This window comes from Cupressus sempervirens, chromosome 6 (assembly GCF_028749045.1).
Source record: "Cupressus sempervirens isolate cs-2001-9-10 chromosome 6, ASM2874904v1, whole genome shotgun sequence".
NCBI lineage: Eukaryota > Viridiplantae > Streptophyta > Pinopsida > Cupressales > Cupressaceae > Cupressus > Cupressus sempervirens.
In genome coordinates, this window is record NC_143123.1 from 385,462,989 (window position 1) to 385,535,077 (window position 72,089).

Here is a 72,089-nt window from a genome sequence, read left to right on the forward strand (position 1 = left end):
TTGGTGAAGTTCAAGATTTGGAGTTACCATGATGAAGTTCTTTGTGACATTATTCCAATGGATGTCTGCCATTTATTATTGGGAAGACTATGGCAATTTGATAGACATGTTGTACATGATGGTCATACAAATACATACTCTCTAACAAAGGATAGAGTTCGGCACAAACTGAAGCCCTTGGTAAAGGAAGGTGGTAAAGGAAGGTGAAAAGATATGCAGTAGTGCTAGGATACGTCTTGTTGATGGAAGAAATTTTTTGGATGGTATGAAACATCAACATATATGGTATGCTTTGATTCCTAGAAGAGATAAGGAAGGTAGTCGTGAAATTCCACTTGAAGTTTCAGGCCTATTAAGTGAGTATGGAGATGTCATCTCTGATAATGTTCTAGAAGGGTTGCCACCAGTAAGGTAGATCAATCATCAGATAGATCTAATCCTTGGAGCTGGTTTACCTAACAAGGCTACTCATAGGATGACTCCTACTGAAACTAAGGAGCTAAACAAACAAGTTATGGAGCTATTGAGGAAGGGTTTGATTCGAAAGAGTCTGAGTCCATGTGAAATACTTACAATACTGGCACCAAAGAAGGATGGAGAGTGGAGAATGTGCATAGACTCTTGAGCTATAAACAAAATAACCATCAAGTATCAGTTTCCTTTGCCAAGAATGGATGATATTATAGACTGTTTGAGTGGAGCTCAGTACTTCACAAAAATAGATCTCAAGAGTGGCTATCATCAGATATGGATAGAAGAGGGAGATGAGTGGAAGACTGCATTCAAGACCAAGGAGGGTCTATATGAGTGGTTAGTCATGCCCTTTGGACTGACCAACACGCCAAGCACCTTCATGCGGCTTATGAATGAGGTACTAAAGAAGTTCTTGTGAAAATTTGTTATTGTCTATTTGGATGATATTTTAATTTTTAGTAAGACTTTGGATGAACATTTATTGCACATTTGTAGTGTCCTTGAAAGGTTGAGGGAAGAGAAAATGTTGATTAATTTGAAGAAATGTAGCTTTAAAAAAAGAGTTAGTCTACTTGGGGTTTGTTGTATCATCTAAAGGTCTCAAAATGGATCCAAAGAAGATGAAGGCTATCTTAGAATGGCCTACTCCAAGGTCTACTACTGAGCTGAGATCATTTCATGGTTTGGTAAATTTCTACAGGAAGTTCATTAAGAATTTCAGTGGCATATGTGCACCCTTGACTGAAATAATAAGGGGGGATAGGAAAGAGTTCAAGTGGACTACAATAGCTAAAAGGAGTTTTTAACTATTGAAGAAGAAGGTGACAGAACAACCTATGTTGGCACTTCCAAATTTTAGTAAAGTGTTTTAAGTAAATTGTGATGCTAGTGGCAATGCTATTGGGGCTGTATTGAGCCAAGAAGCTAAGCCTATTGCATATTTTAGTGAAAAATTGAATGATGCAAAGAAGAAGTATTATGTTTATGATCAGGAGTTCTATGCAATCATTCATGCCTTAAAGAAATAGAGGCATTATTTATTGCCAAAAGAATTTGTCTTGTATACTGATCACCAGGCATTGTAGTACCTAAATAGCCAAGGTAAATTGAACCAAAGACATATGAAGTGGGTAGAGTTCATGCAGAGCTATACATTTTTGTTGAAACATAGAAGTGGAAGGTCTAATAGGATCGCAGATGCATTGAGTAGGAGACAGTTGTTGCTAGCAGTAATGCAAGTTGAAGTGGTTGTGTTTGATGAACTCAAGAATCTATACCTTGAGGATCCTGATTTTGCTGAAGTGTGGAAGGCTTGTAAAGAACCCGTTACTATAGACAGAACCAAGTGGCTAGATTATTTGATTCGAGATGGTATGTTGTTCAAGGGCAGTCAATTATGCATTCCAAGGAGTTCGATGAGGGAAAACTTGATCGAAGAGAAACACAGTGGGGAAATGGTAAGACACTTTGGTCGAGATAAGACCATTGCCATTCTTAGAGAACATTATTTTTGGCCTCAAATGTCACAAGATGTGAAGAAATTTGTGTAGAGTTGTCAAGTATGTCAAGCAGCCAAAGGATTTAGTCACAATACTGGACTTTATCAGCCATTGCCTATTCCATCAAAGCCTTGGGAGGACATAAGTATGGATTTTGTTCTTGGATTGCCTAGGACACAAAGGGGTAATGACTCAATATTTGTGGTGGTTGATACGTTCTCCAAGATGGCAAATTTCATCCCATGCCACAAGACTTGTGATGCTATACATATTGTAGATTTGTTTTTTAGAGAGGTGGTGAGACTCCCAAAAAGTATTGTTTCCAACATAGATACCAAATTTGTGGGGTATTTCTAGAGGAGCAAAATTTGCTTACAATAATTATGTAAATAGGAGTACTAGTAGATCACCATTCCAAATTGTGTATGGAAGTAGTCCAAGAACTGCACTAGAATTGAGGAAGATGGAGCAAGGGGAGAGGACAAGTGCCGAGGCAGAAGAATTTGCTAAACAAATCAAGAGCCTACATGAGGAGGTCCATGCACACATCACCAAGATGAATCAACAATATAAAGCTAGGGCAGATCAAAGGAAAAGACATAAGGAGTTCCAAGTAGGGGATATGGTTATGGTACACTTACGAAAGGAACAATTTCTAGTGGGTATGTACAACAAGCTGAAGATGAAGAAGTTTGGCCCATGCAAAATTTTGAAGAAACATGACTCAAGAAATACATATGAGGTGGAGTTGCCAGATGGGATTCACATTTCTCCTATCTTCAATATTGCAAAATTAACAAAATATCATGATGATGGTGCAGATGAGGGATTGACGTTGGAGCCATGTCCAATTCCTACTTCTAAGAAGGAGGAGATAGAAGAGATTCTGGATAGTCATGTAGGTAGGAGTACCAGAAATAGGTAGTATGAAGAGTACCTAGTGAAGTGGAAAAGATGACCAATAGAGGATTCAACTTGGATATCAATAGCAGAGGTTTCCCATTTGATTTTTCCTCTACCATAAAGTGACAGGGTCACTTTTCAATCCACCCTGGGTGTCTAATGCAAGAGCATCCAATGGTGTAAGGGCAATCTTATATCACCCAAAAAAAATATGCTTAGAGATAGTTTCTATTTAATGTGTTTTTATTTTTGAATACCTGTTTGGGTCAAATAAAGGTTCCAACTCTCACAACTCCACTATTAGTTTTTTGGGTTAGAGTTTTAAAGAACATTGGGATACATGTAAATGTAGAAAATGGGTTATTTTGTAATAGAGTCAAAATTATGATGAGTTAGAGGGTGTAATCTGCAGGGATGATTATAATTGTAATTTTAAGCACTCCAAAAAAAGAATCAGGTCAAAAGACTTTACGGTTAGAAATTTATTGAAGTTTTAAGTTTCCCGGAGACCTCCTAAGAGCGCTTCAAAGTCATATATGGGGCACTCAAAAGCCTCGTACAGGGCCAAAAAATGGGGGATGATAAAAGCTGGTCCATAGGGTTGTAGATCACTTTGAGAACTTTTCGAAAATGTAAACGGTTTGTCAATCGGAGTCTCGGTTCAAAAGTAATGCCGCCCAGAAGTTGGACTACCATTTCTAGATTCTTCTAATTTTTACACCGACTTCTAACATGACTTCTAGAACCTTTTGTTTTGGCAGTGGATGCCAACTAACATATTCTAGAATGTATTCCTAACCCTAAATGAATTGGGGTCTATTTAAGAACATCTCTGGCATTGTAAATGCAGTTCTTAGTGGAGTTAGAGAGAAGGAACTGTGTGGAGGATTTCATTCTCCAGAATCATACTATTATAAGCCCATAGGGCATTTTTCATTGATGATAATAATTTCCCTTTTCCTGTGTGTCCATTCTGGTCTTTGGTTGTGTCTCCATCAACTATTCAGTATTGTATGATAAGTGGAAGATTGTGTTGACATCTACGGGACAAGAATTTATTTTTGTGGTAATTGATTTACCCCTCCACTCTCAGTTACTCCTCTTACATTTCCAACACAATGGAACTAGTCAAGAACAAAATTAATGACCATACATGACCAATAAATGATTAAATGAATTTGAAAAAGTTAGAAACATAAATAATAGTGTCTTGTGGTGCTATGAAGTACACAAGATGTATTTCCATTCATTGCCAAGACAAAGTTTTCATAATAATGCTTTATATTCTTCATGACTACAAAAAAATGCAATCAACAAAGTTAAGAAATTAAGGCATGTCATAACTTGGAGCAACATTCATACTAATACTAATCACAGTGTATTCTTCCTTATGAAAGATTGGTTATATTAGTCAAAGAGATCATCAAAGCTAACTATCATATGGGAGAAATAATGTTGTCTTGGAACATAGTTGCATCCTCTTTAACTATAGAAAAAATGAAGAAAATAAGGCTCTATTCTATCACTGTATGCAAAAAAATAAAGATGATACTTCAATGTTAAAATACTAATATTTTATTCGAATGGGAGTGATATTACATTAAAGAGATTTAAAATCTTAAATAGTTTGAACATGAAAGAGGGGGACATAGTTAAAACAAATGGGGAGGGATATTTAGAACCCTTGGCTAGTTGAGGCAACTTCAAATGTCGTTTCTCTGACTCGTGTAAAAAACTGCATCTTAAACCTTGTTGTCCAGAGGAGAAGGGAGAAAAATAATGACCATGGTATTGTAAAGAGGTTGGGTGAGACAATGAGCATGTTGTTTGCAAAAGAGTGGTCTTCAATAGAATTGAAATTGCACCAACAAGGACAAAGCACCTCTCTTATATCATTGGTATCTACTAATCATTTCAATCTTATTATTGGAGTCTCATATTATTTGATTTTACCTGAAAATTAGAACATAAGATATTGTTTAAAGGATGTGCTGCTTGACCAAATAAAGTGATAATCACATTATTTTTGTTAGATCTAATCTATTTATTTATTTGTATTGAAGAGTTTAACTTGAAAAGAATAAATGAACCATATCAATAACTTTTGTTGAACATCAATGATACAAATATCAACGAGAAAGTACATATTACTAGCTAAAGATCACAATTACCTCAAGAATTATTGTTGCAATACAGATTGACGATAAAAATGGTTCAGTGACATGAAATTGTTTACTGATAGGCGACGTATACATTGTTTCTAAATCTTGGACAATTTTTTCAAAGATTCAGAAAAGCTACCAAGTTTTGACATATGTATCTACTCGCGGACGTTCTGTTGAAGTTTTTTACAAGCTAATAAATGGAAGGAAACATGCCATATACCAAAACAAAAAAAACCCTGTCACAGCGCCAAAGAAGAAACACGAATGCCAGACTTGAGCATTAAACATCAACACAAAATAACAGATTAAAAGGGAAGTAATCATACCAGATGAGCATTCTTTTTCACTTTGAATGAAAGATTTTACTTTTATAAATATAGTGATAAAAAACATTTACAAATATGACAGACAATGCAAGATGTTCATGAACAGACCAAAATCATTACTCTGTCACCATCAAAATGCTTAACACTAGAAATACGCACTAGTATTTGGTATACCGGAAAATTGAAAATCGGAGATGGACTTAATTTATCTGTGAAAAAAAAATGCATTTCCTGTCCTATCAGTAAAAGAATCTTTCACAACACTTACCTGTATCTAGAACATGGGCCAACTTCCACACCTATAATTAATTCTAGACTACAATGGATTTCATGATGCAGAACGTCTTTGAGATCAAACAATTGTGCATCACCCCAAAACAAATACTCGTTTCTTTGTGTTTTTATGTGTTTTGCAGTTTTCTGAAGTTGCTTTTTTCAATTCGATTGCGTGGTTCTAGAATTATTTGGAATAATGCCTGATTCCTACGCTACCATGAAACCTCTGTAGAACGCTTTGTATTACATAAATGAACATTCCATGGATCAAAATTTGATTATATGTGATAATGGCGATTGAATTGTCCACCTGAAGATTCTGCAACATCATAGTCAATCCGCGAGCTTAATCTCTATATCCTGGGATGGTTAGAGATTCCAAAAACTTGAAGTATTTGTTTTGGATCCTCCTCATCTGAATGACGGTCCAACCGAAAGCATCATCAAAGGCACTAAAATGCCAATACCTTTCAGGGACTAGCATCCAACCAAGAGATGACCTAACTAGCATTGGAATTGAGAAAGATACCTTTCAATTGTAAATTGTACACGCTTGTCATCCCTCTTGATAAGGAGTGTGTAATGGGGTTATCAAGTAAACATGTATAAATACCAGTGAACTGAGATCCCAAGAAAGTAGAAATCATTATAGATCTTTAGTTCAAGAAATGAGGAAGGATAAATTGGACCATAAAACTTAAGAAAACACAGGAAGGGCTTAGAAGGAAAATGACAGATATATCCAAAACTTATACTAAGTTAAAAGATGCAGTGAATATAAATCATTACAAGCTTATTTGAAAGCATTAAAATAGTGCTTATCCTTTTGGAAAAAAACGTAGTTCTACAGGGTTTCTTGATAGGAGAAATGGGGGCAGATTTTGGAGACAGGGGATGAAGGATCAAAATTCCAGAACAGCGAGGAGAATAGTGGGGGACAGCATTGATATAAACATTGTGGTAAATCGATATCTTTGAGATAATCTACAATATAAAATCTCTGTGAGTGTTCAATGAAAGGCAAACTAGTTTTCACAAAGTGAAAGACTGCAATCAGTATGTAATGCAATGTGCCATATAGTAAGTGACACAGCAATGTCCCCTAGAGTTTTTAGAAAGTACACATCCCCATGGAACAATCGAAAAACCATGGTTGATTATCGAAACTCTTTGACATATGAAGAACTTCCATTAGTTTGTTTAGGAATCAAGATTTAAGAATACAGACAATAGACATAGACTTCTGCCTGCAAGAATAGGTGATGCTATAAAAGATATTAAGAGGTCATAGTCTTTAAATTAATAAATTATCTTCCCAAAATGAACTCTAAATCACCTTTATTGACCAAACTGATTAGAATAAATGAAAAGACAGTCAAACATAACTTCTGGCATTGGGCTACCACCTTTCCAAGTAGCCTTCTGATTTTATGAAGAAGTGAAATTGCATCCAAGAAAACATATTTGTCATAGTTATTGCCTATTCAGAAACCCTGCCGGCTATTTAGAGGAAAATTTCAACAATCTTTTGATACATTTCACAAATCAATTCATAATAGCGAATTAACCCTTCTGATCAGGTTTTACTTTCCTCATAGCAAGTTAGTCCGTTTTGAAGCCTGCTCTATCAGATTGATCACAATTATTTGATGACCTTTAATAAACACACCAACATTCAAGGATACTTCCCTGTAAAACAAATTACAACGTCATATCAATCTCCAAGCTATTCTTATTTCAGAAGTACTGCAGGTTAATGTGCAGCAAACAGTTAGTTGATTTGAATTGTTGTCTATGGCAAATCCAAATTTGGGAATAACACTAATAGAGATAGGTTTCTTAAATGCAGAGTTAATTTCTTAAAATATGTATTTTCTTCTTTAAATTTAATCCTTCTTAAGGACAGTAAAATGATGACCTGCCTGGTAGGACTTTCTTACAAAAAAATTCAGAAAAGTAGGAGTTTATTGTGTTTGTTCAGAATATTTTGGAGAAGTTGGACTGTATGGTGTTGAGTATCCAGGTCTGCTAGGGCTATAGACTGGAGATGCACTATAGGCTGGAGATGATGGACTATAAGCCGGAGATGTTGGGGAATAGGGGCTTGTATATTTTGGAGATGAGAGATTGGTCCCAGGACTGGTGGGGCTGTACCCAGGACTTGTAGGGCTGTATGCAGGAGATGTAGGGCTATATGCAGGACTTGTGGGGTTATAAGAAGGTGATGTTGGGCTGTATACAGGGCTTGTGGGGCTATAAGAGGGAGATGTGGGGCTGTATGCAGGACTTGTGGGGCTATAAGATGGAGATGTTGGGCTGTACACAGGAGATGTGGGGCAGTACGAAGGGGATGTGGGGCTGTACGCAGGAGATGTGGGGCTATATGAAGGTGATAGGGGGCTGTATGATGGAGAACTAGGACTATAAGCTGGAGAAGTTGGACTATAGCCAGGAGAACTAGGACTGTAGCCAGGAGAACTAGGACTATAAGCTGGAGAAGTTGGACTATAGCCAGGTGAAGTAGGACTATAGCCAGGAGAACTAGGACTATAGCCAGGTGATGTGGGATCATAACTTGGTGAAAAAGGACTATGGCCAGGAGATCTAGATGGAGAGGTACCCATAAGCCCAATATAAGGAGAAAATTGTGACTCCATTGTAGGTGAATCCCAGGCCTTTGGTGACATGAGATCAACATAAGGAGAAGCGATTGGAGAGCCATAAATGCCAACATCAAAATCTTCTACTTCATTGAAGGTGGCCGGTGGAATCTCCATAGCCTGTTGCAGCATTTTTTTGTTTAATAACAGGGTAAAACTACCTGTACCAATAGGAGCCAACTGACCAAGCATGATATTCTCTGTGACTCCCCGGAGAGGATCATTTTGAGCATAGGCAGCAGCATCCAGAAGAATGTCTACTGTCTCTTCAAATGAACATCTCATCATTGGCCCTGTATCATTTCGATTAATACCATGGCGTGTAATTGCCATGAGATGGCCTCGATATGTCATCGTGTCACAAAGAATTGCTAAATGCCTGTAATTCACATATGACCCATCAAAAGATATCACATTACGGATTTCTTCCATGAGAGCTTTTCTCACAGCTTCAATTCCAAGAACCTCAAGAACTTCAACCATGTGATTGCTTGATGTCCTTGTATAGTCAACATCTTCATGAACCATGACAGCCAGTAGATTGACACCTTCCGTGTCTAAAGCCCATTCTTTCTCCTCCACAAATCCTTGAGCCCCATCAAACTTCATATTTTTACCTTCCCTTATGAAAACTTTACTGATGTCTGGAATTCCACGAAGGTGCAACTCATTAAGCAGATTAGTTTCAACCTTCCTCAGGAAGGTGTCGTCTTCAGAGGTTTGATTTTTTGATTGAATTTTACTCTCTTCATTTACAACCCGCAAGTGGAGAACCATTTTTGGTGCATTGGTATCAGTTGGGAAGCATTTTAAGTCATCACCAAAGTCTGCATTGATCTTCTGTTCAATGTCTTCCATACATAAATTTTTGTCCACCATCATTTCCTGGCTGAATTCTAGCCGCAGAACCCATTGAGATAATTCTCCAGATACAATATCTTTGTCATCTTTATCAACCAGGAGATATCCATCGTCCTCTTCTATAATAGTGTTCATTGGATCTGGATCATACCAAATTTCAGCTGCCTCAGTCACACTTTGCAATGTTGTGTACTCTAAAGCACATTGAACATTCTTTGCCTTATCCTTATCCTTCCTGATCGCAGAATTCAGGTACACGGAGAGAGATGGTGTTTTTATATTCTTTGCTACATTTATAAGCTCCTTTAGCCTGGGAACACCGAGGGTAACATTCTTGGCACTCACACCAGCATAATGGAAAGTATTCAATGTCATCTGAGTGGCTGGTTCACCAATGGATTGTGCTGCAACGCAGCCAATCATCTCGCCTGGAGCTACTACGGACTGAAGGAAACGGCATTCAATCTCTCCTATTACCCACTCAAATGCTTCCCTTGTAAGATGGTACTCCTTAAGAACACGCTTACTAGCTAATGTACTCCGCAATAGGATATTGAAAAAAAGAGTGGCATTTTTCTGGGCTTCAATGCTCAATGGGTCATTGCCAGGAACAATTATTAGCTTTTCCTGAAGCTTTTCCAGTGCTTCTACAATCTCAACTGGATGCATATCCGATGTTCTCCTTGGATCAACTTTGAACAACTTCTGGGCGTTCCAGATGAGCCTTTTTAGATTAACAGGCAAATGCCACGAGCTATCACCATTAGTCGCAATCTCTGTGGCTAGTTGCTCTCTATCTGAAATAAGTTTCTCCAGCTCTGCATTAAATACACTGCCAAACTCCCTAATTGTTTTCAATTCTTCTACATGCTCCGGTAAAATGTAACTAGGGTTCCAGTTTTCTTGATCAATATCATATTTATACATACTTTCAAATTCCCTCTTTTTCATCTTTAGAGAGTCAAGCTTCTGGTGTTCAATCCAAACAGCATCTAGACCATCTTCACCATAAAGGAATTGAATAACATCACCAAGAGAATTGCGGACGGTTCCATCATACTTAACCATGATGTCCTCCATAGCCTTGACAAGACGCCTCTGTATGTACCCCGTTTCTGCAGTTTTCACAGCAGTATCAATCAAACCTTCTCGTCCTCCCATCGCGTGAAAGAAGAACTCTTGTGGAGTTAAACCACGCAAATAAGAATTCTCCACAAAACCACGACTTTGGGGACCACTATCATCCTTTGTGAAATGTGGTAGAGTCCGACCATCGAATCCAAATGGAATACGCTTTCCTTCTACATTTTGCTGCCCCACACAAGCAGCCATCTGTGATATGTTAATAAAACTTCCTTTCGACCCAGCTGTAACCATTGCTTTCAAGTTATTCCTCTCATCTAAGCTTTTCTGAGCAAAAGTTCCTGCATCATCACGAGCCTTGTTCAATACCTGCTCAAAACAGAGCAAGATGAACTGTGAGAATGAGAAAGGAAGCAGAATAATATATGCAAATCAGGAAGGCACTGTTATTTAGAATTCAGTCTACCTGATTCACTTTGTTTTCGAATGACTCCATCATTGTACGTCCAGGTTCAGCTTCCAATGTTTTGGCCCGAGTCTTTTCAATAAGCATTTGGACGTCATGCTTCGCTTTTGATATTGTTTCCGAAATAGTTTGTACAGTTTTGGCATCTGCAATAGTGTCTCCTATACCCATAGTAAAACCATGCTGTAAAAGCCAATAATTAACGAGCCATTGGGCTTGACCTAAGAACTTACGAGCAGCATCAGGACCAACCTCTTCCCTTAAAATTGGAAAGAATAATTTTGTTAGTTCATTGCAAATATAGTGTCTGGATAAAAAGACTCAAAACGTTTCAATTTTCGATACCGTCAAAGCTTCCAATGCCAATTCCCAAAAACTTTTCTGCAACATATTATCGAAAAGCCACTACATTTTTTAATAAATCACAATTTTTGGGTTGCACGCATACAAAATGTTGGTTTTTGACTAGCCAAATTTTCTATTTAAAGCAACACAAAACTAGATGATAGGCTGCACTTAAAAGGAGACCATGAAATGATACCAGATCACATGAATAAGACTTCCAGAAGATGCTCCCAGGGTTTTCTTGCAGAGAGTTCCTGAAAGAACTTCTCCTTCCTCAATGCGTACACAAGTATCCCCTGGAGTAATGAATCCGGATTCAGACTCTGAATGCCACGAAGAGTATCTTATAAGATTAATCTGCTTGGGGATGATCAGATTGAATACTTGCTTGCCAGTCCAAAGAGGCTTTGGCTTAAGAATTACTGGAGAAGGTACTTTTCCATCAAAATCCTCCCACCACAATAAGATATTCATAAAAACATCCTGTGAAAAGCATTGCTTTAAAATATACCTGATTTTTTCAAAAATTTCTTCCAAGGAAATACCATATCTCAGCAGAGAGACAAAACTCTTTTGCTACTCACCTTCTCTATAAATGTATCTCTTTGAGTTATCTTTCGGCAACCCAAAAGTGAGTCTTGGACAATTCCCATAACTGGCTTGTTGGCCTGAGGAGAAACAACGCACTTTGGTACCAACATTAGTTCTATTACTTCCGCTCTTGTTTCATAAGACTGTGGTACATGCATGTTCATCTCATCTCCATCAAAATCAGCATTGTAAGGTGATGTAACGGAAAGGTTCAATCGAAATGTTGAATATGGCATAACTTTTATTCTATGTCCCATTATAGACATCTTATGAAGACTAGGTTGCCGATTGAAAAGAACATAATCACCATCCATCAAGTTCCTTTCCACCTGTGACAAACTTGTTTCAATGATCATAAAGTTTTGCTGCATGAAATGGAAATTAGAAGATGCTGAAATTACAACTACCTTGTAACCATATTCTAGATGATGATCAAGACTTTTTCTCATATAACGAAGTTCAGTTCTTTTCCCATCATCTCTGATAATAGATTTGGCCCCTGGTTTTCCAGCAGGAGGGTAAGACCCATATTCCACAAGCTCTTTTAATCTGCTTGAATGAACGAAGGAATTTTAATGCCATGCACAAGATGACCATAAGACACCAAATTATTCCATTTTCAAATTATTTTCCAAACAAATAGAATTAGCAAGAAAATGCTAGTGCATTAACACAATTACCTATCTATATTATATGGAGTCACAATTTCTGGAAATGTCATGTTTAATGCAATACTCCAAGGCACTCCTAGTTCATCAATGTTGAGATTTGGATCAGCAGTAATCACTGTACGTGCAGAGAAGTCCACACGTTTACCCATTAAATTCCCCCTGATGCGACCCTCTTTGGCTTTCAGTCTATTAGAAATGGACTTCATTGGCCGGCCAGATTTTTGAGTGGCCTGATCATAATGAACATAACACACCAGTTCAGTTCATGTAACACACCCACCATAGAGACCAAATTTGAGGTGCTACTAGCTCTTACCTTTGGCTGACCAGGCAAATCATTATCAATATAAGTAGCGACATGGAATTGCAGTAATTGTGTGAACTCTGTGATGAGATGAGGTGCAACACCAGCCTTTTCCTTGCTCCTCAAATTATCATTGCATCGAATAATTGAAGCAAGCATAAATGTGAGATCGTCCTGTAAAGTATGTGCAAAAGAAGCTTTAGAATTATGGTAAATTTGTATAAGACATATACAATGGAATAACTAATTACTAAAGAACAAGTATTTCAAATCTCATATCATCCTTGGTTAGTGGGTACTAACCTGGTGGTTCATACATTGGAAAATAAATTATTATAGTAGCAAAGCAATGGAATATTACCTCACTCCTCGATGTAGGATCTGGCTTTATAGAAGGTCTGACTGGAGGAGGGGGAACTGGTAAAACTTCCAAAATCATCCAATCTGGACGAGCGTACTTGGTGTTGAAACCCAACATTTCACACTGCTGATCAGTTATTCCCTTCAAAATGGTCAAAATCTGCACAGATTTGAAATGAACTGATTTGGAGGTGACATTTTGAAGCCTCTCACAATAAATGTTTACATTTATTAGAATACCACAAATTTTTTAAAAAATTATGAAAGCCTTCACGTACTTAACACAAATAAATGAAATTCCTACATTTTCAGGGCCGAGACATTTCCAGGATGTGCGAACTTGGGGGAAACGTCCCTTTGCTTTACTGTCATCACCATCAAGACACATCAAGACACTGGGGACGGCGAGACATCTTGAGGACTCCTAGCTGTCCCCTCACTGTCCCAAGGATGCCTAGAAGTCCGTTGTGGCTTGATCCTGCTAGGAGCTCTACCCTCAAACCCCTCTGCAAGGATGCTACCCCTTCTCTTCATTGGGGCTCTACCTCAAATCCAGTCAAGAGGCACCACCTCTTGGACCAAAATCTCCACCCACTACCATAATTGCACCATTTTTTTCTCTGTTTATTAGTTTAAACTTCACTTGGGATGCTAAAGTTTTATGTGCGATTCTTATATTTATCCTTTATTTGCTCCAAGAGTTCCAAAACTCTGCCCACATTGTTGATAAGAACAGTATTGATGCAATCATTGTCATGTTATTAAGGTTTGTTAGTTTAAACTTTCATTTGCAAATGTCATAGTATGCCAAAGTTTCATTTACAATTCTTATAGTATGCTAAAGTTTCATTTGCAATCATTGTTCTCACACCTTTTTGTAACTAGTTTTTCAAGTATTGCACATATCTGCACTGCCCCTTACTGCCACTCCCGCCATCCCCAAACTTAGATCCTTAGTCTTTCCATCTCTAAAACCTGTCTCCCCATCCCCCATCAGGAAACTACATGGAACTATGCATTAAACTAACATTAGTAGGCCTTGTAGGATGGGGATGACTTACAAAGCACTTCGTATTCTTTGCCACTCGAGAGAGAAGTTAAAGGCCCAAAGCATTAAATGTTTTTTTAATCAATCTCCCTCCCTATCAAAAGAATGCTTTAAGTGCTTATGTGATTAGTCAGATCCCCTTTAGTTATTGACAACAATATAATTATAAAGTTAAAAAACATGCACAGGTCAAACCTCGCAAAAACTGAAACATTTAAATGAATAAAAATATCACCGTACTGCTATTTTTGTTGGAGTATATTGAATACCTTATCTGCAGTCAACTCTTGTTTTTTCTCAGAGTATTTTGCCCAAACTTCTTCATCTGCTTTCTTGGGAAGCTTATACTGAATCATTACTTTTAAGCCTTCACTAAAGACTCTTGGTACACATGCCCCACAACCTTCATGATCTTCCTTCCTCTCATCTTGCTCTTCATTATCCATTTCAATCATTTCTCCACCCTCACATAATTTTTTTTTCTGACATATCTCCACTATCCTTTTGAACCTGCCTTTAGAATTCTTGATTTTTAAAGCCTGTGCGTATTGAGGGTTTCTCTGTAATAGAAGAAGATTTGGCATACAAATAATTGAAATTAGATAAGGCCAGAAAACAATTTAGCATGAACTAGGTAAAAAGAGAATTTAATTTATTAAGCCTGTGTCCACCAGCATCGAAGTTGGTATGCCAAAATAACAATTCTTTCTTGCATTAAAATTCATAAATTCCTCCTTACAAAGTATAACCAGGGCAGACATAAAACATGTATTATGTTTAACAGCACGTGAAAATAAAAATATTAGCATATACCTGATCCTTAAAGAGTAAAAGGACTAGGTATTGTGACCCACAGATTAAACAGTTCACTGTTGCAAAATCAAATGTCCTTATTTAAATCAGCAGTGAGTAACCAATGACACAACTTGAGGTCATTAGCTTTAATATGGTCGGTGATATTCACCTACAAAGTGTCCTTTTAGGAAAAGTGTCTTCTTATTTGATTGCACTGATTTGCAAATGTTGCAGTACAACAGGCATGGTGATTTCACCATGATAAAAGGATGTAGCAAGTTGTGTGGTGCATCATATATATTGTGTTCACATGTGTTGGTACTGTGACAGACACTACAAAACTTTTGAAGAACTCACAACACCACATGCAATTACTGTTTTCTGAAGCATGAAAGTGATGTAGCAACACAATCTCAGGGCACTAGGTACTGCAAGTAGTTGGGAGTAATGTTATGTTGGTGTGAGCTAATACAAGCAAGAGGTTGGTAGTAGCGATCGTATCAATAAAATTCATGGATATTGGGATTAAGGTGTCTCAACCTTAGTTATAATGGATATGGGATTAAGGTGTCTCAACCTTAGTTCTAATATGTCAAATTATTTAATTAACTGTTATGTATAAATCCTATGTTTTAAACTTTCCAGTATCATGTCATCTTTGTGTGACCTCTAGACATCCTACATGGAGGGTGAGTGTATGCCATAGCTCCTATTTTGAACAAGAATTGCTTTAGGCAAGATCACCGTTTTGCATGAGATAGGTCTTTTGTGTTAGTGCTGTGGAAGTTGCTATGTGCAATGCGTTGTGGGAATGGTGAGAAGTTGTTTTTGACACTACTTACCTCCTAGGCTTAGAAGATGGTTTTAAAAACAATTGGTACCTACCTCATCATCTTGATCTTTATAAATATGTTGTGCCTTGATTGATTTTATGAGACAAGTTGATTAATTTTTGAGACACTGTTATGCTGCCCAAATCGCTCTACAATCATCTGCTGTTGTAGCTACTCCTGTAGAGCATTATCTCTGTACTTTGCATTCTTTGTTATCTTTGTTAGGTAGAAGCTTTTTTGTGTGTTGATCTTGTTTCATTGAAAAAAAATTGTGACCTTGCAGATGTGAAATGGCAAGAAGATCCAACAAGATAGAGATGGAAAAGTGTAATGGTGGCAATCTTGAGTTGTGGAAACCCAAAATGGAGGATATTCTTGTGGATAGAGATCTGTGGACTGGTTTCTTCAAACAAACCTCAAGCTACACAGCATGTTGATTTGATAACAATGGCTCTTTGTTTGGGTGATTCAATGCTCTTGAATGTCCATGAAGAGAAGATTGTAGATGAAACTTGGAAGAAGTGTGGAGATATTTATCAAAGGAAATATGTGGTAAATAAGTTGTTCCTACGCAAGAAGTTGTATTCTCTAAAGATGAAGTTCTATCCATTGCAAATCATTGTAATGTGTTCAATATGATTGTTCCCAAGTAGGTTCTATTCATCTGAATATTGATGAACAAGATAAGTGGATACTTCTATTATATTTTTCAGACTCGTTGGAATGCTTAACTATGGCCATTGCAAGTACAACCACTTTCAAGATAGAGGATGTGGTTGCTTCTTTGTTGTCTAAAGAAATACAGAAAAAAGTATTTTGTGTTGGCTAAGGGGGCTCTAGTTACCCATGGTAGATCAAAGGAGAAAGCAAATAAGGACAAGAAATCTAAGTCTAATTCTAATTCTAACTTTCTAGGGATGTAATGTCCCCATTTTTGCTAGTTGGTCTTCATTTGGCTCAGATTGGACTTCGTTTGGGCTTAGTTTTAGGTACTAACTATTTGTGGTAAGTTGGGTGTTGATTGAGATGGACCCTTTCTACTTTTGGAAATTGCATTTGGACACATGGTGAAATAATAGGTATAACTCATATTTCAAACACCATGTTTTTAAATGATGACTATTTTGGGAGTTATTATATTTTTAGTAGCCAAATTATTATTAATTTATCAAATGGCTTATTATAAAATTATAATTTAAGTTTATAATTTCACTTAAGTTGAGAGTTGAGTTATCATTGGAAAGAGTCATTTATTAATTAGTTCAACCAAGTCAAGTGAAAGAATTTAATGAAAGCTTTGTGGTGAAGCTTCTTGAGTGAAGTTACATTTTGGCAACAAAAAGAGCATTTGGAGGTTATAAATGTAAGCCCATTTGTTGAGAAAAGTATGCTTGAATATTTATTTATTTTTGTTGCCTTTGTGGTTTTTTCGGAGTTCCAATTTTTGTACCCTTGCTGAAGTATAAGGGTCTGAATTCTGAGTTGTTCCATTGGATCTACAATTGAATTATTGTAGATTCAAATCTAAGAATTTGTTCTAAGTTGGCATTGGCAATTGTGCTAAGGTATACAATTGGCCATTTCTCCTATTGTTTTACAATGGCTAAGAAGAATTTTGTGTTGAAGAATTTCACTAGCATTGAAAAAATTTATTAAATTTGTACCTGCATTTTTTGTTTGAAGGGATTGGCTGGTTATTGAAATCTATAGGGAGAGTTTGGTTAGATGAGTTTAAGATTTAAAGAATTGGGAGGTTGTGATTCATTTGGTTGCGTTAAGATAAGAATCTGAAGAGATTGGCATCCATCCTAGCATTACATTCCAAGTTGTGTTTGATGAGGAAGCTGTTATGTGCATCTATCCATCCCCAGTTCATTTGCTTGAGTTTCAAGTTCACTTGCCAAGTGTTTAACAATGTTAGTGTAAATAATTAATTATTATTACACTTTACTTAAGTTTACTTAGGAATATGCATAGTCATATGAGTTGTCTTGGTGACAACACAAGAGTTAGCAATTTATTAGAGCACATGGTGTCTACAACATCTCTTTATGAGATACACCTATGTAAACTTATCCTCTCATCATCGCACAAACTCCTATGCTCAATGGAGGATAATCCACCTTTGGTGGACATGTGCTGAGTTGTAATCCTTATCTCTTGTGTGACTTCTAGACATATCAGTTGCCCTTATATACAGGCACCCTCTATGATGTATTCATCCAACTATCCAATCATCCAATTATCCAATCATTTGGTATCCAATTATCTGATATCCATTCCCATTTGATCATCATTTGTCTCTCTTGTGCTATCTACTGAGCTTCTTGATCTTGGCGTTGAATTATTGCCTTATGCATATTTTTACATGGTATTAGAGATATACCAAATTCTTACATGGTATCAAAGCTATACCAAATTCTTACAAACGAATTGTCAAACATTTGAATAATTGATATATTTTGGAGTTATAACCAACTAGAGTTATTGCAGTGGTATTAGAGCAGTTTGATTGGTGATTTGTTTTAGAGATTCGATTTTTAAAGTTATAGATGGTGGAAGGAGGTTTGGTATTCATTATACCTGCAAAAGGCATACTTCTTTGTGTAGGGATGGAGAATCTGAGATACGGGGTATTGTGAAATAGTTGGATGCACTAGTAAATGAGTAGAATCAAAATCACAAGCATATGACCCAACTGATTTCAAATCTGAGATTTGAGCAAAGCATGATATCGCTTTTTTGAAGAGCAAAATGTGATGATATAGTTGCGCCTACAAATGTGCGGTACATTTCTTATGAGACATCATATGAGTTGGGCACAATTGTGGTATAATGTGATGAGAATTCATGTTAGGTTGAGTCAGATGATGCAGTTGTTGGCATGAGTTCCCAGGATCATGTATTTAATGGAGATGTAGCGATAGTGGGAGTAGGAGCATACAAGGATATTGTCATATCAGCAACCACTTCTACATTGGTTGAGCCATCTATCGAGGAGTTTAGTGGTATCAATGTAGTTGTAGATGTGTGCTCTGGTGATAGTAAACAGGTTATTGATGATGAGGTGAGTGATGTAGAGGCAAAGATTTGTTATACTACTAATCAACATAGTGTTGATGCTCACTTTATGGGCAATCCTATGTTTGACATGGATGTTGCATTGTCCTATGACAATCCCTTTTTTGAGATTGATGTTGATCACCCACTTGAGTGGAGTTGGACTCATTTTTCCACCATATGTAGACATGGTTCAGTTTTCTATAGCCACAGTTGGTGATGTTCTTGTAGCCACAAATTCTGATGAGGATGTAGTTGCAGGTACAGTTGGCATGAGTGCATGTGGTTCTCCTGTAGCTACATCTTTTTCTAGGATTGATAGTGATGATCACAATTCCAGTCCAATTTATATTATATGGGTGGCTACGAGGAAGAAGAATATGCTGAGATCTCCTATAGAGTTATCTTCTGGTGATGCCATGACTTTCACATCATCAGCACAGGTGCTAGGTGCTATATTGCAGGCAATGTTGATGCACCTAATGATATTGACATGCAGTTGGTTTAGTGTTGACAAGGATTCCACGTACTTCTTCATTTCGGATCCAAGTGGAGATTGGATTTCACTGTATTGCTGGATTGTTTGAGGACAACCAATCTCGGGAAGGGAGGACTGTAATGTCCCCATTTTTGCCAACATCAGAGTTTCAAGGATTAGCCTATTATTTTGATCCTCATAGGCTAATTATTGTGGATAGAGGGTCTTCTGAGGCAATGGCTTGGCTTGGGAGGGTTTTGTCTTCTCCACAATTCAATAAGTTATAGGTTGGTCTTTGTTTGGTTCAGATTGGACTCCGTTTGGGCTTACTTTGAGTACTTACTATTTGTGGTAAGTCAGGTGTTGATTGAGATGGACCCTTTCTACTTTTAGAAAGTGTATTTGGACACATGGAGAAATAATAGGTATAACTCCTATTTCAAATGACATATTTAAATGGTAACTATTTTGGGAGTTATTATATTTTTAGTAGCCAAATTATTATTAATTTTAATAATTTATTAAATGGCTTATAAAATGTTATAATTTATAATTTATAATTTCACTTAAGTTGAGAGTTGAGTTATTATTGAAAAGAGCCATTTATTAATTACTTAGGCCAAGTCAAGTGAAAGAATTTAATGGAAGTTTCTAATTAATGTTGTGTGGTGAAGCTTCTTGAGTGAAGTTACATTTTGGCAACAAAAAGGGCATCTGGAGGTTATAAATACAAGCCCATTTGTTGAGAGATGTATGCTTGAATATTTATTTGCTTTTGTTGCCTTTGTGGCTTTTTTTGAGTTCTAATTTTTGTGCCCTTGCTAAAGTATAAGGGTTTGAATTCTAAGTTGTTCCATTGGATCTACAGTTGAAGTAGTGTAGATTCAAATTTGAGATTTTGTTCTAAGTTGGCATTAGCAATTGTGTTGAGGTATACAATTGGCCATTTCTCCTATTGTTTTACTATTGCTAAGGAGAGTTTTGTGTTGAAGAATTTCGCTAGCATTAGGAAAAATTATTAAATTTGTACCTGCATTTTTTGTTCGAAGGGATTGATTGATTATTGAAGTCTACAGATAGCGTTTGGTTAGATGAGTTTAAAATTTAAAGAATTGGGAGACTAATTCATTTGGCTGTGCTAAGATTAGAATTTGAAGAGATTGACATCCATCCTGGCATTACATTCCAAGCTGTGTTTGATGAGGAAGCTATTAAGTGCATCTATTCATCTCCAGTTCATTTGCTTGAGTTTTGAGTTCACTTGCCAAGTGTTTAATGAATTGTCAAACATCTAAATAATTGATGTATTTTGGAGTTATAACTAGCTAGGGTTATTACAAGGGAGGTCCAATGAAACATTTAGGAACTGGGAAAAAATTTGTCATTTTCGAAAGAGTAAGAGGAGAAGAAAAAGAAAGGTAAAGAGGGTTTCTCTAATCTAACTTTGAAAAATCATCTTAAGATAATGTAGACATCTTTGTCACAGCGTTGACAACATAAGAATCGAAAAAGGTGTGGTTATTAGACTTAAGCATTTCATCACATGACCCCTCACAAGGGTTGAGTTTCAAAGAATGAAGAGCATTATGGTGGGAAGGTGTATCTTGGTTCTTAAGGTACAAAGAGAATGGTGGTGGAAAGGTGTATCTTGGTTCTCAAAGTATGAAGAGTACGAAGAGTAAGATGGCGGGAAGGTACATCTAGGTGATGATTCTCATCTAAAGATTGTTGGCCATGGAAGAGTTAAAATAGAATTCTTTGATGGTAGAGTGAAGGGGATTGATGTTGTCCCACATTTCCCTAGTTTGGCACAAAACCCTCTTTCAGTAAGCAAGTTGAATGATGAGTGCGTAGAGTTCCATTAACTATTCATGATTAAATAGCTTATTTGTGATGTCCCCATTAAACGGGAAATGAATTGATTAAATTAATTTATCAAGCAGTCCCAATTTTAGATAATATCATATGGACTACTTTAAATAAAGCAATAAAATAACAAAAGCTATTAAGTATGTTGGCCTTCTTGTAACCCTTCGAGAAACTTCCTAGAGCCCTTTATAAAGTCATGTTAGGCATTGTAGGAAATCATAGTGGATTCTATGTTTCTAGTATTTGTGATTCCAGTTAGAATAAGATATTTGGTTCTATTCAGTTTCAGAGGTGCAAGACCCTCTCTATTCTATAATTGCAGCTTCAGTGGTTCATGGCCACCCTATTCTATCATTGGAAAAATGCCACTTTGATATTTCACTTTATGCCTTAAATTTGTAATGTCTTCTGTAGAAGACAAATTTGTATTAGACAAAGATATTTTTTGTTTTGTTCTAAAGACTATGGGTGATATTTATGTTTTCTATTTGACCTTGGATGTAATTATCCAGCTATTTCAAATATGACGATGAGTATTATATCTCATCTTTACTAACATTGTAAACCGAACTACATGCAAAAGATTAAGTGCAGTACAAGGGAGGTTGAAGGACAAATAATATTGCCATACAAGTGGGTGAATATTTGGCCTTACCCTTGCAGGTGAAGTTTCATCACTATATGAAAAACTTAGTGATGCATAGGTATCGAAGGGTGTATGCGTATTGTAGTGTCTATATCATACTGAGGTATATACTCTTGTTGATAGATAGCTTCGTTCAGATAAATTGGATGATAGTATAATAAACATACATGCATACATAATATACCTTTCTTATATTATTGATACATAAATATATTAGGATGCAAATTATTATAATATCATCCACAAAATCATTATTTCTTCTCCAAGTATATCGATCCGCTCATACAGATCTATTATATAACATTTCATGTTCTTATACTGATCAAGGCATGATCAAGTAATCCGCTTATAAGTACATATATAATCAGATCGAAGTCTGATTAATTCTCTATGGAGATCGGCGGCATTGTGTAGAGGTTTGTTTAGAATCAAACTAAATAACAAATACCGATTGGAATTGATTCATCTGCATAACTAATCATAGTTTGTGAAGGGACATGTCTTCACTTTGTAGAGACACGTCCATCGAAGGCATGTCTCCCCATATATATATATAATTGGTCAAGTAAGAGAGCATAGAAATCAACAAATGCTATGCCCTGCTTTGAGTTACATGATCAAACTTTAATATTCAGTATTCATAAATATTGAATATACTTTACAATTTGTGATCAATCGAAACCTTCATATCAAGATCTGAATCTGCAACCATCTAATTGGAGATTAGTAATTATACAATTTTGAATCAAAGACATCTAATCTGCTATAAATTTAATTACATTTACATGGTATCAGAGCCTTGTTAAGGAAGATCCAAATTAAATTTGAGATATCAGATTACTCACCTTGTTATTGCAGTCGCATTTCATTATTCAAACAATGTCAATGCTCTGTTGGCATGCAAAAGTTGGAATTAATTAGTTTGTGTACACGATGTCTACTAAGGGCAAATCATTTGGACTGCTGCAGACTCAATATCTAGTGACTATCTTGGTGATGTTGAAAGTGATGCAACAAATGTGCAGAGATCAATGCTCAATGTCGCCGGTTGCATTCCTGTGATGTTTGATCAGGGGGCTTTTGTCACTGCTAAATGAAAAATTAAATTAAATTTATTTGGCAACATGTGGCCTCTGCCATAACTATAAATTACTACTGGAGTTATTGATGAAATATGATCGGTCTAAATCGTTTCATATACCCTTAGTATCATATATATATAACATTGAGTGCATTGAAATAGCAGAGTCCAGCAATACCAATAATGATAAAAGATATGTAAATAGTTGAAATTCATAACAAACAATACCTATCAAATGGGTTAGGCAGATTGTGCAAGCAGTATTGGAATTAATATTAGCAACCAATTCATCTGGTCAAGAATTTGAAATAACATACAATTTCAAAATAAAGCGTGTGCTATCAGGAATTGGAAAAGATTGAAACCACCTTCTAATTGAATCCTGGTAATAGAATTCTTAGAGTCATTTTTAATGTTTGCGTGGAACTGTTACTCAGAAACTATAGTAATACTCAGGAAACGATAGCTTACCATGCAATCAAAGCTCAATATAATCCTAACAGCATATTGGAACGAGTTCGATGAACATTCATCTATATACATATGAAGCCATCACTCATTGAAGTTTGACATGGTGATCTCTAAGACATGATGTGATTCCCTTTATTTTAGTGACTATCTATGAGATCTAGTATTGTAGATGTAAAACACAATAGCTTCTTTGGGCTATGAGAAGCATGTGGTGATTTCTTGGAGAGGGAAATTCATACTTTTCAAGAAGAGACTTTGAGAATGAGTTTGACAACTTTCAAACAATTTTCTCTATGTTCATTATGTTGTTGCCATTAGACAAATATTGATCAATATCTCTATATTTGTATGTTACAAGTTCAATGAATGAAAGACCTATGTAGGTGGTGGAAACGTCAATTTCACTACAAGATTGATCACTCAACCTATCTTCTTGCAATCAGAACATACCAAAAAGAAGAACATAAAGAAGTTTTCCATATTTGATGTGATGCAAATGTGTTCAATAATATAATATTGGGAATTTTACATTGTGGGGGAAATAATAACCAATGTTCCAATCTCATTTCAACCATCCTTAAAGGGGAAATGTCTCTCACATTTTTTGAGGACATACTTAGATTGTTTGACAAATGCTTATATGGAGGCATCTTCTATTTAGATGGATCTTTGTTAGAGCAACTTGTATCAAGGATGTTGATATGCAAATAAGTATCAATACAATCATTTGCTTATTGAAGATACTTACATTTATTCATGTATATACTATAATAGCTATTTCCCTTGATCTTTTCCTTTGTCTCCAGGGATGTTTTTATAGGAAAAGAAGAATGATGCATTAGGTATGCTATTGAGGCATTGTAGAGGTCTCGATGTTAGAAATGTAGCTCCAAAGTGGTTTTGGAAATTAGTCATATGTTGATCATGCTAGAAGATGTGAGTCTATTAAAGAAAAATATCTTCTATGATTGGAATTATGTAAGAAGGATATCTTTCTATGACTAGAGGGAGAAACTAGAAGATCTAATTCAATTGATCTTCAAGGATAGATGGATACATACATGCTTACAATCATGGGGCTAAGTTGATGGCTGAAAAAATTTTCCGAGGAAAATAACATTTAAAGGGACTCTGATATTACATTAGAAGAAACCTTGAATGAGGAGGTTAGGAGGTTGACAAATGTACTTGGAGCCTTAGAAGGAAGTCAAATTAGCATGAATGCCTGATGTAGCCAAATCTAGGGACAAATCCACAATTTATTACATTCACTAATGTTACTATGGAATCAAACAAGTACATTTGTGTATGGGAAATCGCTCTAGTGAACAATGTTGTAATTATTAAACTAATAAATCATGTGTCTGACGATGAGTCCCTTGGACCCCAAAATATTTTTAATGATTGGAGTATGTGAATAGGACATGCCTCTATGACACAAGTGAAGCTTAAGGATCTACATCATCTGTTGACATCCAATGATATTGATTCAGAGGTAGTAGACCATGTCAAGATGGTTTCTAACTTTCAGTTGAGGTACATTATCATTGAAGAGTAGATGGTCGACACTCTCGCTAAGCCTCATCCTAGAGACAAGTTTTGTGTACCTTTGGACAAATTTGATACGTTGGATAATGAAGCCTTAGCTGAAAAGGAAATTCAGCATCAGTGATCTATTCTTTGTATCTGTGCATATCGTTTCCTTTGAGAGAGAAGTTTGAGGTGAAAGCCATTGTATTCACCCTATAGATTGAACCATACTAGACCCACCCTTTGATGCAGTTCATGTTGAACGTCATATTTGTGACATCATGATAACACCACATGAGAGAATTCATTGTGTTTTTTTTGTCATATGTGTGACTATGACTTTATGGGCCCCCCATGTACATTATTGAAAGGTGACAATCTTTCAGATAATATACACTTGTATCCAACATTGTAAGGTGATGACTTTACAATGTTTACTATCATGATGAATATCATGTGACTTGATATTTGTGGACATGTCATGATAGTTAGTATTTCTCGGACATTTTGATAGATTTCATGAGACTCGATACCTATTGTAGATCATTATGTTCTTTATGAGATAATCATGGTGGAAAAGTGTTTCCATGGATATGCCAAGATTTGTTGTGGTAGACATGATGAGATGTGATGTCAATGCACATACCACAAAATGTATATATTAAAGAATAATTTCACGTGACTTGATATTCTTGGGCATATTAAATATCCTCTGATATCACAAGTTAGGTGATATATATATATATATATATATATATATATATATATATATATATATATATATATATATATATATATATATATATATATATATATATATATATATATATATGCTTGGTTAGATTCTTTATCTTCCCTAGCTAAGAGGGAGTGTTGATGAATAGCTTTGTTCAAATAAATTGGATGATAATATAATAAACATGCATGCATAGATAATACACCTTGCTTATATTATTCATACATGTATTTATTAGAATACAGATTATTATAATATCATGGACACTAAATCTATATTTCTTCTCCAATTATATCGATCTGCTCATACAAATCTATTATATGACCTTTCATGTTCTTATATTGATCAAGACATGATCATGTAATCCGCTTATAAGTATATAGGTAATCAGATTCAAGTCTAATCAATTATCTATGGAGATCGACATTATGTAGAGGTTTGTTTAAAATCAAACTAAATAACAAACACTGATTGGAATCGATTTACCTACATAACTAATCATAGTCTGTGATGGGACATGTCTTGTATGGACCTATCTCCACTTTGTGGAGACATCCATCCAAGGCATGCCTCCTCATTTCGATACATATAATTGGCCAAGCAAGACAACATAGAAATTGACAAATGCTCTGCCCTACTTTGAGTTACATAATAAAACTTTAATATTCAATATTCATAAATATTGAATATAATTTGCAATTTTTGATTGATCAAAAGCTTCATATTTAGATCTAAATTTGCAACCATCTAATCAGAGATTAGTAATTATACAATTTTGAGTCAAGTGTTTTTTTGGTACAAAAGTGTTGTTTAGTGTGGAGCCTAATTAGTCCCCAAGTGGGAGATTGTTAGTTTGTAGTGATTAATCAGGGAAGTACTGTACACTCTCCCTAATTCCTCGGCGGGGTTGTGGGGGGCCAACATGTTGTAATTATTCTAGCCCTAATTTTGTAAGCGGCAAAAATCTTGTATAAAATGGTTTAGGGTTAAGGATTTCATATGGTGTGATGAGATAATAGCTTCTTGCGGTGGTATTGAGCTATAAGGTATTACAAATTGTAATCAAGTTGTAATCACTAGATAATAAAATCCAGGACTTGTTTTTTGGTGGATGTAGCCCATGGATTGGGTGAAGCACATTAAATCTTTGTGTCTTGTGTTCTCTTCTATTTATATTATTATTTTTCTAATATTGGATATATTTGCATGTAATTGTTACTTCTATCTCATTAATCCTAAGAAAAAGGGGTTCAAGGGACTATACAGTTAACTTGCTGTATGAGTGCTTCTACTATACAAAGGGAGGAAATAGGAGCATGGGGTTCTTTCTTTTGTAGAATATGCAAAAAACATGATCATGGGGTACTTAATCTACTTAAATACAATGCAATTGTGTAATAACTCTTCTACTATGTAACAACAAATGAAATTGAACACTAAAGCATTTAAATAAAAATAAATCAAGCATTTACAATAATTAATCCAAGTTAATACTTTTTTGAGCTACAAGAACAAAGTCATAAAATTTGAATGACAAACTTTAGCAAATTTTGTCGAAGGACATTATCAAACTATTACACTATCAAACTAGTACGTTATAATGCATGAAAGAAAATAAGATGGAGATATACCTAAAGTGGGCATCATTAAGATAATTCTAGTTGTAATTAACAAAAGAAAATAAGTTGGTTAACACCCATTCTATCCATTGTCCATTGAACCATTTCAACAAAATACAATTGTGTAGAATCAAGTAAAGCAATGGTAGTATTATCCAATAGAAAAAAAATGTTGTTACATCCTTACAAAGTTTACAATATATAGAACTCTTGAGGTTGAAAGACTCAACCGCATATGCGTGCAAAATCCTTCAATCTAGGAAAAGATTTACTTTGAATAAAGGCAATACTCCTGTAAGAAAGAGTCCTATTATCACTAGAACTCTTAGATTAGTTATGAACAAAATAATTAATTTCACACTTGACATTTGGCAATAACAAATTTTTATTTTTCTATTAACAAAATTAGAATGAGTCTTCAAGAATCTTCTTCAATGGACAAGTTGATAATGATGCTCTGGATTTTGAAGACTTTCAATTTTTGACCAATCATTGGTTACATGAAGTTAAACAATCATGACCATATTAATTGTGGCAATCCACTCCATCATATGCTATGAAACTCAATCATGAAGCAAACAACCATTCATATAACATTTGATCTAATTTCCATCACATATAAATAGACTACCATATAACCATAGTTTAAACTATATATATGGTATTATAGCACAAAAGTCTCTTTAATCAAATAAAAACACGGAGTCTTGAGCATAAAGGACATGACCATAGTGATCAATGAAATCTAAGGAAAAATATAAAGTTATATGAAAAGTACCAAATACCCACTCATCAGTGTCTAAGTTGTTTTCTTGAGTAAAGGATGCAAAATTACTAGAGGAGCTATGGTGTTTCCTAATGATTTTTGGATTGACACTTTGTACAAGCTAGATGTATACATTATTCAATGCAATAGTTCTTCACATATACCAAAGTAGAGACCTTTGGATTCTTTAGCCTCACCATATCAAGAAAATAGAAAAATTATCATTTTCACATCTAATCCAGTTGTGGTTCTTGGGTGCCAAAGTGTTCCAACGCTTTGGAAATGAAGCTTTCATCAAGAAAAACAACATTATGAAACTAGATACTTGGCCATATAGATGAGAAGGATTGGTGATAGGTCATAATAAAAAAGAAAAGACAACTCCAAGCTACTGGAAAAAACTTGCAAAACCAAATTGAACCATTAGTTGACCTAGCTAGCCATGTCCCTTCATGAGGTATAGTATATGTAACTGAGACAAACTTATAGTTGGACATAAGGATATAATAGAAGATGACAAAGATTCCATATATTTGTGTTATTGGTTAATTTTTTCAGTGTTGATGTTGATGTATGAGCGTTTCATTCTTGCCACAAATGCTTGGTTTATTATTGCGTCCTTTGGGGTATAAATTAATTACATTAAAAAAAAATCAGTTTTGTTGCCAAAACCCTACAGAGAATAGTGAAAAAAATCAAAAGCATAAAAAAAGTAGAAAAGTGACCCAATATTACCTCTAGACCTAAGTACCACCTCTATGAGTGGGGGTAGGAAATTAGGGGATGGAAAATGGAAAGGGGGAGGTATTTGAAAAGACCCTTTAAACAATGCAATTGTTCAAATTCCATAACAACCATGATACATATTAATAAAAACGATGTTGTTCACCATTTTTATTAATATGGTTCTTGAGGATTGTTTACCATTTCACTAGTTTTTGTGAGCTCTACTTCATCATGCAAACTCAATGTGCGAGAAACCATTACAATCGATTGTAAATCTTATCAATATTTTCATTAATATGGTGCTTGAGGGTTAATTGTCATTTCAATAGTTTTTGTGAGCTATTATTTGCCATGCACACTCACTCAAAGTGAATAACACCATTAATGTTGATCATCATCAAATAAAAACAATCGTAGATCTAAAAAATATCAAGAGAAAACAAATGCATTTGAAAGATTATTGATCATTATCTCATAATTAATATCAAGTAACCAATTTTTTTTAGAGAAATAATATTTGAACAATTAGAACTGAAGGAAAAAAACTTTTAAGATTTATAGATATATAGGAAAAAAAAATGTTTTATAAGACACAAGGAGAAATATCCTTTTTTCAAGAAAGAATATCTCACCTAAAGGTCATGACTATGATTGAAGACAACAAATTCAATAGAAATAACTTATATCATTTATATATGGGCTCGACTGTCTATGTTGTTATCTTTGTTTTAGTTAAAATGTTGTTCAATGTATCATGTAAGTAACTTTTGTTGTAGTTTCAACTTCTTTTAATGTATTAGTGACACATTTAATACAAGGATCAAGCATTATATTTATAGGATATGTGTGTTCTTGCAATAATCTATTGTATTACATCTTAGTTTAATTTAATATAAATTTTATCTTCCTATGTAGACTCAATTTGCAAACTAGGTAATTATTATTTATGTAAAGCCTTAAATTGTTTTACTTTAAATAGTTATTGGGTTAGGGATTGACAAGTTACCTACTATTTAGTGGTTTGTTGATAGAAACTATTAATGTTGTGTAAAAAAAGATACAATCTAGACTTTAACAAATTTGGTTAAGTATTTAAATCTAAAAATTTTATACTAAAATGTACAATTAAATAATTTTCCCTATATATTTTAGGGTTAATAAAATTATAGAGATAGGCTCAAAATATTTAAACCTAAAACCTAAAACTCAATGGTCACAAATATATAACTTTTGTAGAAAGTTTTGAAAAATATTTAAAATTAATATTTATTTCTACATACCACACCTTATAAATCAACCATTGTGAAAAAACCTCCTAGTCTCCTTTGGTCCTAGGTTGATCAAAATGAATGCACTATGAACAAATGACATGAGAGAGTCTGTAGTAGTTTTCTTGTACTTGTGTGGTAAATATATTTGTGAGGAGATGATCTCACAATGATAAAATACTTGTGCACTTTACCATCTTTGTGAGGTGACAATCTCACAATGATGGTTGATATGTCATGAAGTAATGTTTATGAATAGCCATATTGGTGGATCTCACATGACATGATATGTGTGGATGAGCCATAATGGTGGACATTACATGTGGAGATATGGTGGATGTTATTTGAGGTGATATTTAAGGATAGTCATTATGGTGAATATCATGTAAAGTGATATTTGTGTTTAAACCATAATGGTGGATATCACATAAAGTGATATTTATGGACAACCATAATGATATACATCATGAAAAGTGATATTTATGTCATAATGATTAATGATGCGTAAGATAATATCCTTATTAAATATAGATGTATTCATTATAACATAACCTAAAATGAATCCCTCCCTAATTAAGAGGGAGTGTTGAAGTTAGCTTCAGGAGGCTAATGAATCAAAGTCACTATAGCGTTGAGGTGATATCTTTCGACTTATGGATAAATTCATTGTGGCTAATCATCACGAAAAGGTGATGTGACTTGTAAATGATAAGAAGGATTTCTCCCTAGCTTAGAGACACTATTAATGTTATTGTAGCTATGGTTAGATTCTTTCTGGTTGACATAGATAGCATAAAAGTTGTGATAGAAATGAAAAATATTAATGATATAATTGATTATGATAACAAAATTATTTATTAAGATAATATAATTAATAATATAATAATTATATTGAGTAAAAGTACAAAGTTGTGTCACCTTTCAGGCTAACATATCAAAACAACTAACTTTGAGTATTCCTATCTAAAAGTTAATTTTGTTCAAACATATGATCTAGATTAATTCATTCTAACTAAGTTACATATGGTATCACACTTTTCCAGTTGGAAATGTCTATTAAATGCATGTTTTATACTAGTTTGTATCCAATTACTAAAAAAAAATTATTATTTCAATAAACTGATCTTTCAATAACTCTTACTATTTTTTATTATATCTTTTTAATAATATATAAAACACCATTTTTATAGAGCTCAAAATCAAGAATATTCTCGTATGGAGTTTATAGTGTTTTAATTAGATATAGTATATTGTAATTAAAAAATTCTACAAGCACATATTTTAACACTTGAAAAAATGGCAATTTTGAGAAAGAAAAAATAAATTAAATGATATCGAAAAAAATTAAAAATTATATGACATTCTAGAGGAGAGAGTTCTCTTCCTGAATGTATAATTTTTCTTCTGGTTAGAATAGATTTTTTTTGAAAAATGTGGTGGGAGTTGAAAACTATCGATTTCAAGTGAGTTGAAATTTGAATCATTATAAAAGAGAAAATATAGGTCTAAAGCCAAATTATATTTTTTTGTTCTAGATATATATCTTATCTAGGACATAGTCTAAGATCAACATAACTACATACTAGCGCTTGCACATTTGGAAGGTGCAAGGGTTAAGCCAATAGTCATTTGTACTTTTGATGATGCTCTTGCCTCTAGATTATAGCAATATATTAAGTATGTCATAAAATTTTGTGGAAAACAATGCCCTTACAAAGTAGTTGTAAATAGTTATTTTTATTTGCTTCTACTCTTCCAACATGACCCATATATTTGCAATAGTGAGCCATATATAGTCAACCAAGAAAAAATTATCTCTTGCTGCTTTTTCAAAATGATCCATATAGTTACAATGGTGAGTAAGATGCAAAAACTCGATAGGAAAAAAAACCCACTATTAGACAAGTAGTTCAACCATCTCTTCTACTATGATCTTCCCCAAAATTGAAAAGTTTAAGACGATTTGATTTACCAGATCCAACTCATTCGTAGATCAATAAAGTCCTCTTCAACAAGTTGTCGTTCCCACTATTAGACAAGTAGTCCAACCATCTCTTATACTATGATCCTCCCAAAAATTGAAAAGTTGAAGACCATTTGATTTACTAGACCCAACTCATTCAGAGATCAATAAACTCCTCTTCTTCTTATAATATTTCTTTTTTTCCCTATCCTTGATCTTATCCTCTAAAATATTTCATTTATTGAGTAATTTCTTTGATTGAAAAGCTCACTATAGGCCAGTAAGTTTTCGTTTGACATTTTCAAACAATAACTAACTTTTGTATTAAATAGTTTATGAATGAACTATGTATATTTAATAAAAATATCAATTGCAAAAGATGTGAACAAATGAATAATTTAACACATGTAATTTCTTCTTAAATTTTTATAATATTAATCTTTAAATAAAAATTAAAAAATAGTAATACAATAAAAAGCTAAAATTTCCTAAGATTTTTAAATTTGTTTGCATTTGATACATTATATTATGTTAACATTTAATATAGCTTAAATTTATATTAAAACTTATTATTACTATTTATAAAATTCATAAAATTATGATGCACACATAGCTAACATTTTATCAAAGTCGTCAAAGCATATTTCTTTTCAATCTTAATTCTTGTATAACAACTCTTGTTATATGTTACCTCTCATTCTAGATTCATAATTATTATCTTTGGATCATATTATTATTATCGTATGAAAAAACATTATTAAATCAATTTTTATCATTTTATTGAAAAGAAAACTATATTTTTGGAGAGTTTAGAATTTAATTGAAATGTCCCCTTTGTGATTTTATATGATATTTAAAGTTTCTAATCAGATTTTTAAAATCAAACAACCAATATTTCAAAGATCTGCCAATTTCTCAAATAAACCCAAATCGGGTATGCCCGAAATAGTACCATAAACTTCACAGCTTCACATATTATTAATAAATCTGAAAGTGGACATTTTTACAAAAATTTCACTAGCATAATAGCCTACAAAATGACATTTCCAGATCTGTATAGAGTTTACAAAACAGCTCCCAAATGGAGGACAAAAGCAATGTTCATTAGGCTCTCGAAAATAACACCAAATAGCCCGAAAACACCACAAAAACACTAATAATCTATCACAGAAGTATAACCACATCCCAATACATATATTCAGCTCTATTTTAACATCTAAATAGCTGAAATGCAGCAGCAACCCAAACTGATATGAAATACTCAACCGAAAACACCAAACTCTTACAAAAAACACACCCAAAAATTCACAAATCTGCACTGTTCAGCACAAGGGCAAACTCTGCATGAGCTTGCACATGGAATGGCTTTAAACTCCCATCCTTAGCCTTCCTGGAAACTTGCAAAATTCCATCATTGGGTCTCCTTCTCCACAAGTTTGGCAGCCTCTGAAGAACAACAAAGTAATGAGCAAAATCCAGTTCTAGAATGAGCCCAAAATACCTCCAAATCCCTTAAAAGAGGGCATAACCCTAACTCACGTCCAAGAGGGGTTAATAAAACATATTTTAATAATAATTTTTATTTATTAGTCCATTGGTTTCCAAAAATTAGCCCCTTTTTCTGAAACTTCACCTTGTGAGCCTGCTTGCCTTAGCAAAAATTATTATTTTTTAATTATTTGAAAAGGGGACATGACAAGTCCTCCCCTTCCAAATATTGCTTGTCCTCAAGCAATGAAGGTTAGAATGCTCAAGAATATGTGCTCCTTCCCAAGTTGCATCCTCCAGTGGTAATCCTTTCCATTTGACCAAATGCTCTATGATGCTCCTATTTCTCAATCTTTTCTCTTGTATCCAAAATCTCTTCTGGTATCAAAACTAATTTTCCTTCATCATCAAGAGGTGGTAATTCTATAGATACTATGGTTTTCTGGCCTAGACCCTTCTTTAGGCAAGATACATGGAAAAAATTATGTATTTTTCTGTTTGGTGGGAGCTCCAATTCATAAGCTACCTCTCCTACCTTCTTGATGATCTTATAAGGCCCATAGAACCTTGGCTTGAGTTTCCCTGCCCTACTCCTCTTCAAGGTGCTTTGCTTATATGGCTGCAACCTAACAAATACCAAATCTCCCACCTCAAAAGATCTTTCAATCCTTTTTCTATCAGCATACAATTTCTGTTGGTTCTGTGCATGTTGTAGATTATCCTTGAGGGACCTTATTATGTCTTGGCTTTGCTTGATGAAATCACTTGCTGCAGGTACTCTGCTATCTGAAAGTACTAGATCAACAAGGGAAAGGGCATCATAACCATAAAGAGCATGAAAAAGAGGCATACCAATAGACATGTGATGAGATGTATTGTAACAATACTCCCCTAGGTGCAACCATTTCACCCAAGCATGTTGTTGATTTGAAACATAGTTCCTCAAATATCCCTCTATCCATTTATTAACTATCTCTATTTGTCCATCTGTTTGAAGGTGATAGCTAGTACTGGGAGTGAGTTCAGTTCCTACCAAATGAAAGAGCTCCTTCCAAAAAGAGCTAAGGAATCTACTGTCCCGGTCACTAACAATGTTTCTAGGCAAGCCATGTAATTTGAAAATTTCCTTGAAGAACAATTCGGCCACTTTTGATGCCTTGAAATCAGATGTGATAAGAAAGAAATGTGCATACTTAGTCTATCTAGCACCACATATATGCAATCCTTACCTTGAACCTTGGGGAACCCAGTGATAAAGTCCATGGAAATACTTTCCAATTTTTGTTCAGGAATAGGAAATGGCTGCAACAACCTTGCAGAAAAATTTTGCTCACTCTTGCTTTGTTGGCATACTATACATTCCTTAATGTGTTTAAGCACATCCTCCTTCATACCCTTCCATGAAAACCACTCTCGAATTTTCCTGTATGTCTTGAAGTATCCTTGATGACCACCCAAAGGTGTGTCATGAAAGGCCCTCAATATCCTCTCCTTAGTTTTTTATCCTAGCACTAAGAAGATCCTATTCTTGTAATAAATCAATTCATCAACAACCTTGTACCTATTATCATCCACTAACTTATCCAAAATCTTGGTGGCAAAGGAATCTTTAGCATACTCTAAAATTATGGAGACTTTCCAATCAGCAGAGATAGATGTTAAGGAACACAGAGTGGGCTTTCTTGAGAGAGCATCAGCAACCACATTATTCTTTCCTTTCATGTATTCAATATCAAAATCATAAGCTTGCAATTTGCTACCCATTTTTGTTGACGATCATTCAAATCCCTTTGGTTCAAGAAGAACCTGAGGCTATTATGGTTTGCCTTTACAATGAATCTCCCACATACCAAATATTGTCTAAACTTATGAAGTGCATGCATGATTGCCAACATTTCCTTATCATAGATGGAGTAACCTTTCTCTGATTGGTTTAGTTTTCTACTCTCAAATGCTATTGGATGTCCCTTTTGAGTTAGGACAGCCCCTATACCTTCTCCAAAAGCATCACATTCAACAACAAAAGGTAAAGAGAAATCTGGAATTGCAAGCACAGGGCATGAACTCATTACCTCCTTAAGCTTATCAAATGTTTTTGTGCCTCTTCTGTCCAAACAAAAGCTCCTTTCTTTGTCAAATCAGTCAAGGGGGCAGCAAGCTGAGAAAATCCCTTGGCAAATCTCCTATAGGAGCTACACAACTCGAAGAAACCTCTCAACTGTGTAAGATTAGTGGGTGGAGGCCAATCCAAAATTGCCTGGATATTTTGGTGATCAACCTGTACTCCTTTAGATCTTATAATATGTCCCAAATATAAGATCTCTATCAAACCAAACTCACATTTAGACAAATTAGCATAGAAGGATTATTGCTCCAAGATTCCCAAAACAATGTCTATGTGCTTTAAATGCTCTTCCCATGTTTTACTGTAAATCAAGATATCATCAAAAAATACCAAAACAAATTTTCGAAGATGTTGGCTGAATACCTAATTCATACAAGATTGGAATGTTGCAGGTGCATTAGTGAGGCCAAATGGCATAACAAGAAATTTAAAGTGCCCATAGTGACATTTGAAAGCAGTCTTTTCCACATCTTCACTCCTCATTTGGATTTGATGGTAACCTGATCTTAAGTCAATTTTTGAGAAGTATACAACATCATGTAACTCATCAATGAGTTCATCTATGCGTGGTATGGGATACCTATTTTTTATGGTCTTCTTGTTTAGAGCCTTGTAGTCTATACTCATTCTCATTGTACCATCCTTTTTCTTGACAAGTACCATAGATGATGCAAATGGACTAGAGCTAGGCCTTATGAATCCCATGTCCAGGAGTTCCTTAATAGTTTTTTCAATTTCTTCCTTATAACCTCTTGGATGGCGGTATGGGGTTGTTATAACTGGTTTGTCACCCTTTTCTAACTCTATAACATGCTCAAAATCTCTATCTGGTGGTAATCTTGGAGGCAAGTCATTGAAAACTATACTATGCTTATCGAGAATATTTTGAATTTCAAAATGGAAATTACCTTGATTCTTTGGAGAGCTTGTTGGATGGATTATGACTCCTACTACCCATGCTACTTGTCCTTTTCGAAAAATCCTCTCCATCCTCTTTGCAAAGACCGCCTTAGGTGCTCCATTGGTTAAGCCTCTCAATAAGACTTCTTTCCCATTGGAATGAAATTTAAACTCCATAGTTTGATGGTTCATGTAATAGCCTCCAATAGAGTGCAACCATTGAACACCCAATACAAGATCTGTCTCCCCAATGCCAAAAACATAGAAGTCATCACACAACTCATAATCTCCTAGGGTCATCTTGAGTTGTTTCACCACCCGTGTGCAAGGCATAGTGAATCCATCAGCTACAGTAACATTGAATCCCTCAAAATCTTCTACTTTAAGCCCTATTTTCATGACAAATCCCTCGTCAATAAAATTGTGAGTTGCCCCACTATCAAGAAGAACTATCAACCTTTGCCCTGCTAGTACCCCTCGAATTCGAAAGGGATGGTATCTTGGGACTCCTAATAATGCTGCTAAAGTGCCACCCTTGCTGCTTTCTTTTTCTTTCTCTTCTTCTTCCTCCTCCTTAGTTTCATGAAATTCCTCACGCTCATCTGAATCAAATTTTGAAGCAACCTCAATATAGTGCACTTGACCTTTCCCCAAACATCTATGTCCTAGAACCCATGGTTCTCTACAAGTGAAACAAAGCTTTTTCCTTCGTAATTCACTCTTAGTCTCTTCATCTACCTTCTTTTTTGCCACATTTATCACATCTTTTCATGGTAGTGTTGGAAAAGTCTTTTTCTGAAAATTCCCCTTATGTTGCCAAAGATTTGGGGGTTTTTGATTAGTGACTAGTTTCATAGGCATGCAAGTTTCAAGTTGCAAGCTTCTTTTGATAGCTTCCTATAAGGTTGAGGATGAGAAAGCCTTAACCAAACCCTTAACAGAATCTTCCAAACCATCAAGAAAAAGATAAGAAATCCTCTTTTCACTCATATTACGTACCATAACAGCCACTTTTTGAAACTCTTCTATATACTCATTAACTGATTTGGTTTGCTTCAACTTTGACAATTCTTTAAAATACTCTTCATCACCCTTGAGGTCAAATCTATCTATCACTCTTTGACTGAAATCATCAAATGTAGTTACCTGATCATGACCTTGAGTAGTCATTCCATGATACCACCAATCATAGGTTGCATCTTCCAAGTGTAGACTTGCAAATTGAACAGCATCACTCTCCTTCATGGGGTTAAGTGTGAAGAAGGTTTGTAATTTTTGTAGCCATGCTCTAGCTGAAATTTTATTTGTTCCATCAAAAGCAAGTGCTGTAAACTTGCTTATTTTATTTTTGAGCTCTCTTCCACTTATGTCATGCTCCCTCCTATACTCTTTCTTGGGCATCAAAGTGTTCATCATATCCACATATTCTCTAAAAGGAACTGAACTGTGAAAGTCATCATCTAAGCCATTGTAAGTAGCTCTTAATGCAATCAAGTTACCTGTAACCTCTTCCATGGAATTAAGGGCTGGATTTGGTACTGGTGGCTCATCTGCAGGTAGGAAAATAGTTTTTGTTGATTTAGAGGGTGTGGGTTTAAGATTTCTTGGCTCCTCTGAAGTTCTCCCTTTCTCATTAGCAGATGCAACTCCCTGCAGTTTCTCTGTCAATATTCGCAAAGCCTCTCTAGTTTCTGCTAGACTATCCATTGTTTGCTTCTGAGTATTCTGGATGTCTTGGAAGAATTTCTTTGCCATCTCATCTGGGTCAGCCATACTTTTTCCTTCCTTGTATTTTGTACTTTTACTTTTAACTGGAGGTTTGATCAAAATTTCTTTATTCTTTTCTCGCTGCAAATATCTCTTTTCTCTTTCACTTAGTTGCATGCAAACTTCTACAAACCCTCAAGTTGGTAAGATCATAGCTCTAATACCACTGAAATGTCCCCTTTGTGATTTTATATGATATTTAAAGTCTCTAATCAAATTTTTAAAATCAAACAACCAATATTTCAAAGATCCACCAATTTCTCAAATAAACCCAGATCAGGTATGCCCGAAATAGTGCCATAAACTTCATAGCTTCACATATTATTAATAAATCTAAAAGTGGACATTTTTACAAAAATTTCACCAGCATAACAGCCTATAAAATGACATTTTCATATCTGTATAGATTTTACAAAACAACTCCCAAATGGAGGACAAAAACAATGCTCATCAGGCTCCCGAAAATAACACCAAATAGCCCGAAAACACCACAAAAACACTAATAATCTATCACAGAAGTATAACCATGTCCCAATACATATATTCAACTCTATTTTAACATCTAAATAGCTGAAATACAACAGAAACCCAAATTGATATGAAATACTCAACCGGAAACACCAAACTCTTACAAAAAAAACTCTGAAAACTCACAAGTCTGCACTGTTCAGCACAAGGGCAAACTCTACATGATCTTGCACATGGAATGGCTTTAAAATCCTATCCTTAGCCTTCCTTAAAACCTGCAAACTCTCATCCTTGGGTCTCCTTCTCCACAGGTTTGGCAGCCTCTGAAGAACAACAAAGCAATGAGCAAAATCCAGTTCTAGAATGAGCCCAAAATGCCTCCAAATCCCTTAAAAGAGTGCATAACCTTAACTCACATCCAAGAGGGGTTAATAAAACATATTTTAATAATAATTTTCATTTATTAGTCCATTGGTTTCCAAAAATTAGCCCCTTTTTCCGAAACTTCACTTTTTGAGCCTGTCTGCCTTAGCAAAGATTATTATTTTTTAATTATTTGAAAAGGGGACATGACATTAATTATTTTTATCATATAGAGGAAATGATGAACTATCATTTCAAAGACATAATGTATATGTACTTAAGTCAACTATATTAAATTTCAAAATGACTCTAATCATACTAAACATATCTCTAGTACAATTTCTCCAATATGGTCCCAATTCTTGTTTATGTCAAATTCACGCCTTCCGAGCATATTTAACTCATTGAGTACCGTAGTACATAATGGTCCCATTTGCGAGAGAAGTTCACATTCACATGCACCTAACACATCATTTGTAGCTTGATTACCTTCATTTTCTTCTTCATTATCATCTTCTTCCTCAGAGTTGTTCCCAACATCATTGGTGCAACTTACATGCCACACAATGTAACCTGTAGTATTCATTTGATACCAATTGTTGACTATTTGTTATTTTGTGAGTCCTATCTTTGATTTTATATTACAAAAATTCTTTTATAAGAGTAACTTGCTCCAACAAAATGTCTCAAAATATTTGGATTTGATATGTGGGATTTTATAAAATTTAAGAGAAGCATTGACAATACCTATCTTTTCTCATGCTTTCCATTTGCATCCTTTCTGATTTGCAACATATGAGTAAGATCTTGCAGATTCAATTAAACTCAATGTTTCAAGTTCAGGAGGGTGATTCGTGTAGGAATGTAGGTAACTAGGTTGAATTTGAGCATTTCCTAGCTCTTTTATTATTCGATGAAGCACTTTTCGTCCAACATTTAATGCTTCAAACTCTCGATTGCAATCAACAAGTGGTAGTTTTTGTAACATATGACATGTTTCTTGTGCTCCAATATCACGTTCAACAATAACTTCATATACGAATTTACGATATGCAGACATGGCTGAGTCATCTGGCTTTTGTGTTATATATATTCTTTTGAGCATTTCAGTATATGTCTCAAATCATTTTTCTACCTTTGCTGCATATTTAGCAATATATTTCAAGACGAGGGTCCGTGAAAGGATAGGTTGGCAATATATGTTCACTCTCCAAATCAATAGCATCATTGCATTATATATTTAACCTATCATCATTTCTTGCAGGTTCATATTGTACTTTTCCAGTTTCATCGTGAGATAATGTGGGTACATCTTCCTCTTTTCAAGGGGCTTTTTATGTGCAGGTGACTTTGTTTCATTTCTTGCATAGACATGTACGCTCAGTGCATTTTGTGTATCTTTGAACTCGGTTTACCAGTTCTTTGTAATCAAGAGAAATATTTGTAGCAAAGATCTCAGTTGTGTTCAGAAGGCAAGGATCATCTGAGGGAGAACGATATACCATATTATTGCGAAGGCATGTTTCTCGTAGATTCTAAGCAGTAACACACATCAAAAAGAATTCTAGCATGTTCAACTTCAATGTTGTTTTTCCAATCCAGTGTATCCATATTTGGTGTATTTGGCATCCAGATAAATCTGTGTATGTCTCCAGTTCCTCAATGTTGCCATTCAGTTCTATACCACCAACCTATTTTGCCCAAGAGCTTTTCAATCACTTCCTCTTGAAATATTGTAAACCTTTAATGTAGGTATAGTGCAACAATGTGTGGATTATTAATGACATTGTCTAATCATTGTTTATTTGTTTGCATACCTATATTTATGTTGGCCTTTAATAATATTTGTAAATCTAGCCATTTCATATTTGCAGCACTCAATGTAAAGAACAAGGTAGGTGGTCCAAGTTAGTTGATCATATTTGCAAGATCTGTGCAACATTTTTCCAAAATGGTTAATGGGCACAGTACAGGTGCTAACCTAGATAAATAGGAGAATTATCAATTTCTAATATCTTAATTTTCCTCTTTTCTTAGCAATGTTCGATGTTTAATGGTTTAAGTTGGTATGGTGTTTTTATTTATCACAAAGTAGTATTTTTGGCTAATATCTTATATCTTATGCAATCAATATGTATTAATAATCAAATTGTTATCTCTGTAGCTGCTACTTCAACAAAGATGAATAATCTTTTCACTTCAATGCGTTAGAACCAGATTCATGACTGTCTTGCTATTACATGTCACAAATTAGGAAGATGTAATTTGCTTCAAAAATTATCTCCCTAGAGTGCTTTCTATTCCTTTGGTGTCATTACTTTCTCCTGCTATATCCTTTATGAATACTGCACTTAAATAACGTACGGATAGAACAATAGATTGTCTTATCTATTCATCTGGTGATTGTCCTATGTGTGTTGAAGAATATAATCCTTTGCACTGTGTATTGATTTGGCTACACTATTTGCTAAGTTTTCTGATCTATGTAAAATTGTTTTGTTCAATCCCTAATCGAATGAGATCAGTTATCATTTTATATTGTGCCAATGAAAGGTTACATTGATTTTTTTTTTAAAGATGCAACACTATATTATTCGCCTTTGTTTAATACACCGACATTCTTGGTAGTTAGTGGTGATTACTATATTTGACTATGTAGTTCATACAAGGAGGGTATGTAAATAGATTACTTTTAAATAATGTAAATACTACTCATTTTGAATGTTGACTATGCTACAAATAATCGATTTGTAGTTTAACTAAATTGCATCAATTTTTTACCACTTTAACACTAAATGAATAGTTAATTTATTTTTTAAAATAACTCCTTATCAACTAAATAAGATGTAACTAGAAGAGATAATATTAATAAAAAATAATGGAAAATGTCTAATTTGTATTTTTTTTTTTGTGTATTATTAAATATATGAAAAATAAAGTAAGCAAATGTTCAAATTTATGATTTTATTGTGTTTGGCTTAGAAAAATCAATCTTCTATTCAAATTAAATCAATATGCATTATAATAAAAACCTACTCAAGATTAATCTACATTCCATCTAGTTTATTAATTGAACAATTTCACTATATATTCTTAGTAAGAGTGAATGTGTTAATATGTATTATAATAAAAACCTACTCAGTATTAATCTACATTTGATCTAGTTTATTAATTGAACAATTTCAAGATTGAGTGAATAAGTTCTCATTTAGGTTGGTTAGTAGAGTGAGAAGTGGTATTTTATCCTCCCTCTTTAACATATTACTCAAACACAAAATAATGGTAATACATCAATCTTTTTGTAATGGATGAAGCTATCAATAATGATTAATCAATTCTTTACCACCTAATTACAAAAAAAATCAACATCAAAATAATAATAAATGTATTAATGCATCTAATATGTGATATAACTATTATAAATTTATTTTAAAAATAATAAATATTAAAATAATAATATTATAAAAATATTAAAGTAATAATAATTATAGTTTCTTACTTTCATGTGCACCCCAAGACAATCAAACATACAACAAAAAGAATGTTGGGGAAGATGAAGAAAACAAAGGAGCATTTAAATACCGAGAATATCCACCCAAAAGGAAAGAAAACATGTAAAATCTACCCCCAACCATTGGCCGAAGCAACCTCCATATAGGAAAAATCAGCATAGTAGCCTCCACTATCAAATATTTCAATCTTGGCTTTTAGGCTTGAGTTGTATTTTTTATATTCAAAATTAACAGAGATTGGATAAAAAAATTGTGTACCTACAATGGGATCGATATCACAATCTTGAAATGCAAGTGCTAATAATAACTCAATTCATCTTGTTGCTGAGTCAATTCGATCTGTCTCTTTCATTTATTGACGAGTCAAAAACTTGAAATCATGAATTTTGTTGATTTTCAAATTTTACAGCGTCTCACAAGCGCGAAAAATTGGCTTTTCCATATTTTAATGATGTGACTAGATTTTATTTTATAGTGTCCGACACCATCTAAAACTCAAAAAATTCTGACTAAAGTCCCATGGGGAGAAAGTCTATCGGCTTAATTATCTTTTTCCTATGTAGTGTGGTTTACAAATGATGTCCTGCAATTCTTTCAGTAATTAAAATAATAAGGAAACATTTCAGTATATCCCTTGAATGTGTTTAAGTGATGGTGTTTACCACTACTGAGATACTCCACAGTCACTTCATAGCGGCTTTCTTTTATGCAACTCTAAATCTTCCCTTCAATGTCTCTCTAGTTTGATGAAAACAAATTTATTTGGCCACCCAAACTAGTGGAACTTTCCAAAAGCTTGCATTAATCCCAGTATTCGGTCTACTTTGATAGCATGCTAAGTTTATAAGGATAATTTTGAGATGTAATTGCATTTTCATTTTTTGGTATATGCTTTTCAAATGCGTCAACCTCCTCTCATATATATTGTGAATGAGACATGAAGAGATATGTCTCCTCGTTTCATATACTAAATATATATAATTAATATACATATATATTATACATTGGAGCACACTTATGTAATGTGTGTGTGTGTGTGTGTGTGTATTTATACTATAGTCTCATAGGTTTAACCAACTAAAGCTACCAAACATCAACAACACTCTGACCTTCCCATGATACCAACCAACTTCATGTCATAGTTGTGGAGCTATATTGTACTGAGAGGGTTGAGATTAAGTAATCAACTATGCAAAATTAGTATGTCAAAGATGAACATGGGAATGGTGGAATTTACAATTTTGTAACTAAGAGCAGCTTATGTGATAAAAATAGGTCCAAGACATCTTAGGCCCAAGTAAAGACGAGATTTGCAATCACTTGGAAGTATCTCAACGTGATTTTGAAAGGAGAGAAAAGCATTGGAGAATTATGTTATGTGTGTTGAATATGCTTCTATAATAGAGGAAACAACTAGAGAATCTTCTTCAATTGACTTATGAGGATCTTGATCATATTGTTCCAAAGGGACTAGACCATGTCATGATGGTTTCTGTCATGATAAGTAATCAGAAGATTTTGATTCATTCGATGGAGTTCTAGTGTGTAAAGATGGAAAGCCTTCATGTAGACATCTATGGTGGGATATCCCAAGATGGATACTTTTTGGACCAAAGAGCATTCAAGACAAGAGCTTAATGCATATTGTGTAAAATTATGCAAGCTGGAGAACAAACACATAGTTTACCATCATGAGGCTGAGTTGATGACATATTTATCTAGATCAATTTTGTTGAAGAGTCCCCTAAGAATAACATTCAGAGGGTGTCTACCAATCCATCATAGACAACCTTGGATGAGGAAGCCAAAAGGTTGATATTTGATTCAAAGGAATCTAATTTGGAAGTCAAAAGGTTGATATCTATATCAAAGAGATCCACCTCATCATCAAGTGTTGTTAATGAGTTCTTCCCCATGAGGGAGAAGTTTGAGGTGCAATCCCTTAGTGAGCATTCTTCTTTGCAAGGGAGAATTTTGAGATGAAAGCCTTTATTGTACCACCCTCTAATATGATCATGGTGGATGTTATGACAACACCATGTAAGAGAGTGTGTGGTGATTTTCTTGTACTTGTGTAGTAAATATCTTTGTGGGGTGATGATCTCACAGTGATAAACCACTTGTGCATTTTACTATCCTTATGAGATGATGATCTCACAGTAATAGTTGATATCTCATGAAGTAATGCTTATGGATTGCCATATTGGTGGATATCACCTAAGATAATATCCATGGACAAGCCATAATGGTGAACATTACATTTGGAGATCTATCTAAAAGTCATAATAGTGGATATTATTTGGGGTGATATTTAAAGACAACCATTATGGTGAATATCAGGTCAAGTGATTAAACCATAATGGTGGATATCACATAAAGTGATATTTATGGATATCACATAACATGTGTACAATGATCACTTGTGGTTGCAAGATTCTATTGAAGAAGGAAATTTTGTAAATCTTTTTCTTAACCCTAACTCATTGCAAATTGCAAGGCATTAATCAAGAATGCATGAACATTATATGTCTACATGATATCTACTTCATGTATTGATGCATTCGTGGTGTCTACCTTGTGTCTACTTCACATCTTCATGCATTTATGTGTTTACTTTGTGTCTACTTCGTGTTTTCATGCACTTACACTTTTACTTCATGCACGCGTCATGTTTTCATGCAGACTCCATGAATCCCTTATTCTTTCTTGCATTCAATTATATGCTCTACAAGAATAGTTATGAATATATCATTTTTTTGGTTTGCCGGGCGAGGGGGTGGACTATGATATCCCACTAAAATAATATTTATATAATTAAAATTTAAATGGATGATTAATACCAGTGATCACTTGTGGTTGCAAGATTCTATTGAAGAAATAAATTTTGTAAATCATTTTCTTTACCCTAGCTCATTACAAATTGTAAGGCACTAATCAAGAATGCATGCATTATATGCTTGCATCATGTCTACTTCATGTCTTCATCCATTCATGTGTTTACTTTGTGTCTACTTCATATTTTCATGCACTTATGTGTTTACTTCGTGTATGCTTCATGTTTTCATGCATACTCCATGAATCCCTTATGCTTTCTTGCATTCAATTATCTGCTCTATCTACAAGAAAAGTTATGAATATATCATTTCTTTTGGCTTGAGGACAAGCAAAATTATAATTAAAATATAAATGGATGATTAATATAAATAGTGATATAACTATAATATTATAATTTAGTATTATAATATATTACACAATACATTACATTATAATAATAATATAAAAGGATAAAAATGAATTAAATGGTAATCAAACATTATTATATAAAATAATAAAATATCACTTATAATAATCAAAATATATAAATTGAAGAATATATTTCAATATATAATAATAATAGTTATTTTGATATAAATTAAGTATTAATAACATAATCATAAAATTGACATAAAAATTTAACGAAAAGAAACCTTTTTTTATAACAAAGTATATAAAGGAACATTATACACTAATAAGACATATCAAAGAAGATGTAAAATTACTCTACGAAAGTTTCATTGAAAAATATGAGATAAGTTATATAAGGTCCTAATAGGAAACATTACAATTTAATCATCCACACTAGTAGATTATTTTTGGACATTTCACTACCATGACCTAGTTTGCTTCCTCATCACCTATATTCATTGCACAATATAATCTTGTCATGCATATTTCAAATGCATTATTAGGATGTAGCAATAATAATTTAATAATCATTAAGTGGTAATAATAATATAATAATCATTAATCAATTCATAAGAGATTGTGTATCATTCACCAAGGTTCAAATCTATAGAAATATAATGTGATGAGGCAGGGATCATGCCTCACACTACTTTGACAAAATAAATACTCCCCAATCTGTGGCTTTCAGTTGAAGAATAATCAGCATAAACACAATCTAAAACTGCATTTTGAGATGCTCTACATCTGGAAGTTTTAGACAGGGGATTATAATACCCTTTTGAATTAAGGGAGGAGAAACCTTGCACATGATAAAAATATACGAGTTGGTTGCTAAAGTATTAACTAAAACTGGTCTCAAATGAACAGTAATGTAAATGATTTCAAAACTAAGAAAATAGATCTGAAGGTAAGATATCATATTCAGATATTGGTCTGATCACAAAAGGCTTGTAGTTCAATTGATTGAGTACACACGATAAGGGTGATAGTATCTTTCTTGATTACGTCATTCACCAAGGTTCAAACCCCCAGATTATGATATAAGAAATGAGGCTGAGATCCTAACTTAGATTACTTTGACATAATAAATATCCCTCGATGTTTGGCTTTCAGCTAAGGTACAAGTGATAAGGGTGATAGTATCGTTCTTGATTACGCCATTCACCAAGGTTCAAACCCCCAGATTATGATATAAGCAATGAGGCTGAGATCCTAACCTAGATTACTTTGACAAAATAAATATCCCTCGGTGTTTGGTTTTCAGCTAAAGAAAAATCACTATAAGCTCGTACTCCCTTACAGAACCATAAGAAAAACGTGTAGATAATCAATTCCACCTCAGTCTTTGGCTTTCAGCTTAAAAGAAGTCAGTATAGACTTGTACTCTCATATATATAGCAAAATGAACTTGGAGATGATATAAAATCCACCCCCCAACCAAAAAAAAGCACTAAGAAGTATCTAACAACCCTTACAGCAAAGAAACCAGGGCTATCTGAAGTACTTTTAAGATCCTAAATCATTCTCTAAACTCGTTCATTGAAACAAGAAGAAAAAAAATCTCAACGCTCAAAAGAAGGGCATACCAGAAAATAACAAAGGATTTTCCCCAAAAATTTCACTGCTGATATTGACTGGTGGAAGGCAAAAAATCAGAGAAACGAAAGAAGAGATTTGAGTGCTTACCTCGTCTGCAAGAATCCTGGAGCAATTGATGCAGACACATTGGAGCACATTGATTACAGTCCGGAGAAAGCCCGGATGAAAGATGGGCTTGGCAAGCTCAATGTGTCCAAAGTGGCCTGGGCATTCTCTGTGTCCTTCCCCACAAGTGCTGCACTCCAGTAGTTTATCAGCAACACCTAGCCTTGAATCACTTAGCCCATTTGCCACTGGTTTCTTTGTGTTATAATCAAATGTCTCACTGCTTGTTATTTCAGCTACCGACATCCGTCGCTGCCAAAACCAATCAATCAATCAATCAATCAAAACCCACTTCAGTCCCATGAAAAACCCTGCCAAATGCAGTAATTATCCAACTTATTTTTTATATAATTCCCTAATTGTGTCCGCTGCTCATACAAAAATCTCCAATTTTAACTCATTGCATAAAATTTTGTACAAAAGACCAACAAAAAAACAGAGGATACATTGCAAACCCAGCCAAAACTTGAATTTTTTTCATTGCTGCCAATCTTTTGAAACAAAAAAACAGCGGATCAAGAGTCGCACGGAGCATTTTAACCTAAGGTGCGTTATAAACCCTGACATCTAATCGTACGCAATTGTATATTTCTAGAAGTGTTTACGTGTTGGCTGTACTAAGAATTTCGTTCCAGAAGAAGAAATTTGTAGAGTTTGCAACAGAGGAATTCAATATTTCTTAAAAATTAATAGGGCTTCAAATCAATTTAGGATTTTTTTCACTTACAATTTCATCAGGGCCGAGAATCCCAAATTGAATGGCTTTTAAAGGCCGCAGTTCCGCCAGCGAGGGACCAAAGCGAACGTCCATGATGTGAAATATTCACAGCGTTCTTACCGTCTCGAAGACAATTTTAAATTTCAGAAGACGAGCTTGGGTTGTTCGATTACCAAGAAATCAAGTGAAAGCCTTTTCAAAACCAGACCCAAAATTCTCAAATTCAATGCACAAAACCTGTTTCATTTTCTGCAGGTGAAAAATGCTTGAGAGGATTCCCCGATCCCCAATTTTCAGATAACACTTCTCATTCTTCGGATTGACAATTCAAATTTCAGTTACAACGGTTAGATGTAACTCGTATATTGGGATTTGTGTCTATTGTTTATCGGTTGCCAACGGTTGTAAACTACCTGATTTCGTTGACATTTATGCTTACATTAGAGCCCATCAACGGAAATATTTAAATGAAACTTTTCAATTTTGAAGCTTTTGGACGTATGGATTATTATGCTGGTACATGTGTCTTCGAATGAAAATATTTTCCCAGAATTAAAAGATTTCGACGGGTCATGTTGTTTGAGTGTCATTGAATTTATTTTTTCAACAAAGTTCGTTATCTGTTCGTTATCTATGGTTAAGATACAAGAGATTAATCTAATTTTTATAAGAAACTATCAAATACTTTATTAATATATACGAGAATAACTATTTTAAACCAGAATTTTTGATAGAGCTCGAGTCCCTCTCTTTTGTTAAAATAGAAGATAATTTTTTTGTGATTTAAGCATGGTTATTGAATAGGTAAGAACATATTATTCATATTCTAATTATAAAAATTCACTTTGGAAGATTTTAATTCATGAAGAAAAATATAGGCACAAGAAATAGAATTTTATATAAAATCAAATTCTAAATTTACCATCAAGCTATTTTGAAATTATAAAATTCATGTCTTGGAAAATTAAAAAATATGTTATTAGCACTTAAAAGTGAAACTGTGATGGAAAAAAGAATAGTCAATGAAAAATTCACATACAATTATCGTGCCTAGTAAAATGGACAAACTCCAAGATTGTGAAGTAAGAAGTAAACTAGCAATCCCACCTGTGTATAATGGGTAATTGCACATCACAACCATGTTATGAGGATTAGTATGTTGGATCTATTTGTGGTAGACTTTTGGACTAATGGTACAACATATAGAAATAGTTTAACCAACATGCATAATCTCATTTTTTTGTCTTTTGGTCACGTATGCTCTATCTTTTAGTGGTCTTATACCCTTGTCAATAATCAACACATTCATTCATAATTGCACTAATTAGGGAGTTTAATTCTATAGAGGAGATAATGTCTCAAGAGAAAGTGTCTTGTAAATTAGAGAGAACATGTCGTTTTCATTAGATATGTATTTAATGTTAAAAAATATTCATAACATTAAAATAGTTATAATAAATTGTAATACATTGAGTTAATTGGAAATGTAACAAAAAAAAATTGAATGAAAAAGATTGTCAAATTTTAAAATATTAATAATGAGAAAAATAACCAAAACTACACACTTTAATGAAAAAATATAGTTAGGCAAATCATTATCTATTGTGCTTGTTAAAAAATTTCCTTTCTACACTAAGAAATTGAACAATATAAATCTACTAGGAACATCTCACAAATGCTAAATGTAAAGGACAAATGACTTTCTACTATTTACTTTTGACACAAAATTATGTTTGATACTAGTAAATATAAAACATCTTTGAAATTTCTCACAACTCATACTTTAAAAATGTTAGGTATAAAAAAATTACTTGTAAAAATCCATGCTAAAAATAGTAATATTGCATCATTTTTTTTTGACATTTTAACATAATTAACTAACATCTATATGATAGAAAAAATTAATCAATTATTGAAAAAAGCTAATAATTAAAAAGAAAATCAAAACTATTTGTGGTCTCCTTTTCTCTTTATCTGATAATATTTGTATATATACATTAAATTAGTATTAATTCTTTTTAAAATATCTAATTATTTACATAAAAAATCTAAAAATCTAATTAAGTACTCTTTAGCATTACTTTAGTTTTAATATTTATAATTGTATATGCACGAACTCTCCAAAATAGATTTATTGCCGATAGACTTTCACTTGCTTGGACATTGTCTATGGGACAACATATATGCACCATTATTCAATGAAAATATAAAAGACTTCCACCATTTGACAATTATATATGTACTTGTGGGTGAGAGCCCATCAGAATCTGATTGTGGACAGGGTGGTGATTGCAAGGATTCTTGAAGCTGCTCTTGTCATTCCCATTTTGCAAGTCAATGTGATCTGGGGAGACGAGAGGTAATTTTGAAGAACTTTGGAGGATTTTTTTTCTTGTTAAATGAAGGAGGAACTCGTAAATGAGGTGATGGATTTTTTGAATTTGATGATTCAAATGCTTTGTTTCACAAAAGGGAATATAATGACATGGGATAGAAACTATGTTAATTATCAACTTTTGGTCTTGTACTCAAAACTCTCATAAAGATTGTAGACACATTTAATTGTTACTATCTGTCTACTTCCTACAGTGACAATTACACTCATCCTCTCTACAGCAGATCAATATTAAGTTGAAGGACAAGAAATGCTCATTAAAATGAAGTAATGGATTCCTGTCTTGCATGGAATGTATTATTTCTATTGGCACACCTTCCCCAAGAAAGAGTGTTTTGGTGGAATGTAAATCTGGGATTATGTTCCATGGCCATTTCAGACTTTAGGCTTTGTCATATGAATCATACCTACACTCTTGCATACTTGTCTCATGTCATGTCAAATATTGAACCTAGTTTCAAGCTAAACTATATAGCCTTCCAAGGTTAATGTGTAAGGTTTGGGTTTCAATTAAGAACCAAAGATTTAATTAAAAATGTGGGTAAATAGTTAATACTTGATGGTCATGATCTTACTAATTTAAACATCATGTTGACAGGTTGAATGGAAAATAAAAATTAGACCATGATGGGATTTGTATATAGGCAATTTTTTATTAGATTTGATTACATGACCCCTCTAACAAGTCAATTTTTAACACAATCACTTAAATCATAGTCAATGGTCTATAATGTTTTATTTAATCTCAATTTAATATGGTGAAGAGAGGTTGTGAGAATTCCATAATGATTTGAATAACTGACATAAGAAGTTTGATAGTTTTTCAATAGTATCTTGTTACATCATATCTCAGGACTGATGATTAGAAATATCAAGGGAGATTGGGAACACCCGTTAACACAATACGCACTAACCAATTTCAATTGGCTTCTTCCCAAATAACCACCTTAAGTGCTCTGAACTAGAATTGTCATGGTTTTTTGTAGGTAAAAAAATATTTTTGGTACTCGTAAAAAATGTTAATGCAGAATCTTCTATTTCAACTCATGCATAAAATAATGCCTATGAAGAGTCAATGATTAATGGTACAAGTGGATTTACTAAAAGAAATGTAGTTGTTGATGGTAATATGGTGAACATGGGATTGTGGGACACTACAGGCCATGAAGACTACAACAGGTTAAGGCCCCTCAGCGATAGAGGTTCGGATGTAATTTTTCCTACAATTTATGTAATCAGATCTATAATCTTAAAGTATAGATCTTAAAGTTACACAACAATCCTCCATACCTACCTATCAGCTATACACTTGCACCCTGCCCTGGTGCAAGCACTAGTTTAATCATCTCTTGTCATAGGTACAATAGCCCGAGGGATTGTAGAAAATTTGGCGAAAATTGCTAGTGGTGACCCTAAAATTCTTAGGGAAATTTTGTTGTGGGACCAAGAGTATGGGACATTTGGCTACTGTGGCAACTACGGTGTTCTCCATGGAGTTTTTGTATAGGCTGTGAAGAAAGTTGAATTAGATATAGTGGAGAAGTTAATAAAGTGTGGAAATTAACCATGCACTTCAAACTGACAGAAAAAATGATGTTGAATTAACGGTATATGAAAACCAAAATTTTGGCGATAGCACATTAACAAGCATTAAATATATTCTTATCTGTTATTGTTTTATTTTTCCTTTTTTCAACTCAAAAATAGAGATTTATACCCAAGAAATTGGTCCTTGACTAATGAAAAAATAGAAATTTGATTGTTATAATTGAATTAAAAAATATATATCTAAAAACCTTAGATTTTAACATTTTGTTTCTACCATCAAATTAATGTTGAGGGATCTAATGAAAACATTAGTTCCATGCCTTATATAAGGTAGGACTAATAAACTAATATGGTTAAGATTAGCATTTAGGGTTGTAATTTATATCATGGTTAGGGTTATCATTATGGATATAGTTCATATCATGATTATGGTTATCATTAGGGTTAGAGTTTAGTTTGGATTTATTATTATGATTAGGGTTATAGGGTTTGGATTTAATTATAATAGATTTCATATTAGAAATAGTGTGTTAGCCAATGTTAAGGACATGGTTGGAATTACTATTAGGGTTGTGATTGGAATTATAATTAGGTTAAAAGTAAAGGTTTAGATTTGGTCAAGGCTATGGTTTGGATTAGAGTTAGGGTTAAGGATAAGATTAAGGTTAAGATTAGCATTATAGTTAGGAATTAGTTTAGGTTTATGATTATGGTTAGGATTAGGGTTAGGGGTTAGATGTATTGTTGGGGTTAATATTAGGGTTAGAGATTAGTGTTAATGTTTAGCACTTTATAAGTTGAATAAATAAATATAATTAGGGCTAGGGTTAATATTTATATCATGGTTAGGCATAGCACTAGGTTTATGATTTGTCATTTACAATTAAGTTTACCATTTTTTATTAGGGTTTAGTAATTAATGAGTATGATTAGAGTCAGGAATATTAGAGTTTAGGCTTATAGTTAGGATTAGTGTCTCAGTTAGGCATCAATGTTAAGGTGAGCTAGGGTTAGGTTTATGGTTATGGTTAGAATTTTGCACTATGGTTTAGGATTACTTTCAGGAGTTATGTTAAAGTTAGGGTTAGGGTAAGGATTAAGGTCAAAAGGGTTAGGGTTAATGTTAAGGTTAAGGTTAAGGTTAAGGTTGGATTTCTAGTTTAGGATTATACTTAGGATTAGGGTTTAGTGTTAAGATTGGGTTTATCATCACAAAATTAGATTTTAACACTAGAGTGGGAATTTTGTTTGTGAGTTACATCAAAATTAGGATAAGGGTAAGGGTTGGAATTATTGTTAAAGAGTTAGTATAAAGACTAGGCTTGGGATTAAAAATATAAGTAATAAAATAAACATTATGAATGTTAATTAGGAGGTATTTTCTACAAGTCAAATTTTTGTATTGTTATCATTAGTCATTCAATGAGTTTGAGTAATTCTACATAATTGAAACTCAATAGTAATATCATAATTATGATATGCTTAAGTTTGAGATTGAGATATGGGTTAGAGCTAGGATTAGGTTGTACATGATGATTAGAATTATGCTTGCAATTAGGGTTGAAGTTGCAGATTTTGGTAAGGAGTAGGGTTAAGCTTGATGGTTGTGGTACAAATTTTAGTTGGGGCTAGGATTGACATCATGGTTACCCTTGGGATTAGGCTCAAGTTTAGGATTATGGTCAAGGTAAGACTTTGGTTATGTTTAGGATTATAGTTTACTTTATCCAGTTAGAATAGGATTTTAGCTATGGATAGAGTCAAAATAAGGATTAAGATGAGGATAAAAATCATGTTAATGATTAGGATTTGTATCATAGTTAGAACTAGACTTAGGGTTTAAGTTATTAGATTAAGGTTTACAGTATGGTAACCACTGGTTTTAGGTTTGGATTTCAAGTATGTTAGGTTGAGGATTGGAATTATTCTTAAGTTCAAAATTAGAATTATTCTTACAATTAGAGTTTAGATTAGTTTGAGGTTATTGTTAAAATTAGGGTTACCTTATTGTTAAGGTTTATGGATAAGATTATAGTCTGAGATATGATTAGGGTGAGGGTTAGAATTAAAATTATGATTAGTATTAGTATTAGAATTATGATTAAGGTTAGGGTTATAATTATGGTTAGGGTTTGCATTAGGGCTAGGGTTTATATTATAGTTTGTTTTTAGTTCATATTAGGATACATGGATAAGATTAAGGTTAGAGGGAGGGTTAGAATAAAGATTAAAGTTATAATTATACTTACATTTCAAGTATAAGTTTAATGTTTCTCAAAATCAAATTAGGATAATATTTTGGTTGCAATTTCATCGAGGCTAATATTCCCAAATTGAATAGCTTGTAAAGATCATGGGTCTACCAGTGAGAGACTAAAGAGAACATCCATGATGTGAGATATTCATTATGTTCTAACTATCTCAAAGATGTTTTTTTAATTTTTGAACATGAGCTTGGGTTGTTTGATGGCCACGTAATCAAGGGAAAGCCCTTTTAAAACCAAACCCAAATCCTCAAATTCAATAATAAAAACCTAAAACATTTTAAACTGTGGGCAAAAATTTTTTAAGAGGATTCCCAAACCCCAATTTTCAAATAAAAATAACTCTCTTTCTTCAAATTGGCAATTTGAATTTTAGTTTGAATGGTTAGATTTATTTTTTTATTAGGATTTATTTTGATTGTTTATTGGTTGGAAACGGTTGTAAACTACATGATTACCTAAATTCATTGACATTTATGCATTACATTAAAGCCCATAAAGGGAAATATTTAATTGAAGCTTTTTAATTTTGAGGTTTTTGAACTTTGGATTGTTATGTTGGTACATGTGTCTTCAAATGGAACCATTATGCAAGAGTTAAATTTAAATTTATCAGCTTTCGATAAGTCATGTTGTTAGTGTAATTGGTTTTTTGTGCATCAAAGTTTTTTATCCATGGTTAAGATGTAAGAGATTAATCTGATTTTTATAATAAATTATTTTAAATTTTAGAATAATATATTTTAAATTCCATGTGTTAGACTTCTCATGTATTAATTCTTTTAAAACTATTTTAAAAAAGTTACATTAGTAAAATAATAAATATAATTATTACTACTTAATTATTTATTTTTTAAAAATTTAAAAGCAAACTACTACCTAAGAGTAGTTATCTTTATGTTGCATTCAAATAAATATTACAAATCAGACATAGAGATCATGAACTAGGGTCCTAATAGATCTAACTACTTCCTAGGCTATCTTGATCTACGAAGAAGGAAACAAGCTTTCATTAACTTTTATTACTCCAAGTTATTCTTCTTCATCCCACTACTCAACACTTGGATAGTGTATTCTTTTTTGGAGTTATCTAAGATCTACTCCATGAGAAAAGTATCTCCACAAAACTAGTGAAGGATTTTAGATTGGGGTTCTTAAGGCCTTCAACTACCACCTCTTGCAAAGCATTCTTCACTATGTGATGAATAACTTTCTTTGTGGTCTATTAATATCCCTTGGCATTTGAGAAATTATGTACACAACCTTTGCCAACACAACATTGTTATGGACACACTCATCATGTATCAAAGAATCCCTTGAGATTCATTTAAAGACATTCGTAGCCACTGATGAGGCATATTAATGTCTTAATTTTGATATAGTTTTCATAGTTTGGACTTACTCTTTATGCTTTGTCAAAAAAATTTCCAAAACATTTGTGTAAATATTGTGTGAACTTATGCCAGAGATGGCTAGAACTTACTAAACTTATGGGTAGTGTGTATGACATAAGAGTAGGAGTGTTATCTTGCATATATGTTCTGAATGTTTCTAACTTTCAAGAAAATGAAGAGTGACACAAAGGGTGATGATTATTGCATTAAAGAAAGAGGATGATGGAGACCGATCATGGCAAGGAAAGCACAGTTCATTTCCTATGGATAAGTCACACCTGTAGATGAGTTACTATTCCAAAAAATCTAGGAGACACAACTTGCTATATTTCCTACAAGTTGTTGTTCTGTTTCTTAGTAATAAATGTACTATGTCATGGTTGATCTTTCACCTTCTTTTCTGGTGATGTTTGTTCAAGACTTTTATGTCATATTTTTAATAAGTCTCCAATCCTCTATATAAAGGATTTGGATCATCTTAGTAAGCTAATGAGAATATAGACAATGCTAGTTTAAGATTCATAAGTTACTCTTTTTATGTTCTTCATGAATTATTTAGTTGATGTAATCAAAGAAGGATTTTAATGAAAGAGTGATTTTGAAATACTTGTTATGTTTTTAGTTATTTGAAACCAACCAAGGGGGCACACTTGGGAGGTGGAATAGATTTAGGTAGAGTAGATTCATTCTTTGCAATTTCCTATTTTCAAAATAAATTTATTGTATTAGTCTTGCAACATTGTTACTATGAAAGTTCCTGCAACATTTGCAGAAAATAATCATGGTGGATGTTTTGAGTTGTTAACTAGTTTAGGTTCATTTTTCCAAGCTTTCTATAGTTATTTGTTGTTATCCCAAGTGCGTTTATTGTTTTGTAATAGTAGTATAGATTCTTTTCATAACTTTCCTGCAGCATAGGTGTTAAGACTCTTAAAGGAACTTAGTGCACATACCATGCTGACCCATTTCAAGTCCTACATCCCCGGATTGACAATTCAAGTGTATTTCATGATGGAATAGCTAGTCCTTAGAATAGATATAGTATCCTTGAGAGATAATGGTATGATTATCTTCATCTATTATGAGACCGTACATTTTTTGTGCCATTTTTGGGGATGGTGTCAAACTAGGAACCTTCATGATTCCTTTATTTTCAGATTAGTTTGTTAGCTAAAAACCACAAATTTGTGGGCTTGATTAACAAGTCACCAATTCAATTGCATGCATTGAAGGGGAAGACAACGAGATGAATATGGAAGATTTATTCCACAAGAGTCTATTAATTTGAACAAAGAAATTGAAGAATAAGTTGAGTTGCCTTTTGAGGACGCATGCCCTGATTTTCCTGTAGGATCTTCCTCTATAGTAGAAACCTTGGACACAAGTGGTCTTCAACCTTTTGCTGAAATTTTGGCTAGCTTTCTTGATAGTTTAGATCCAAATTCACCTGTTGTTAACAATCATGTATCCAATGATCCTTTTCAACAACAACCCCATAATCAAATACCTCTAATAATGGCATAACCTACTTTTCCATTTCCTCTCCCAAGCCTCATAACCAATGCTAATCTCAAAAATATATCCACAACTGCTCTTCCAAAGTTTTATGGCCTTGTAACTGAGGATCCTGATACTTTCTTGTTTGAGTTTGACATACTCTATCGTGGCTTTGACTATAACACTAATTCCCATAAGCTCAAGTTATTTCCAGCAACACTAAAAGAATCAGCCTTACGATGGTTCATGGGCTTAGGATCCAATGCAATAGGTACTTGGGATGAAATGCAAAATCTATTTCTAAAGAAATACAAAGAGTATTGCAAGGGGCATGATCCAAGAGGAGATGATATCTTTAGAATATCCAAAAAGGATGATGAAACATTGGAAGACTATGTTTCACATTTCTTGTATACACTGCAGAAGAACCTCCAACATGTACTGGTGGAGGATTCACAGAAACTAGTCTTCTTGAGAGGGGTAAACGATAATTGTTTGGAAGCACTAGACATGATGGCTAGTGATGATGTATGCCAATGCTCTTGGGATAACCTCAAGAAAATATGTCTTAACTACTCAAGGTCAACTATGAAGAAAGGCATAGGACACCGGTCCACAACTGCTAAAGGGATCAATCAAGGTATTTCAAATCTCAAGATATCTAATCTACTCTTAGATTTCAAGAAGGACATCATAAATGATGTTGCTACACATCTCGATAGAATGACTACAAATAAGAAGCATGTAGAGGTTGAGGTGCAGTTAGCTGAGTATTCTCCATACTACCGAAAGTAGAAGAAAGATTGTCAATGAAAATTGGTCGCTAGTGTGGAGAACCAACATCTTCCAACTAAGTACCTCACGATGGAAGGAGAGGATGAGCAAGTATTCTTGGTTTCTCAACATCGGCCATGGGCCCCATGTCAAGGTATGCCTAAGACCCTTTACAAAATTCAAATCCATATGGTAAGCAATGTCAAAATTGTAGTGTTCAAGGTCCTCGACAATATAGTCATCCTAATTGGAATAGTGCTTGGCAAAATAATCCACAATAGCCTCAATGGCATTAGTACTCCCAACCTTCCTAGAAAAACCAACAAAACAACTAGTGGCCTAACCAACAAAATAACCAATGGTAGAATCAGTAGAACCAATGACAACCACCCCAAGGGAATTGGCAATCTACAAACCAATGGAGAGGACCTTAGCAATGGCCTAACCAAAATCCTATTAACCCACAACTACTGCCTCCAATCCAACAACCTACACTAATGCCACCACCTAACCTCAAAAGTTGACTTGGTTGCCTACACAACCTTAGCCAAATCCAAATAACCAACAACCACAACAACCCATGTATTATGTTGATGCTCAGCAATATCCTGCTTATGCTCTAAATATTACAGATATACATTTGAGATCTGGTACAACCCTACCAGTGCCTAAATTGCCTCTCATAACTAAAATACCAGATACTCCTGCAACATTAGTAGTAGCAACTTCTCTGCCATAAATGGTTGACCCAACGAATGTGACTAGCTTAGCTCAAACTCAAACAATAGTTGAACCTCCTTTTCCACAAAAGCTCATACAAAGTAAACCTGCACAAATAGAGGAAAAATCCTTTGACATCATTGATCAACTAAAGAACATGCATGTCCAAATCCCTTTTTTCCAAGCTATTAAAGATGTTCCTATTTGTGGCAAAGCCATCAGAGAATCCTATCTAAAAAAGCCTTGGAGAAAGAAAAAGGACCCAACCAAAGTCTATGTTATAGGACAATTGACATATATTATGTTAGGAAAATTGGTTATTCCTAAATATTCTAATCCAAGAAGTCTAGTTTTGAATGTGATTATAAATGGCCAATCTGTTAAAAATGTCTTGATTGATCTTGGTGCTGCTATAAATATTATAACCAAGGATACTGTGAAAAAGCTAAATATAAAAGGATTAAGGGCTACCCCAACAACTCTGCAACTTATAGATAGTTCTACTATCACTCCTGATGGGATGATAGAAGACATAGCAGTAACCCTAGACTCTTTAGAGTACCCTATAGATTTCATGATTCTATCCCCAAAAATCAACTTAGCTGGTTACCCTATCATTTTAGGATGATCATGGTTAGCTACAGCTGATGCAAATATAAGTTGTAGGTCAGGAAGTATGACCATATCAGATGCCCAAGCAACAAAGAAATTTGGCATGTATCCTCCAGCACAACCCCAACTAGATTTAAGCATACCTATATGGTCAAAATTAGGGGATGGAGAGGAATAGTTAAACTCTATAGCATAGCTTATGATGTTACATAGACAGTCTTTTCCAAAGCTATAGGAGGAGGATTCAGTAATTCAGAGTATTCTTAATGATACTTGTGTGGTAGAAAAGGATGTATCTAACAGTTCTGTGTTAGAACTAACTACATATGAGGAATGTAATGAGAATTATTTTTTGCCCAAGGAACCAGACATTATCCATTAGCTTTTACCATGTGAACTAGATACAAGTCCAATCTCTAAAGTTGCTATGGTTGATCTCACAACTACTGTTGAGTTGTCAAAAGGTTATAATCTCCATGTCAATAACAAACTGCCTCCCAAATAGATGAAATAGTTAACATAGCTTCTTCAAAAATATGAAAAGGCTTTTGCATGGGACTATGGGGATATGAAAGGGTTAAGTCCTACATTATGCACTCATAGAATATATATCAATGAAGGGTTTCTGCCACTTTGTCAACCCCAAAGGAGGATTCATCCAGCACTTAGAGAGATAATTAAAACTAAATTGCAAAAGTTGTTTGATGTTGGTTTTATATACCCTATATCTAATAGTAGATGGGTCTCACCTCTAGTTATAGTACCTAAAAAGGAAGGGAAATGGTAGATTTGTGTAGATTACAGAGAATTGAATAAGGCAACCAAGAAGGATCACTTTCCTTTACCCTATATTGACCAAGTTCTAGACACTCTGGATGGTAAGATATATTTTTATTTTCTTGATGGGTACAGTGGTTATAATCAGATAAGTATAGCTCCAAAAGATCAAGATAAAACACATTTACATGCCCATGGGGTACTTTTGCATATTCTATCTTGCCATTTGGCCTATGTAATGCTCCTGTGACATTTCAAAGAGCTATAATCAACATTTTTGCTAATAGATCGCATGACTACATGGAAATATGCATGGATGATTTCATAGCATTTGGAGTCACCTCTAAAGAAGCCTTGATGAATCTTGAGAAGGTTCTTGTTCGATGCAAAGAACAGAATCTATCACTCAATAGTGAGAAATGTTTCATGTCATGTAGGAAGGAGTGGTGCTTGGTCATTTTATATCAGCTATAGGGATACAAGTGGACCCGACTAAGATAGAGGTAATTCTAACAGTGCCCATACCTACAAAACCAAAGGATGTAAGATCTTTTTTAGGTCATGCTAGCTATTATAGGCATTTCATAAAACATTTCAGTAAAATAGTTAGTCCTTTGTATACAATGTTGACTAAAGAAGTTGAATTCATTTGGACATCCGCATGTAATGAAGCCTTCCTACAGCTTAGGAAACTCCTCACCATAGCACTAGTTCTGAAGGGACCAGATTGGTTAATTCCATTTCATATCCATACTTATGCATCAGACTATGTTGTAGGTGTTGTATTAGGAAAAAAGCCTACTAACCTTTAAAATGCAATCTACTATATTAGTAAAAGCCTCCATGGTCCTGAACTAAACTACATAGTAATTGAGAAAGAACTTTTAGCTTTAGTTTGTGCATTGAAAAAATTCAGACATGACATAACTAGATATCCTAGTTTTGTTCATACTAACCACTCGGCTATAAAGTACTTAATGAACAAACTTGCTATAACTGGTAGATTGGTAAGATGGCTCTTATTGTTGTAGGAGTTTGATATTACCATTGTTGATAAGCCAAGCAAGTCCAACATAGTTGTTGATTATTTGTCTAGACTGCACATTGGTAATGAAGATCTGACTCCAATTGAAGATACCTTTCCAGATGAGCATTTGTTCCACATAGCAACTCATACACCATGGTATGCAAACATAGAAAACTATCTTTCTGCAAATAGAATGCCCCCACACTTCTCTCACGAAGATAGGAGGAAGCTAGCAAAGAAAATTTTTCATTATTCATGGATAGATAACAATATCTTCTATACTAGACTAGATCAGATCATGAGGAGATGTGTTAGGGAGGATGAGATATATGCCATACTACATGCCTGTCATGATGAACCATGTGGAGGCCATTTTGTAGGAAAAAGAACAATACTAGAAGTACTTACAATTGGATATTATTGGCCAACATTACATAAGGATGCAAAAAATTATGCAACCAAAGTGTGACAAATGCCAGAGGATGGGTTGTCCAACCAAGTCAGATGAGATGCCACTCAATCCATAGATTGTTGTAAAACCCTTTGACAAGTGGGTTATGGACTTCATAGGTCCAATTGACCCACCATCAAATGGAAAATCTTACATCTTAGCATGCACAGATTATTTAACTAAATGGGTGGAAGTCAGGGCAATGAAAAATGCAAGAGATGAGAAAGTAACTAGATTCTTATATGAGGAAATATTCACACGCTATGGAGTTCCCAAAGAACTTGTCATAGATCAAGGCACCTAGTTCACATCAAACTTGATCACTAAACTTATGAAAGAATACAAAATAAGGCACCAAAAATCCAATCCTTATCACCCTCAGGAAAATGGGCAAGTAGAGATCACCAACAAAGAAATTGAGGCCATTCTAACCAAAACAGTGCAAATACACATGAAGGATTGGAGCAACAAGTTAACTGAAGCTGTCTAGGCATACTGAACTACATGGAAGACAACAACTAGATTCACTCCATTTGAACTTGTGTATGGAAAAGTACCAATGTTGCCTATTGAATTTGAACATAAAACAATGCACACTGCTTTGGAATTGAACATTAGTCTTTCTGCGGCACAAGAAGAGAGACTTCTCCATTTGAATTAACTGGATGAAATAAGAAAGATAGCTTTGGAAAGAATAGAGATCATTAAGAAATAGTGAAAGAAGTGGCATGACACACATATTAGTAATAAATAATTCCAAGTGGGAGATTGGGTTCTCCTATATAATTCTCATTTCAAATAGAATCCAGGAAATTTATAGACTCAGTGGCTAGGGCCTTATGAAATTAAATATGTATTCAACAATGAAGTAGTCCAACTAACAACCATTGATCCTGTCCAGTTCAAGTTTCTTGTAAATGGCCATAGATTGCACCTCTATCATAAACCATATACCAAAGATGAGTTCTTGTAGTAGTTCCAACCAAATAGTTTACCAACTCCTACGGACGCAGTTCCTGCAACAGAGGTTGAAAACCATCTTCCTGCAGTCGTACCATGACAAGCCTTCAACGAGCACTCATAATAAAACCTCATTTAATTTGAGGTCCATTCTTACATTCATTTTTCTTTTTCTTCATATCAAATCATCTCATTTATTTATCTATCATCCACTCACACTCCATGTCACCCACAAATTCTATTTTTATTGCTTTCAATAAAACATACTGTCAACACCTTTTCTATGGTCACCAAACTTCGCCACCTTGTCAATTTAAATGTGGTAGTACACTCTAAAAATTTAAGGTACAAGATTTTTACTATTTATTCATTTTTAGTGCATAGGTTTTGATATTCATATATAATATTGCATTAAATGTATCATATAAGCCTTAAGCTAGTTTCTCATTCTGATGCCAAAATTTTTAAGTGTGGACACTTGTCAAAATTTAGTGGGGGGCCAAGAAAGTGTATTAATTTCCAAATGTTATCTTCATGTCACCTTAGTCCTGTCCACATTATAGGTTGTACTTTGGTGGTACTCTAATTTTAATTTTAAAATCTTTTTGTATCTGTCATACCTTTTCATTGCGATTTTGGGAAAGATCTCCTATGTTTGACATGACTAAAAAGGACTATGATTTATTATGAGAACATTTCTAGTTAAACCTTGATGTCCTTCATAATTAATTGCATCATTATTTTACATGCCAAACATAACGAAGTCTTGTTAAGAGAATGTGGTATCGACATTTCTCAGAAAGATCAATTTGAAATTCTGAGAAGAGGGTATTTGCAAAAGTGTTAAAAGGGGTAAAACTTATCAGGGTGGTGAGAATAGAGAAATGTTAGGCCAGGAATTTTTAAGATGGTAGGATAGTTGCTAAGACATGATTTGATTGTTCATAGTATTCTACTTGTAGACGTGGAAGCAGTCTAACGATTTGATGCATGTGGATGGCTTGGCTACTTCCTGCAGTTAACTAAGCTCAATAAAGAAGTAGCAATGGATTTTATGAGGACATTTGATGAAGGAGAAGCCATGATATGGGGGTCAACATTAATTTCTACTAAGGAGTAGATAGTAGAAGTCATAAGACTACTAGCTAATGGGGAGCATTATCCGAATAAACATGATGCCAAGTCATTGCAGGCACAGTTCTCTTGATCGGGTGACCATCTACTAGAAATTACAAAGCAAGGGTGTAAAAGACTCTCTCTCTCAGCTCCATATTTAGAATTGGAAGCCCATATCATTAGGTATTTGACCAGTGAAGGAAAGTTTTCAAACTTGCATGCTCACCATTTTAAGTTGCTCAATTGTGTAAGAGTTAATGTCCCCAATTTCCTTTATAATATATTGTGTATTAGCGCCAAAGAAACTCAGAAAGGAAATGAAAATTCTAGTTCTCATCATGCCCTCATCAAATTTTTAATTGAAAGGTCTCTTATGGATTCTTCCCCTATATTGTGGGAAAAAATTGTTGAATTTAAAACCTTGCATCCTCAAGCCAACCCTATTTTGCAAAATTTAGGGAATGAAGAAGAAATTGCAAAGCCTAGTTAGAATATGGTTGAAATAGAAAAAGAACCAACATTACCCTCTCCTGATAAACTTGTTGAGCCTATTTTAGAGGATGACATACCTAGCTCTTCCAAAGATAAAGGCAAGCATAAGGTTGGTAAAGGAAACCCTAATCTTGAAAAGGAAGCCCAAAACCCTTCTATTAAAGTGACAGAGAGAAAAAGGTCTATTCCTAAAGCAACCACTCCTACAACATCTACCCCGGTAGCACCTAAACTAAAGTGGACCTAAAAAATAGTAGAAGTTAAAGAGGTTCCTGTGCATCAAAGCCCTTGTATGTAAGGTCAAGTATTCCTAGTTTCCACTAAAAGCCTAAATGCTTCAATCTCAAAATCTCATGCAGAATCAGTGGTTGAGAATATTCCAGAAGACTCTCTTGTATGATTGGAACCCCAAAATGTGGAAACAAATGAAAATGAGCCTGTTAATGAAATGCCACAGGAAAATTAGGAAATGTGTAAGGAAAACCCTGTTGCTGTCTCAGAAAAAGCCCTTGAAAATGATCAACTTACTTCACCACTAGTCTTTGTATATTCTAATGTTTCTATCATGCCTTATAGATCCTCTTGGTATACCCATTACTTCTAGCAAGTTTCTAAGGAACAAAAGAAGAAATCTATGGCTCAAGAATTCCCTTCATCTACAATTCAATCTATATTATTTGGTCTATACAATCACTTCATTTTTCAAAAGACCTTGTGGAGGCAAGAAAGAGACCAAATGCAGAAAGTAATATTTGACAAAGATGAGGAAATTGAGTCACTAAAAGAGCAACTTGAGAAATAGAAATAATGAATGAATAAGGCTTTAAAGTTAGCTAACTAGGTAATGGTTTGTAGGCCACCACCAAGGGTGTATTCCATTTTTCTGAAGGAGTAGTTTCTGTTATTTCAACTAATGATGACAATAAGGGATGTTCATTATGAATTTAAAAATGCTAAAGATTTCTACAATGTGTATCAGACTTTGCCTTCATGGAAGAAGAATTTGTTGTGTGGACTTTATTTACATAATTTGATAATTCCACATGAGATAGAGTGTAACCCTCTGCTTTACATAGGGGATGTTCACCTTAGAGCTTTAATGGCTTGGATGCACAATGAGATAAACTATGATAGGCAGTTAGATGCCTATAGTGATCTAGAGAAATCTGAACCATTAACACTATGGGCTGAATCACACAAGCCTGATGACTTTCTAAGAGACTGGTTCAGACTAACCTATGGGAGACCAAAACTAGAGATTAGGGAGAAAGTGTTTGCGGAAAGAGAAAAGGTTTATAAAGATTACTAGACACTTCCAAACTTTACACAACAAAGAGCTATTGCATGGGTTAGGAACCAATGGAATTGACTACCAAAAGCTTTCAAAAAGGTAGAACCACATAGCTTTGTCAATTATGAGGCAGCTATTAATAGGGTGGCCAAGTATATACAACCGGGAAGACAAATTAGAAAGGAACTATGGATGCCATTGACTTTTTAGCCTCCTACCCTTCTTTGGGCTCTTTATGGTAACGATGCTACCAGACCAAATCCCTTGGTTGAGGAACACATGGTTGGACATTGGAAGTGCACTAGAGGATTCTTCTACACTTTTAGAAGTGGGAAGGAAGGGAAAAATATAGTGGGAGACTTCAAAGCAATGGCAAGGAAGTATAATACTTGAGGACAAGCATTTGAATAGTGGGGGCTAGATGATGAGGCATATTAATGTCTTAATTTTGATATAGTTTTCATAGTTTGGACTTACTCTCTATGCTTTGTCAAAAACATTTCCAAAACATTTGTGTAAATATCTTGTGAACTTATGCCAGAGATAGCTAGAACTTACTAAATCTATGGGTAGTGTATATGACGTACTTTTCTTAATATTATACATAGAATGTAGTATTTCGTATCAATATCTTAAGCTATCTTCTAATATCTAAATAAGAGTAAAAGTTTTATGTTGTATATATGTTCTAGATGTTTCTAACTTTTAGGAAAATGAAGAGTGATGCAAAGGGTGGTAATTACTACATTAAAGAAAGAGGATGATGGAGACTGATTGTGACAAGGAAAGTGTAGTTCAATTCCTATGGATAAGCCACACCTGTAGAGGAGTTACTGTTCCAAAAAATATAGGAAACACAACTTGCTATATTTCCTACAAGTAGTAATTCTGTTGCTTAGTAATAAATGTACTATGTCATGGTTGATCTTCTGCCTTCTTTTCTGGCGATGTTTGATCAAGACTTTTATGTCATGTTTTTAATAAGTATCCAATCCTCTATATAAAGGATTTGGATCATCTTAGTGAGCTAATGAGAATATAGACAATGCTAGTTTAAGTTTCAGAAGTTACTCTTTTTCTATTCTTCATGAATTATTCAGTTGATGTAATCAAAGAAGGATTTTAATGAAAGAGTGATTTTGGAATACTTGTTGTGTTCATAGTTATTTGAAACCAACCAAAGGGGACCACTTGGGAGGTGGAATAGATTTAGGTCGAGTAGATTCATTCTTTGCAATTTCCTATTTTCAAGATAGATTTACTGTATTAGTCCTGCAACATTGTTATTGTGAAAGTTTCTGCAACACTTGTAGAAAATGATCATGGTGGATGTTTTGAGTTGTTAACTAGTTTAGGTTCATTTTCTAAAGCTTTCTACAGTTATCTATTGTTAGTGCAAGTGCATTTACTATTTTTTAATAGTAGTATAGATTCTTTCAATGGATTTTACTTTCCTACAACATAGGTGTTAAGACTCTTAAAGGAACTTAGTGCACATATTATGCTGACCCATTTCAAGTCCTATGTCCCTGGGTTGACAATTCAAGTTTATTTCATGATGGAATAGGTAGTCCTCAAAATAGATATAGTATCCTTAAGAGATAATAGTGTGATTATCTTCATCTATTATGAAACCATACAACCACATCACTAGATACCTAGAATAATTTATTTAATTGATCCTCCACATCCTCCTCACGATAACAACTAAAATTTGGGATATAAACCATCTATGAAGCCATATTTTCTACTTATGGAAAAAATATGAAACTAGTCACAAAAAATGAAAAGAGAGCCTTGTACTATCCTAAATAGGGATGATAACTTGGAACATGCATTCCTTACTCAAGGATTGGACATCTTAACTGGCATGTATATCTCACTTTAAGACATCATTTGATTGTCAACCGAGGGATGTTGAACATGAAATGGGTCTTCACAATATGTGCACCAAATGCCTCTTTCAAACATGAGTTATAGATTGAAGACTATCATACTAGAACTGAAATGCTAGAAATGAAATGTTCCTAACTTCTATTATACAAAATGGAAACTTACTTTCAATTTTGAGGGTGGGACCTACTATGTCCCTAGTGGCTATAGGAACAATAGATAGCTCTATGATTTTTTCATTAGTAGGAACAGACACAAGGATGCTAGAAAAGTAATAAATTATTTTTTTACTGCTAATCTAATTGCTAGAAATGAAAGAAAAGAAGATCCCTTGATTAGGCCCCTTAGGTATTGCCTTAGAAATACAACAAATTGAAAGTAAAATTTCCTAAACATTTTATTAACCTAAAATTTCAAAGTACATAGCACACACTTACATGAAAATATAATAACACAATAATAATCTAGATGCCTACTTGTTCCACTGAAAGAGAATTGGCTATTTATTCAAATTGAGAAGTTAATGACTAATTGATTACTCCCAAAGAAATGGGAAGTATTTATTTAACTTTTGACTCTTTATACTGAAGAAATAGATATGAGGGAGAAAACAGAGTCAAATTAGTTTGGAGAAGTAAGTTGACCACTATTGATGTTGTAAAAGGTAGAAGAATCTCAAAACCTAGCCCCCAAAAAGTAACCATAAAGTGGAAGAATAAAAATAACACAGAGATTTAGATCCAAAATAATTCTAATTCTTATAATATAATAATAAGATTTACATCCAACATGCATGTCTGTAAGGCTTTCTAGGTTACAACCAAATACATAAGCAAATACAATAACCACTTTGTAAGATCTTACAAGATCTAAACCCTAGCTAGCCCAGATCCACAATCTGGTAGAAACCCCAAGAAGAATCTAAACTTGTACTTCCAAGCCACCAAGCAACCTTCTTATTTTTCCATACTACAACTACTAGCTTTGCTAACAAACTTTGCTCTTCTCAGCTACTCCTCTAAGCCTCTCTAGCTGACTTCCTCCAAGTTGGATCCCATGTCGCACGAATGAAAACTCTAGACTCCACAAGACCCTCTACTTATACAAAGCTAAGCCATAAGTCAGCCTAGCATAAAAGACATTAAATAAACATTGTCATTAAATAAACCTTCAACCCACAAGTCAACTTGGCAGCAAACATTAAATACATGAAATAAGGAACTTTCTACTAACTTCTAAAATGCCACCTATGCACCTTGGTAAATGAAATACTTTTTCCATTTTTTCTCCATTATTATTATTATTTCCTCTAATTTTTGTCACTTTCTCTCTCCTCCACAATTTTCCTTTAGAATTTAAATAATGCCCCATTTTATTTTGTGACGCAAGATGATCTTGCATCAAACTCCCCATGTTTATAGAAAAGTATGTCCCATACTTTGATGCCAAATGAAATATTTGCACACAACTTCATCTTCACTAAAGGTTTCCAATCCATCCCAAATAGAAGAACAAATTTGCACATGAACCATCTTGGCTTCATCCATACAAACATCAGAATCATGTGAATCTCAACAACCTAATAAAAATGCTCACTCCCAGGAACAAAATGAACATAATGCTTCACCAAAAATCCTTTTAATTGATCATAACCAGAGACAACAATAGATCCTCAAACATGAAATCCATTTCAACAACATCATTTAACTTCAAAGGAAAGTCAGCAAGATGTAAGCCCAAATCCACAATAAGAGAAACATGTAAATTCTCATCCATGTCAACCAAAAGTAAATCCCCATCAAGAACATACAAATCCAAATTAGTAGTATCATGTATATCCTTAACCATATTGGCAACTAGTGAATCCACACCAGCAACATCCAACTCTACATTAGTAGCAACATCCATATGTGAATTCTCACAATGAACAATCTCATCATCCATGATAAGATGCTCTACAATTTTCATGTTAGTACATCTAACTACTCATTAAAACAAATGTCCTCTTCACCTTTAGTGAAGTTTCCCTTTACCTCTTCCTTCATAGTAAAGTGTCTTCTCCTTTGCACAATCTTCTTAATGAGACATAACACTCTCTTTTAGATCAGTAGACTCCAGCTCCATAAATCTCTGCAAAACTCAATTATCCTTTCCTTAACTCAAGCAGTTAAGCTAGCTTCCAATTGAGAAAATGTTTCTAAAATATTTGTCTCCACCACATCATGGAGATCTAAAATCATCCTAGGGTCTAATCTTCTCGAAGATATCTTCCAAGATCTTCACAACCTTCTGCAACAAATCTACACTCTTAACAATCACCAACCGAATCAAACTTTCAATCAACAAGGTCAACCTTCCATCTTCACAACCATCTCTCCATATCATGATTGTAATATCCCTTACCGAAACTGACTGATTTTAGCTCAAGGAATATTGTCAAACACTTTTATGTTGCCTTTCTCTTTTCTCTTTTTTTTTGTGTTTCAAATTGTTTGATACAGTTTGAATGAAGCTAAGAAATTTAGAATGTTTGAAAATGATATTACAATACCTTTTACAATGAATTAATATGCAAGTGTAGTTCCTTTTGGTATTTTCAATGCATAAACATGAAAACTAAATATGGAATACATACCTATAACCAACTAACATTTTGACAAACAATTGGCATATAACTACTATGTTGATCATATATGCTATTAGATGGACATTTTGTCAAACAAATATTATGCAACATATATCTCCTTTATTGAATTCATTTCCATGTACAATATTGCTATAAATTTGCCAAGACAAATGAGCTTACAATAATGACTACAACAATGCCAAATCTAATATTGAGTTATCACTTACAACAACACAATTATATGCCTATAATTACAATACTAATTACTAATAGTAGTAAGAGGAGCCTGATAATAGTGATGCCCACAGATGGAGATGAAAGTTGCAATTAGAAGTAGGCATAAATATTGTAGCATGACACTGTTCATGCATATTGTAGCTATTGGCATTATGTTGTATTTTTCATTAGTGACAACACTTATTCAATTCTGAATGCTTACTGAGCTCATCACTCAGTCTACAGTTTATATCAAGCATTCATTGGTTACCTTGTAAGCTTACCAATTAAGCAGTTCACACTGAGCATTCCTAAAGCTACCGAGTGAATATAGGAAATGTGAAGACCAGAAGTGTCTACCAAGCTTTTCAATGTAAACCGAGTGTTGGAAGAAGTAGTGTTTACTGAGTGAAGCAAGGTAAACTCAATGTGCAGTATCTACCGAGTGACACTACATCTACCGAGTCACCAGTGGTCACTGAGTTCAAAACTACATCAAGTGATTAGTATGGACCGAGCCTTCACTTCTACCAAGTGCATAACAATGTTGAGTAATGTAGTGGACACTATGTATCAGAAGGTCACCGAGTCAGTTCAGTGAACTCGAGTTATTTACTGTTGGGCTGACTTTGTAATATGATGTTCACTTTTGTTTTGGCTGACCTTGTAGTTTTGTGAATTTGAAAGGTATATATGTAAGTTGTATTGTAAGATATCCTTATGTATTAAGCAATAGAGAAGTAATGTGAAATATTTTGAGAAGTACATTCAAAGGATTATCAGCAGCAGTTCAAGGAATTCAGCAAGGTCAGTACAAAGGCAAAAAAGTTATATCCATCACATAAGGTGATCAATGCATAAAGGATCTTATCAGCAATCAGTTGCATAGATCCACTGCTTCATCTTAACAAGTGAATTGGTTTCTAAATCCTTTAATAGGGTAGACTTAACAGTCTTTGTATAAATCTCTTAACTGAGTCCATACTTCATTTTATGTTTGTAAATCCTCTAACAAGGTGGACCTAGCAGTCCTTTGTGCTCCTAATAGGGTAGATCACTAGAAGTGGTCAATGTAAGCCTTAACAGGCCAACTTTATACTGTAATAGTGAATTTTTTTGGGTATCATCCCCACCCCAGTTTTACTTTCTATTTGGAAGGTTTCTGGGTCATCAAAATATTGTGTTCTTTCGTGTGATGAATGTTTTATCTTTCAGTACTAATGTATGTAGTAGCATAGATGGATGTGTGGTAAATTTAAAGAAAAGTTTTAAAGTTACTGATTCACCCCTCCCCTCTTAGTAACTTGTCATATCTTGAATATTTCCAACAGTAGCATCAAGGAAAAATGATTACTAATGGCTACCGAAGATGAATCTTTAGGTATGCACTCGATAGTCCTTCAATATTCTTCAAACCCTTCAATTATTCCTTAACTTTAAGCACAAATAGAACTCTAGAATGAAGCTCTCCTAAATGCCAAATTCAGTGGATATTTCACTACCTCAAATGGTTGCAAAACTAGAAAATTGATGCTCTCCAATGGTTGACTAAAATCAGAAACCCTTAGTTTCTTCTCCCAAGTTCATATCAAATGCAATTGACAATAATTGGATGCATTGCAATGAAGCTCTTGCCTCTATTTATTCTTTTTCTTCACCCTTCTAAAAGAAAATAAAAAATTATTTACTTACACTCTCTAGAAACTTCCCCTTTTCCAATACAATAATTAGTTGTGCTTCTAGAAAATGCACTCACTAGAAGCTTCCCCCTTTCCAATACAATAATTAGTTGTGCTTCTAGAAACTTAAATTAATTAAATATAAAGTCACCTTTAGATTTAATTATTTATTGACTTTAATTTAATTTATTTCTCCTTATTTCTCCACTTAGCC

The 72,089-nt window shown here is 34.1% G+C and overlaps 1 protein-coding gene across 1 annotated transcript; it reads right to left on the bottom strand.

Moving 5' to 3' along the window:
* Positions 1–7,494: 7,494 nt before the first annotated feature.
* On the bottom strand, positions 7,495–48,236 carry LOC149552670 (DNA-directed RNA polymerase II subunit RPB1-like). The gene is made up of 11 exons (XM_089789807.1): positions 48,153–48,236; positions 47,408–47,677; positions 14,302–14,592; positions 12,986–13,144; positions 12,637–12,798; positions 12,330–12,550; positions 12,057–12,198; positions 11,643–11,978; positions 11,255–11,541; positions 10,714–10,972; positions 7,495–10,616 (listed from the first exon to the last, which is right to left on the bottom strand). The coding sequence occupies exons 1-11, from the start codon at positions 48,234–48,236 to the stop codon at positions 7,608–7,610; spliced, it is 5,220 nt and encodes a 1,739-aa protein (XP_089645933.1). The 3' UTR covers positions 7,495–7,607.
* Positions 48,237–72,089: the final 23,853 nt, after the last annotated feature.

Coding starts and splice junctions, on each gene's coding strand:
- LOC149552670 (XM_089789807.1), bottom strand. CDS start 48,236: ATGGACGTTCGCTTTGGTCCCTCGCTGGCGGAACTGCGGCCTTTAAAA. Junction 14,593..47,407: donor CCAGGATTCTTGCAGACGAG/GTAAGCACTCAA, acceptor CTTCTATTACAG/AGAAACCCTCAATACGCACA. Junction 11,542..11,642: donor GAGATACATTTATAGAGAAG/GTGAGTAGCAAA, acceptor TGCTTTTCACAG/GATGTTTTTATGAATATCTT.